This window comes from Bidens hawaiensis, unplaced genomic scaffold (genome assembly GCF_021521415.1).
Source record: "Bidens hawaiensis isolate Kalapana, Puna unplaced genomic scaffold, B.hawaiensis_p1.1 tig00022873_1, whole genome shotgun sequence".
NCBI classification, from domain to species: Eukaryota; Viridiplantae; Streptophyta; class Magnoliopsida; order Asterales; family Asteraceae; genus Bidens; species Bidens hawaiensis.
The window spans coordinates 205,340-277,428 of NW_027493568.1; the positions used below are offsets into that span (position 1 = coordinate 205,340).

Sequence of the window (72,089 nt, forward strand, 5' to 3'; positions counted from 1 at the left end):
CTCTCTCTCTGCCACATCACCTTCTCGGTCCAAGCCCAAAGTGGTTCCTCTTTGGATCAACAAAAGTGAAAACCGGTTTAGATGGATCCGGTTTAAAACAGACCCGGTTGGGGTGGCTTAACTAGCAGCAGTTGTGCGTTCTTCCTCGCCATTGATTTACTGTTATTGAAATCATCCTTCGAAACCCTAATCACATATCCCTCAACCCCTAAATCAAATCTCTACACAGGTATTATTTGGATGATTCTTGTTTTAATACTTTGAAATTCAAGATTTCTGCTTTTATTTTAAAGTTAGGGCTTAATTGAATGATCATATATGGGTTCACTTTATTACCAAACCCCAGAGCTTCTAGTTTAGTAAAGATGCAACATTTATTATTATTATTATTGCAGTTAATTCATTCATGTTTTCTCATCATTCTATTATTAAACTACTTCTTTCTTGGATAGATATATATCATTATTATGTGTAACCATCCATCCACATCAAACTTGCTTGCTTTCTACAAGATTTCAATTTACCTGTCAGCGAGTTGTGTTATCCTTTCATTGATAACTGTTCTCACTCAAAATGAAGGATTTAGTATACTTTGTGAAACACTTTTAGTAGAATTAAGATATCTTTATCTGAATTCAGATAAAGGCACCGGAATTCTTACGGAATGAAGGGTGACCAAGACCGGAAAGTAGTTATTATGCATACCGAGAATGAAGGTACTTTGTTTCTCTCTTTCTTCTGCACTTTGGATTTCCTTCAATTAATAGTTTTCTCTTTGCATCTTAAATATTTATTAATGCTCGAGATTATATGTTTTGAGAAGAACTAGATTCTCTAAAACTGGAACAACTAGGTAATAGTCAAATTTAGTTATTTTTTATGTTTAACAAATATTTATTTGGTTATTAAAAGTGAAGGTTGCATTTGTTTAGTTGAATTTGATTGTTAACATGAAAGGTCTAGTTTTAGAAGATATACTTAAGGCGTGTCACATGCAGTGGTGAAGCTTGGGCGAAGATGTCGAGGGGGCCGGACGAAAATACACATTAAAAAAACCGTAAACGGAGGGGGCCGGGATCAAATTTTCGGTTGAAAACGGGTAAATTTACACTACGTATAAAAAATGTCGGACGAAAAGGGGTAAATTTACACTATTGCGCAAAAAAAACGGAGGGGGATGGGGCCACCCTTGGCCTCAACTATCCTTCTCCACTGATCACATGTGTCTTGAGCTTTCTTATCTTCAGCTATATAAGACTAGTTATATAATTATCATATCCAGAAGGTATCAAAGTGTAATATTATTTTATGTATAGAGCTCTTATGTGCAAAAGACTCGAGTAAGAAGGTCGAAGGGGAGGACGCTACAAATTTTGCTTCATCTATGCTTGTGTTGCTGTGTCATGGAAAAGGTAAAAGCTTTTTATCTTTGTTGAGGCATCAATTGGTAGCATTTTTTGTTTGTTTATTATTGGATTGTGTTGCGGCTTTTGTTGCATTTTTGGAATCCAAACAAATTTGACACTACTATGTTGTTTTCAAAAGGCAAACTAGAATCTAAATTTTGCCTTTGTGAATTTTGTAGTGTAACTTTTTTTGTTTAAAGTTGTTTTGTAAGAATGCTGACATCTGGCGGCACAATTACCTCATTACAACCATATTGCCACCTTGTAGAAAATAAGAAAAGTAAATAAAAATCATACAAGAAGTTGATTTATATGTGTGTGTGTGTGTATATATAGAGTGTATATTGATAATGTGTATAATAGGGTTACATAGGGGCTCTGTATATAGATAATTGTATTTGTAACACTCGACCCCTCGTACCACCAATATTGTCCGCTTTGCCATCATGGATTTCTTTTTAGTTTCCCTCGGTGGAGACTTCATAGGAGATCACCCATTTTGGTATTACTCCCACCTGAGCACTCTTAACTATGGAGTTTTCATATACTCCCAGCAAATGCGCTCAAAACGCGTTGGTGATATTTGAGGCATGGCGTTCCTTGTGAACCATGAATCTCTCATGGCCATGGCCGCTGTGGGATTTTCCTAGGTTGTTGTAGTCTTACTAGTCTAGTAGTTGGTAACTAGACATTCCTATTTGCATGTTGATTATATGCATTAATTTTTTGTAAACTTATTATGCAAAATGAACAAAACTATTATTGAACAAGCTAGTATAGATAAGGTACTACCGTACAATAACCAAATCTTTTGTTGAATAAATGTGTAGGTTTGCTTTGATATAAGATTATTGTTGTCATAAACAATTTAGTTTTATAAGAAAAATATCAAACCCAAATTTGTAATAAGGGCCGAATCTTAAGCCCATTATCCGCCTATATAATTCCCCAATTTCTGTATACAAAACCCTAGAATCCGAAGAGCGTTGTTATAAACAAGTCTCCAGTCGTATACTCTTCTTCTGCGGCTACCCTCGATTGATTGTACGATTTCTGCTCATTTCATTGATTGGCGCACTCATTGTTCGTTTTTTGAAACTTTGTAAGAAAATTCATTTCTCTAATCTTTTTAAACACGATTTGATTTCTAGATTCTGATATCTGATAAACAACGGGATGGAATTTTTTGTATTTGATTTTTGTTCTATTTTAATTTTTGACAAAGTTCTTGTGCTCATATATTGCTTAATCAAGAAAATTTGTTGCTGTAATTGTCTTGTTCGTTATACTTTCTAGATTCTGATATCTGATAAACAGCAGGTTGGAATCCTGTCTTCAATTGCATTAGAGTCGAGATTTTTATTCTCGTTCTCTTTGTTTAATTAAATTTGGTTCTACGTTGTGTAATTAATTCTATATAGAGTTAGTTTCAGCTTAAGCAGTGTTGTAAAGATCGGTTCTAGGGAGGCCTGTAAAGGAACCGAACGTTCGGTGAACCGTTTGGCGGGAATTTCATTTATGTTCGTCTTTTTAATAAAGGAATGAACATGAACAATTTGTGTTTGTTTAATTAAACGAATGAACATGAACACATGTTTTGTTCGCTCATTTGTGTTTGTGAACGTTCGTTTATGTTCATTTAATTATGTTCATTTATGTCCGTTTATTTATGTTCTTTTATGTTCGTTTATGTATTAATAGAGAATAATTTAATAGTTTTTGGATGAGTCATCCACTTAAAAGGTTTTATATTTGTTCATTTGTGTTCATTTATGTCTGTACATTTGTCTATATATATGTTCATTTATCTTTGTTTAGTTATGTTCGTGAACTGTTCGTTTTGACTTTAAACAAACTAACATAAACGAACACGTGTTCGATTAAGTGTTCGTGTTTGTGTTCGTTTAAATTTAAATGAACTAACACGAACATGCCCTTGTTTGTGTTCGTTTACAGGCCTAGTTCTAGGCAGCGATTAATTGGTAACCAGTCTTAGACGAATGCGATTTCACCTAATCGGACTCAAAATTCGGTAATCGGTTCAAATCAACCCAGAATCAGAACTTATCTTTTTTTTTTTGGGGTTAAAAGGCAATCGGAGTATCAGACTTTGGTTTTAACCCGTTAATCCTAGTTATTGTTTTTTTTTCACTACTTTGTTATGTTTACGTTTAATTGTTTATGTATGAACTATACTATGTGAAAAGTGAAATATTTATCCAAGTTTTTATGTGTAATTGTCAAGAATATATATATATATATATATATATATATATATATATATATATATATACACGTATAATTTTGAAAAATTACGTATAAAAATTCCAATCAGATTGTTAATTGCTAGTCGGTACCCCACCTGCCGAATAGCGCCTAGCGAGTTCTACAACGCTGATCTTATGATTTATCCGTAGGGTTTATTTAATTAAGAATTTATCTATATATTTCAAAAGGTCACATTATGTGCTGTTCTTTTCTTCTTCCAGTTAGTATTATAAAAAACCTTGTGTGCTCATTAGAAAACACATAGGACCTTCTTTTACTGATGTTACAAGTATTTAACTAGTCAATGCATTTGGTGACTTTATGAACTTCATAACTTATCAAGAAACTGCAATTAAAAGCTTGTATTGTGTGTTTTTTTCCAAGAAGCCTAAAGCGGTCAACTTTTGTGTATTTTCCATGATAAAGCAGATACCTTTGTTCGATCTAAAATCCAAGACAAATGGCCGCGGGGCCTTCAAAGTTACATAGGAGAAAAAGGTTCAACCCTCAAAGATTACAACCATGTTCTGGTGAACGCATATGCCCCAACGCTGCCTGTAGTGCCGTGCTCTCCGTTTTTGACCCTTTCTGCAGAAGGTGTTCGTGCTGCATTTGCGAAAAACATGATACCGAAAAAGATCCCACCCTTTGGTTGGAGTGTTCACCGAATTCTCCCATACGTTCATGTGGCTTATCTTGCCACATTAAGTGTGCCCTTGAGACAAAAAAGGTCGGGGTTGCTAATATTTGCCAAATGATGCGGCTCGATGGTGCTTATTGGTGTTTTCATTGTGGTCACATCTCAGGAATACTTGGGTGAGCAAGTCCTCCTTGACATTACAACAAAGCGAAAAAAAAACCGAACTGAGACAAATGGTCTGGTTTTGTGTTTTCATAAAAGTTGAACTTTTGGTTCGGTTTTGGTTTTGCATATAAGTAAAACCAAACCGAACAGAATTTGTATATATTTTTGTTTTTTCTTCTCAGTTTTAAGTAATTTTTAAGTGTTTAATAAATAGTGTAACCCACATATTTTAGCCCAAATGTATAATAATCAATTATTATCATCAATTAACAAAAAGATTTAGTTCCAAGTTTATTATTTTGGGTCAATTTTTTTTCAACCCAAAAATTTTAAGTCCAAATGTCTAAACCGAAGCAAACAGAATTTATATATATATTTTTTGTATTTTAAATATGAACTTAATAAATAGTTAATCCAAATGTAACTTATAAGAATTTAATTAACAAAAAGATTCTGGCCCAAGTTTTTTATTTTGGGTAAATTTCGACCCAAATTTTTATGAAAAACTGAAAAAAACGATACGAACCACAAAAAAACCAAAACTGAATAAAACCGAACTGTTTTCAAAATGTCAAAAACCCCCATGCACTTATGAACAGGTGTACTTGGGTTTTGTATTCTCTCTTACGGATCAAGTCAAATGTTTTTAGCTAAAATGGGAGCGGGTCAATCGTCAAACAGGTTGTAAAATTTTACAAAGTTAATGTCGGTTTTCTTACTCTTTTTTGTTATTATTGTAGTTGTCTGAAGAGGCTGCTTACTCTTCCCAAGGACCCTCTCTGTGTTTCCACCCTATGCGAGAGGATAGAGTTAAGCTTCAAGCTTCTAAATGGCACAACAAAGTTTCAAGACCTCCTTGGAACCGTAGAAGAAGCTAAGATAAAGCTTGAGGGAGAACTGGGCCCACCGGATGGGTTATGTTCCCAGATGGAACCTAGACATGTAAGCCACACGGTCGGTGCAGAAGTTCTGGAACTGTGTACTGCTGCAGTTAAAAAAGTTGATGAACTTACTGCAAGCCTGGAAGGCGAAGGTACGGTCTTATGAGTTGTTAGTATGTCAAATAAGATTACAAAAATCACAATGTTTCAATAATAATAATAATAATAACAATAATTTGTTTTTATGAATTAAATGATCAGGTCCAGATTTGAACATGCTTCAAATGGTCGTGTATGACCCTTCAATAACTGATGGTTTGCAATCTATGCCAAATGGGCCGGACCTAAATATGGTGACAGTTCCTGAACCGAGTGTAGATGTTCCTCCTGTTAATGATTCATCTAGGGACAACACTCTCAGTTGTGGTGGATCGTTATTTGGGCTGGACCTAAATATGGCGATAGATCCTGAACCGAATTTGGGTGTTAACGACACTGATTTTGCTTTTGGTGGATCTGAGAATCGGGCCGATGAGGAGATGCAAGCTCTCAGTTTTCAGGCGCCAGCTGGCACTGAGGCCCATGGTGACTTGGAGGAAGACTTTGAATCTTGTCTGGAGGTGATCGAAAGGCTTGAGCGTAACAACCACATCACTTCAGAAGTTAGGCAAAAACTGTTCACGTGGTTCTCTTTAAGGGCAAGCAAGCGTCAACGCCGAGCGGTCCGCGCTTTCATTACAGCATTCGGGGATGACTCGCGTGCGTTAGTAGCACAGTTGGCTGACACATTTGGAGCTGCCATATAAAAGCCTAGGATTGAATAGTGACTCATTTTCCAGAGTAAACTGCATTAAAATAGTTCCTTTGTTTTATTTTTGTTATTTTATTTCAAAAGTATTATTATAATCTCTCCTTAAGCATTTTTACAAATATATTTGATTTCTCAAACAAGACTCGATTAGTCTCTATCGAAACTAAATGACCATAAATGATATCCATAACATATGGAACAAGACATGTCATGTGCTCATAAATGACAACAAATGGTATTGCTTTGAGCACTCTAATTTCTTCAAAGTAACAACGCCGGAGGCACGACCCGGCCAACTAAGGCTAGGAGCGCATCACCGACAGAAGGGACGAGTAAACCGGTGCACACCAGAAGGCGGACCGGCCGACCCAACCCAAAGTTCAACTACGAGCTTTTCAACTGCAACAACTTAAATATCCGCTATTGGAAGCAGGGCCTTATGGGGGCATGTGGGTTGAGAACAAGCAGGGCCTTAGGGAAGATCGCCCCTCTGCCATGGTGGTAGGCTCCCATGGCACTACTTGCTCGTCCGTTCTAGGCATGATTCAAGATCAATGGTGGGTTTACAAAATTTTGTGGTGCAACGACACGTCCCGGCTTCCTCTCTATCATGCCTCTTGTTTTCTCTTCAATTGGACAACATCTTGCTATCTTTTAATCCACATCACCGCATACGAGTCCACACCCCTACTCTAAAGAACTATTCGTTCAACTTTTCTACAAAAATTATAATCTCCCCTTAAGCATTTTTACAAAAATTTGAACAAAACTCGATTAGTCTCTATCGAAACTAAATATTTCTAATTGGAAACTTAGTAAACACAAGACAACAAATAAAGACTTCATGTCACATTTAATACTGCAGAAAAATGACCATCGACATCTTTTCTTGTGTTTCGTCATAAATACCTATAAAATGAATCTAATATTCAAAATAATTGGTGCACGAGACATATGCACATGTCTTTCTCCATAATTTCTCATAAAATGAATTTAATGTTCAAAAGAATTGGTGCACGAGACATAAGCACATGTCTTTCTCCATAATTTCTCATAAATTGAATTAATGTTCAGGGCATAGAGAATTCAACATCTGTGTTCTCTTTCCTGTAGGATGGCTTGTGGTTACTACTAGTAGCGCTAGATTGATTCATTCCTATGTTTTGGAATTTCTTCTTCTGAAGAATCTTCTTCTTCAGTTTCGGGTTCTTTTATAGCAAAGACTTTTTCTTTATTTTCTGGAAAATATTTTTCTTTTAATTCTTTATTTTCAGAAAATTTCTTTTCGCACTCTTGATCGCTTAAGTCATGAGTTGAACAAGTTTCTGTATTTGTTCGGCTGAATAATTTTCCAGCTGTTCGTCAAAAATTTGCTCTAATCTTTGTGTGATAGAACTCATTTATCCACAAGACAAAATAGTTTTCTTATTTTGAAGATCTTGTATTTCTTTTTCAAAAATTCGTTTTTGTTGTACCAAAACAGTTAGTTCTCTTAATTTATCACATGGATCGATACTCCAGTTACTTTGAAGCTCATTTATTTTTTGAATGATATTTTGAAGATTAGAATAGTTCTCTGATACCAACTGCGGAAATCTTTCAAGTCGGAAAGCAATTTATAAATGTCGGAAAACCATTTTTGGAAAACCATTTTATTGAGCGTTAAACTCAATTTGTGTGTGTTTATGATGAAAGACATGTAGAATAGTCGAAGCACCAATTTTTTGAACATTAAATTCAATTTATGAGAAATTATGGAGAAAGACATGTGCCTATGTCTCGTGCACCAATTCTTTTGAACATTAAATTCATTTTATGAGAAATTATGGAGAAAGACATGTGCATATGTCTCGTGCACCAATTCTTTTGAATATTAAATTCATTTTATAGGTATTTATGACGAAAGACAAGAAAAGATATCTATAGCATGAGTCTAATAAAAATCGAAGAATTGATTAAAGAATTAATCAAAAAGGTAGAAGAATTAACTACCAATGAAAGTTTAGAAGTTATAGCGGCAAAAATTATCAAAGACGTCTCAGACAAAATTGATAAGATTAAAGAAGAGAAAACGCCAAAACTCGAAAAACATAAAGAAAATACATCTGAAGAGAAAAAGAGATTTCAAAAATACTCTTTTCCCAACTTCAATGTTGGAAATCCATCATTAGGAAGTTCTAAAAGTTCAAATGCTTTGGAATGGCCTTTCGGATTTACCTCAAATGACTAATAAAAGTCAGTTGAGAACTTCTTTTCAGAAGATAAATACAGAAATTGGTACCATAAAAATTGATTGTATTTTGACTTTAATAAAAGAAAAGAAACAATCGACAAATGGAATACTGAAATTAGTCTGATTATCCAGTCTAATCCAGAAGAATTTTCCAATGCTAATGCCTTATTGTTATTAATAGAACACAAGTTCGCATGAATAGTCCAAGATTTTATTAAAGGAACAACTTGGAATGAAGATTTACATGGGGAAGATCTCTTTGATCAAATTATTAATGCCATGTATATGATGTTCTTAGGTCTTGATAAAGATCATGAGAACCAAAAATTGCTTGAAAAAGCAAGACAAACATTAACCCAATCACAACTTTGTGATATATGTCTTTTAGATGATTTTACTTGTCTTTTTGAAAAAAACTTATATAAGCTAAGCACATGTGAATATCATTCTTGGATAGAAGTTTACCTAATGAAAATTCCAATTATTGGTGAAAAGGGCAAAGAACGATGGAACAAGGAAAAGAACAACTTAACAATGCATTCTCTAGGATTTGCTACAAGAATTGTTAAAGAAGAAATTGCTGTTTATTACAAGCAAAAACAGATAAAGAAATTTAACAAAAGTTGTTGCAATAAACTCATTGATCACCTCAATTATCTTTTGGTTGTGATCAGGAGAAAAACAAAAAATATTCAAAAGAAATATAAAATAAAATAGAGGGATATTATCCTTCAGAAGATATTTTTGATGACTATATGCAGATATTTTCATTCGGAATAACGTATGAATCATCTTCAGATAGTAGCAATAGCTCTAATAGTCCGAGATGAATAAAACTAAACTTTTAAACGGGGGGATGAAGATGAAGACCTGGACAATATATCTTTTTGTAAAAATCTTCAAAAGAAAAATGATTTGGTTTATTTAAATATAACTAATCCAAATTCCATTTATATCAAGGGAAAGATTTTCTTAAAATGATATAAAATAATAACTCTACACTGTTATGAAGATACAGGGGCAAGTCTCTTCCTAGCAAACAAACATGTTATACCTGAAGAACTATGGGAAAATACTCCCAAAGACATCAAATTAACAATTGCAAATCAAGATACAATTAAATTAAATAAGGTTTGTAGAAACCTTATAGTATATTTCTTAGGAGAACCATTCCTCATTCCTACAATTTATCAACAGGAAACAAGAATAGATTTACTCATTGGAAATAATTTCTGTCAACTATATGGGCCTTTCACCCAATGGTTAGATAGAATATCTTTTCACCTTAATCAGGAAATGATTTTGATCAAAAAGATAACAAAAGCTTTTCAAATTGGAAAACCATGATTTCTAAAATCAATGAAAAAAGATTAAAAAACAAAACAAATCCCAGGTTCTAATATAACTAAAGAGGTTATAAAATCAGAGGAGAAATATTTTCTCGAAATATATTTTCTTGAAATACAGAAATACCTGAAAATAGAAGAATTACTTGAAAGAGTATACTCAGAAAATCCTATTGATCCTGAAAAATCCAAGAAATGGATGAAAGCATCAATAGAACTTATTGATCCTAAGACTGTAATCAGGATAAAAACCTATGAAGTACAGCCCACAGGACAGAGAGGAATTTAGTAGACAAATCAGAAAATTACTTGACTTAAAACTTATTACCCCAAGTAAATCACCTTACATGTCTCCAGCTTTCTTAGTGGAAAATGAAGCTAAAAAAAGAAGAGGAAAAAAGAGAATGGTAGTCAACTATAAAGCAATTAATGCAGCTACCAAAGGCGATAGCCATAATCTGCCTTGTATGCAGGAATTAATAACACTCTTAAGGGGGGAAAACTTATTTTTCTACTTTCGATTGCAAAAGTGGTTTCTGGCAGGTACTGTTAGATGAAGAGTCTCAGTTGCTGACAACATTTACATGTCCTGATGGTCATTACCAATTGAAGGTAGTTCCTTTTGGGTTAAAACAAGCTCCAAACATATTTCAAAGACATATGCAAAATGCTTTAAGAGGTTTGGAAAATTATTGTACCGTCTATGTTGACGATATCATAATTTTCTCAGACTCCGAAGATAAGCACTATTTTCATGTTTTATCAGTCTTAAAGACTATAGAAAAATATGGAATTATCTTGTCAAAAAAGAAAGCTAATCTTTTCAAAACAAAAGTAAAATTTTTAGGCCTTGAAATAGACCAAGGGACTCATTGTCCACAAAAACATATCTTAGAAAATTTACATAAGTTTCCAGATGTTTTAGAAGACAAAAAACACCTTCAACGGTTTTTAGGTATTTTAACTTATGTAGAAAGTTATATTCCTAAACTTGCAGAGCTTAGAAAACCACTGCAGGTAAAATTAAAAAAAGATTATGTATGGGAATAGAAACAATTCGATACAGATTATATTAAAAAGATAAAGAAAAACTTAACCAGTTTTCCAAAACTTTATCTACCAAAAGAAAATGAATTTTTAATCATTGAAACAGACGCTTCTCAAGATTATTGGGGAGGGGTGTTGAAGGCTAAAACTGTCGAAAGAGAAGAAATATGTAAATACACTTCAGGAAGCTTTAAACAAGCAGAACAAAATTTGTTGGTGCATAATGTCAGCAGTTCATAGTCTAGTGTCTGTAATCGAGTCTGTAATGTTAATTATGTTTTATATATGTCTTAAGCGAAGTTGTTAACAAGTTCGCCTAGGCGAACTTGTTAGACAAGCGAAGTTATGGACAACTTCACCTGAACATGCCAGGCGAAGTTGTCGTGTATTTATATTGATAGGTTACGGGCTGTTTAGGGTTAATCAGTTGTTCGTGTTAGTTTGTTCGAGTTGTTACGAGGGCTGTAACGTGTGTCTGTAATAGTGATATCGTATCACGTGTTTGAGTTATAATATAACTGTTCGTTTATCGTATCGTGTTTGTTTGATTCGTGTGTTCTACGCTCGTAACGATCTACGCAGGGATTCCGCACCTGAGTTGATCGAGATATCTCGTGAGATCCGTCCAGGGAACCTACAATTGGTATCAGAGCTTTTGCTCGATTGTGTGGTTCGGGATATTCACGCGGGTGTAGAAATTGTCCCGTTTCGACTATTCGCGGGACGTGTTTTCTGTGTTTTTGAGTCAATCTTACCTCCTACCATCGTATTCAAGCCTTTGCACCGTAAAAAACCTCGTAAAATACAGATTTCAGATCTGCAAAAACGTCCGTGTTCATCAGGCGAAGTTGCCGTCAGGATACGTAGGGTTTCAGCGAAGATATAAGGTTAAGCGAAGTTATTCACAACTTCGCCTACCTTCTCAAGTTCGCCTAACTCAGCGAAGTTCTCTACAACTCCGCCTACCTCCTAAGTTCGCTTACATTAAGCGAAGTTAATCATCAACGAAGTTCTTATGCGAAGTTAAGACTAAAGCGAAGTTATCCGTAACTTCGCCTACAGTGCTTTAAAAAAAAATTTTAATTTAAAAAAAAAAAAAATTTAAATTTTCGGGTTTCTTACTTTTCGGGAAAGATGTCGTCGATTAACATCTCTGAGTTAGTGAAGATGGAAGTTGAAGCAGGGTTAGCTACTAAGGCCCCAAGATTGCTGAAGGGAACCGATTTCGTTGCATGGAAGGATCGGTTCATACAATACGTCAAATACCAGGATGCGAAGATGTGGGTATGCATCCAGGATGGTTATATTCCACCAGTTATGGAGTATGAAGGTCGTGATCAAATCAAAAAGTATAGCAAAATGGAAGAAGAAGAGAAAAAGATGTATGAGGCCGAGAGCAAGGCTCATGCTGCTATTACTATGGCTCTTCCACAAGAGATCCTTCATACGTTTAGAAAGTATACGTCAGCAAGAGAGCTTTGGGAAGCTCTTGAGAACAGATTTGAAGGGAATGTAGGAATCCGTGCTTCAAAGATAAAATTGCTCAAAACCCAGTTCTCAGTCTTCAAGTATTTGAAGAATGAATCTTTAGATGATATTATCACTCGATATTACCATCTGATGACTGAATTGAGCAACTATTCAATTTCCTACCGAGAAGAAGAAATAATTGAGAAGCTTCTAGATGCTCTCCCACCAAAATGGGAGATGTACACTGTGCTGATGAGGGAAGACAAAGACTTTCCCACATATGATCTAGAAACGGCAGTCAACAAGCTCAGAACCTTTGAGCTTAACATGGTTAGAAAGGAGACACCTACGGATCAGGTTCAAGATCCAGGTATATATGGAGCTAAAGTCAACACTAGCTCAGGATCGAAGACTGAATCTGCTGCCTACTACTCGAAGGGAGAGTCGGGCACAAACTCATCACATGAGGGGCATGTGTCAGTCAACACAAATGGTGATGTTTGCTATGTAGCAGGTGGATCGAGTGGTTCTCAACCCCAGGTAAGCAAGAGTAGTTGCTCTCCAAGTGTTCCCAGCAACAACTACTCTAAGATGCCTATGAGTGTCAAATCTGCTGAAGAGCAGTTTGGTCTCTATGCTTCTTTCATTGCTTCCTATGAGAACTACATTCAGGGGAAGATTGTTGATCCAGCTATGTTGGATGAAGACTATGACCAGATTGATGCTGATGATATGGAAGAAATGGATCTACAATGGCAGATGGCCATGATCGTGAGAAGAGTGAAAAGGTTTATGAATAAGACCGGAAGAAAGTTTGTCGGTGGAAGGCCAGGGTTCGACAAGACGAAGGTAAGATGCTACAATTGTCAGCAAAACGGTCACTTTGCAAATGAATGCAGGAATGAGCGTGTAGAACGAAGTCAGGGCAGGTCTACACAGCAAAATGGTGGTTCTAAAGATTATAGTGCCATGATGTCCAGAGAAGCTAGTGAATACAACTGGAACCTGCAGTCTAAAGAAACTTTTGAGCAGGCAAATTTGGCGAAGGTTGAAACTGAAGAATGTGAGAAGGTTACCGGAGAAGAAAAAGCTTTCATGGCAGATGTTAAAGACCAGCTCTCTGAGGTATATTCTAAACCTACATGTTCTAAATGTGAAAACTTGTCTGAGCAATTGGCAACTATAACCGATCAGTATGTTAGGTTGGATGCTGAATTTAAAACCCTAAAAGAAGATCATCATTTTACAAAAGCAAGAGAAAATAGCTATAAAGTCAAAATAAAAGCTTGTGAAAAAGATGTTAAAAGTCTAAAAACAAAAATTGCTGAAAAAAATTGAAGTGATTGATTTAAGCTATGAAGTTTTGGAAGAAAAAACCAAACTAATTGCTGATAGAGAAAAACAGATTGCTGATCACCAGGTAAAAGTGGTGGAACTGAATAGAAAACTAGAGCAGTTCAGAAATTCCTCTGCTATTCTTGATCACCTTGTTAGTGATCAAGGTTCCTCTGTTAAGAGAGGAGGAATTGGTTATCATGAGTTTCCACCACCTTATAATCACAATTACACTTTTAACCCTAGTGTTCAGAAATCTGTTGACTTTGAGGTTGCTCAGACAGTACCAGTTAATGTAACTTGTAAAGAACCAAATGTTAGTGGAGGCGAAACAAGTTCGCCTATTTCAAGTGTTAAAATTTCTGATCCAAGTCCAGTCTCATCGGATTCGGATAAGTCATCCGAGTCTGGTAAGGCAAAAGATGAGGTGGTATTACCCAATGCTGGAGAGAAAGAAAAGACGAATAAAAAGAGTACTCCACTAAACCCGTTTGTCCCACCATATGTGAGACGAACGGGCGGTAATAAAGCCTCGACATCTAAAACACCGGTTGATAAAAAAGTTGAGCATAGGTGTTGTTTTAGGTGTAATCAATTAGGGCACCTAGTTGCAGATTGCCCTCTGAAGCAGCGATTCAGAGGTGTGAGGCCTAATAAAACTGAGAATAAGCCTAATGGTAATCATAATAATGGTAAAAATGAAAACCATTCAAAATTCAAAAAAGTGATTAATTCAGGTTTTCATAGAAACAGATCTCAGTTTTACACTGCTAATAACCAAACCACAAACTATAATTCTTTCAATTCACTAAGGTCTGGAAGGCCTCATAATCAATCTACAAGGAGGTATCCTAGTAGGACTTACAGGAATTATCAAGGTACTAACTTTGAAAAGCCGAAGTTCGGGATGTATAGATCCAAGACCAATTGGTCTTGGGTCCCTAGATTCTAATCTTTTGCTTAAATCGTGCAGGAACAGTTGAACAGGGCTGCCAATAATCTTTGGGTTGTGGATAGCGGCTGTTCCCGGCACATGACGGGTAACAAATACTTGTTACACGATTTGAAACCTGTTCAAGGAGGGAGAGTGAGCTTTGCCGGTGAAAGTGGAGGCAAGATTACAGGAATGGGAACGGTGTCGAACGGAAAGATGACATTGGAGAAAGTTAACTTTGTCGAAGAATTGAAGCACAATCTGCTGAGTGTGTCGCAGATTTGTGATAAGGAGTACACCGTACACTTCACAAAGAATGAAGCAATTGTGTTACATCCTGGTTTTCAGATACCAGAGGAATGGATTGTGATGAAGGCTCCACGTGAGAGGAATACGTACATTATGGATATGTGGTCGACTGAAATGGCCTCGGAAGAATCATGCCTTATGACAAAAGCGAGCGAATCGGAGTCCGAATTGTGGCATAGGAGAATGGGACACATTCATCTTCGGAAGATGAACCACATTGTCAAGAATGGACTTGTGCTGGGCGTTCCCTTGAAAAGTTTCAATTTTGAAGACAAATGTCTACCGTGCAAGAAGGGAAAGCAGCACAAGAAATCCCATCACACCAAGAAGGTCAATTCAATTGCCAGTACCCTAGAATTGCTTCACATGGATCTCTTCGGTCCCGTGAATGCAAAAAGTCTAGGAGGTACTTCATACTGCTTGGTGATCACTGATGACTACTCACGATATTCGTGGGTATATTTCCTGAAATCAAAAGATGAAACGGCTCAGATGGTGAAGAATTTGATTACCAAAGTTGAGAACGTTATGGATAAAAGGGTTAAGTTCATCAGAAGTGACAATGGAACGGAGTTCAAGAATTTTGAGATGGAGATCTTCTGCCTTCAGAAAGGGATTGAACACCAATACAGCGCTCCGTATACACCGCAACAGAATGGAGTGGCTGAAAGGAAGAACAGAACGTTAATTGAAGGAGCAAGAACAATGCTGGCTGATTCGAAGCTTCCTGTGGTGTTTTGGGCTGAAGCTGTTGCTACAGCCTGTTATGTTCTGAATAAAGTCTTAACTGTTAAAAGACTTGGTAAAACGTGTTATGAGCTTATGCATGGGAGGAAGCCCAACTTGAGTGGTCTTGAACCATTCGGGTCCCCTTGTTCGATTTTAAAGACAAATTCTAAATTTGGTGAAGTAGCCGATGAAGGAATCTTAGTCGGTTATGTTGTTGGGACTCCCAACAGACGTGTCTTTAATACATCGACCAGCAAGGTTGAGGTGGTGTGTAACACCGATATCACAAGTTACCAACCGCCAAAACCAAGCAACGGACCTGCTGAGTTTTTCGACTATGTTAAACTTTTTAAGTCTTTTAACATACCGTATTTGGATATTGCTGAAGAAGAAGAGAGAGTTGCTACAAAGATGATCCTTGATGAGGAAGAAAATCTATTGCAAAGACAGCTGATCGATAAATGTCAACCTTCCTCATCAAATACTATCGATACCCCTGCTGCCTCGACTGAAGAAGAATTTTTCAATCCATTTCACTCTCAGCATGAAACAACCATTGAAGAGCTCTCTTCTAACTTGGAAGACAATTTGCATGTCGGTTCTGCTCCGACCACGAGAATTCATAAAGATCACCATTTGGAGAATGTGATTGGTGATGTGTCCTCCGGTGTACAAACAAGACGTAGCTTGAATGAGCACACCTGTGTTTACACAAGCATTAAGGAGACAGGGATAATCAACGAATGCTTGTACACCTGCTTTATAAGCCAGATTGAACCGAAGAACTATCAAATGGCTCTAAAGGACAGCTCGTGGGTCGAAGCCATGCAAGAAGAGTTGGCTCAGTTCAAGAAAATGGAAGTATGGGATTTGGTTGAAAAACCGAAGAATGTGCATGCGATAGGCACAAAATGGGTGTTTAAGTGCAAGAGAGATGAGAAAGGGATTATTATAAGAAACGAGGCGAGGCTAGTCGTTAAAGGTTTTAATCAACAAGAGGGGATTGATTATAATGAAGTGTTCGCTTCTGTGGCAAGATTGGAAGCCATTAGATTGTTTTTGGCATTTGCTGCTTATAAGAAGATGAAGGTATTTCAGTTGGATGTGAAGAATGCGTTTCTGAATGGGAAAGTTGATGAGGTTGTGTATGTTGAGCAGCCTCCGGGTTTTCCTGACCCAGACTTTCCAGACCACGTGTACAAGTTAAGCAAGGCATTTTATGGATTACATCAGGCACCTCGTGCCTGGTACTCAACTTTATCAGATTACTTGCTTGAAAATGGGTTTGAAAGAGGAAAGATTGATAGCACGTTGTTCTTCAAGAGAGAAGGAAGCGACTCCCTGCTGGTGCAAGTCTACGTGGATGACATTATCTTTGCTGCATCAAAAGTCTCCATGTGTCAGGAGTTTGAGGCCGTCATGAAGAAAAGGTTTGAAATGAGTGCTATGGGTGAACTAACTTTATTTTTAGGATTGCAGGTTGATCAGAAGAAGGATGGGATGTTCATTCATCAGACGAAGTATGTCCATGATGTTCTCAAACGATTCAAGATGGAGGACAGCTCTCCATTTGATACTCCAGTCTGCGTCAATCACAAATTGGGTGCTGATTCAGACAACGATGCAGATGTGGACCCAACTCAATATCGGGCTATTATAGGTTCTTTAATGTACTTAACTGCTTCTAGGCCTGATATAATGTTTGTTGTCTGTCTTTGTGCACGCTTTCAGGCAAACCCAAAAGAATCTCATTTGAAGGGTGCAAAGAGGATACTGTGGTATCTCAAAGGCAAGCCGAAGCTGGGGTTGTGGTACCCGAGAGGAGGAGACTTGGAGCTAGTCGCTTACACAGATTCTGATTATGGAGGGTGCAATCAGAGTCGGAAATCAACAACAGGTGGATGTCAGTTTCTTGGTGGCAGATTGGTGTCGTGGCAATGCAAGAAGCAGACTTCAGTCGCAATTTCAACCTGTGAAGCAGAATACATGGCAGCATCTAACTGCTGCTCCCAGGTTCTTTGGATTCAACAACAGTTGCGCGACTATGGTCTGAATTTCTTACTTACTCCTATTTGCATTGATAACACAGCTGCTATCTCAGTAACTAACAATCCCGTGAAGCACAGTAAAACTAAACATATTGACATACGTAATCATTTTATACGGGATTGTGCTGAGAAGAAACTGATTGTGCTTGAAAAGGTGGATACGCTTGATAATTTCGCTGATTTATATACTAAAGCGTTTGACAAATCAAGATTTCAAAACCTTATTGAGCTGAATGGGATGATCAATCCCGAGTAACCATGCTTTTTATGTTTGTTTTTCGTTTAAAAAAAAAAAAAAAAAAACGTCACTATCGCTTAAAATTATGTCGGTTACCTCAGTTTGAAGGACGTGTCTTAGGATATGTTTGGTCCTCAATTCTACTTGTAGAATATGAGGATAGCCATTAACCAGATGACTGAAAGTGACCGGGGCGGTTTATGATGAGTTTTCATTCTTTCGCTGAAAATTAGTCGATCATACTTAGTTAGAAGGACACATACTTGTATGTGGTCGGTCCAGCTAATCCATTGGATTCGCAGGATAGCTGTTAACCCAAAGACTTGACTTGATCGGGGCGATTGAAGTCAAAAAATTTTTCTATATGGGAAATGAAATTATTTTTCAAGTCTACTACTTCGTAAGAAGTTCGTTTGCTATGTTTAACAGAAAATTGATCCAACCTTGGAAAATGATAGATATACTGATTCTGTGTGCTTAACTAGTGAAGTTATTAGGCTTAAAAGGCTTTAGGACAGTCATTGTATGACATGGTAGCTTTTTATGGTGCGTAAAAGTAGATGTGATACAAACTAAATCTACTCGATTTTACGTGGAAACTCCTTAAGAGTTCTGCATGTCTTCATATATATCTTTCCGAATGATAGGCAGAAAAGTGATTACCCAGTCATACACGAGCCTGTTAGTGTTCTGATTCCCGTAAAGATAGTGTGTGAAGAAACTGCAGTGATCCAGATTCGGGACTTGCAGTTGTTTACTACTCTGAAGTCTATGCAAATGTTTATTAAAAAAAAAAATAATAATAATAATTTATATATATGAGTTATTGAAACATTCTAGAGCTGACAATGTCAAGACTTCTCAATCATGGAGTAAGAAAGAGAACGGGAAGCAGATAAAGAGTACTTACAAACTTAATCAGACACTACGGGTCGAAGTCAATTCGGGGTGACTTGGGGAAAGCCAAATACGCTTTGAGAATAGATAGAAGTCATCATAATCTCTGAGTTGTTGCCCACTTAATTTTTGAGCTTAATTGAACTTAACTCGTATCACAGAAACGATGAAAACCATCTTAAGTTATTTACCTGCCTACAACCTGTTTCTTTATGTCATACTACAGCTAAACACGGATCTATGTGACAGTCACGTAGTTAGTATAATTCCTGTTCGGATCTTTTCTAAAACGTAGTAGTCCCTATCGAGACTGAAATTTGATCCCTTGTACTTTAATTTTAAAAAAAAAAAGTTTTTCGTACTTAGGTAGTTTATGATTTTATAACTGGTTACTTGGACTTGATCGTGTCATTTAATTCGTTAAAGAGAGTATTAAAAGTTAATTGGAAAATGTTCAAATTATAAGGGTTGATTTTGTAAATATAGGCGAAGTTGTTAAACAGGCGAACTTGTGAATAACTTCGCCTAGGCGAAGTTAACCGTAACTTCGCCTGTATAACTCCGCCCCTATATAAGGATTTTCAAAAGTCAAACTGTTCATATTTTTTCAAAATCAGCGAACTTATTCTCCGATTTCACAGCGAACTTATCTAGATTGATCTGTTCATCTTTTCTTCGATTTCTTTTCAAATTAAAGGTGTGTTTGGGTTCTTATATCTTATAATCGATGTTCATTGTTGTTAACCCTAGGTTGTTTCGACACCCGGTTAGTGACCTCGGACGTTCGATCCTTAAACCGGGTTTTCAAAACTCGTCTTTACGTGGTCATGAACAAACTGATCGTCCAGATTGCTTTAATATCATGTGTTTTAGACTCCTCAATCGTCAAAATTGACCGAAACACCAGATTCTCCGGAGTTGAATCGATCTTACTGTCGCCGTTTCAGATTCAGGCGAACTTAAGGATTAGGCGAAGTTATCCGCAACTTCGCCTGAGGTTTAACTTCGCCTGAGGCGATGTTGTGGTGAGGCGAAGTTATCATTAACTTCGCCTGGACCTTTTAATTTATTAATTATTAGACGAACTTAAAGATGAAGCGAAGTTGTTTCCAACTTCGCCCCACCTTTAACTTCGCCTATACAGATTTTCACAACTTCGCTCATGGTAACAAGCGAACTTGTGTTATGCCTTAACGTTTATCTAACTTGGTTCGTTTGTTGCAGATATGGCTGCAGTAGCAGGTGCTGGAGGCACTGGAGGAGACGATGGAGATAATCAGAGGCAATTCTTCCCGGGTCATAACATGTATATCACCTTATACCCGGAAGCGAGCGGTGTTGAGGATTACCGCAAGATAATCACATTCCTCATTCGCTCGAGGATATTCCACGCTATCACTACGACTCTGCCGATTTCCTTACCCAATATCGAGGATTTCTGGCAGACTATGGAATACGATTGCCGCGTTGAGCCCCCGGTTATGCGAGCAACCGTCAACAATCAAGAGGTTCAGTTCTCATCTGAACAAATACGGGTGGCTTTACGGTTCGGTGAGGAGACTAGGGATGACCCTACAGAGTTTGTGGCTCCGTTCCGTGATGGAGCGTTTCTCCGAATGGGCTATTCTGGTCCATTAGGTGATACTCAGAGGAGGAAGGGTTTCCTACTCGATCAGTGGCGCTTCCTCATGCACGTAATGATTGTCTGCATGTCAGGGAGGAAGGCGGGCACTGACGGGATGGGTGCGACCATGCAGTCCGCATTGACTGCTCTGACTTATAACAAACGTTATAGCTTCAGTCAGATGGTCTTTTATGAGATCAATAGGCAGAGGAGAGCGATGGCCCGTGAGAGGTTCATCATGTATCCAAGATTCATTCAGATGATCTTGAATCATGTTGCTCCCACGTTGCCTCAACGACGTCCAATACGATACGTGGAGAGTGTGAGCAAACGTATCTTCGCTCAATGCCGAACATCCAGTGCGAGGAGCAAGTCTGAACTGCGTCCAAGGCATACTCCACTCTTTGGGTACTTAATAAACCCGGGGTATGTGCCAGCTCGTGGGGATGAGTTCAGAGACCCGGCACCACAACAGGCATTAGCATCTCAAGCTATACCTGCTGCTCCTGTTGTGTCACCGGAGGAGGAAGTGGACCTTGATGCAGAATTTGGAGGTCAAGGATTCTTCGATATGGATCGGGTGGATCCAGAGGAGAACGTTCAGATCCCAGTTGAACGTGTCTCGACTGTGCGTGTTACTAGAGCAGCTACGACGGTGGCTGACTCAGATCTTGATGATGTTATGGATGAGGCGAGAAGGATGTTGGTGACTCGAGAGAGGACGATTGGGAAAAGAAAGAGGACAGTTGATGATAGTGAGTCAGAAGAAGAAGAAGAGGATATTCACAAGTTGATTAGACGTTCAAGACGGGAAAGGACAGGTGCAGGTATGGGAGCAGGTGAGAGTTCACGAGTTGTACGTTTCGCTCCATCCGCACTGTCAGGTATGTCGATTGTTCCTACATCTGTACAGGTTACAAGTTTAAGCGCCGCGGATGTTCCCGTGGTGGCTACATCATCTTTCAGCATCCCATCCATCACACTACAGATGACGACTCCAGAGATTGTATCGTTGCCGCCTCCAACGCTTACTCCGTCGGAGGTTGTTGCACAATTTATTGAGTCTACAGTCGTTGCAACTGCAGGGTTGTCGGTCACGATACCACCTGCGGTTACGTCCACAGCTGCTTCTGATGTCCCGGTTTCATTCGAAATCCCTGCTGAGTATACTCAAGACACATCTCACATGAGGTTTGATTTCGATGCAACCCTCTCAGACTCGGAGAGAATAGCTGCACTTGAGCGGGTCGTGGCAGAACAATCAAAGGTGAATCTTGTCCAGACCCAGGCTATTCAGCGCCTTGTAGCAGAGAATCAACTACAGTCGTCCCTCCTGGTTGAACATGGGAGAATTATAGATGCTATGAAGGAGTTCTTGGCATCTCAGGGGGAGACAAGCTGTAAAGGCGACGAGTTAAGGACAAAGAAGAGAAATGATAGAGACGATGATCCCAATGCATCGAAAGGTGCAGGTGGTGAGTTGCCAAGAACTACTCAAGCTCTTGGGACTTTCACAGCTCAGGGGGAGTCTGCAGGTGCAGTTGGTGGTGATGAGGTGGTGATGGTTGATGATGAAGATGATGTGATTGATGCTTTGAAAGAATTGGATGATGATATGCTAGATGATGATGTGATGTTTGATGATGATGTGCTGCCAATTGAGGAGATTGAAAAGATTGGTGCAGAAATTGTGATTGAAGATGAGATTGAAGAGGGTGAGATAATTGAGGAAAATGTTGAACACGAGATCCCAGATGTTGAGAAAGCCGATATGGGTAATGAGATGGCAAATGATGAGACTGAATGGGAGGAGCAGCCTAGGTGGAAGGAAGGCTATGCTCATTGGTTTATCAAAACTAAGAAGCCTGCTGTTCCAACCATGTTCAAGAAAAGTTATAATATCAAAGGCTACGCTGAGTCGAAGAAAGGAATTATTTGTTGGCTATATGATGAACAGCTAAAAGTGTTCGTGGTGAAAAGATATGATGGTATTCAATACTTTAAGAGGACGTTGAGATCTCTCAATACATTGCCTGAATGTGAGATGAAGGATTTGGCTAGATTGGGGTTGATTAATAGAAGCGACGACAACATGGCGAGAGTTATTGGGAAGATCGTGTGGAAAGAAAGTATTAAAGAAAAGAAGTTTGAGTTATTAAAGCCACAGAAGGGAAAGCTAGTGGAAGATAAAGAAAGGGGAATGAGAGCAGATGGCAAGCCATGGATGGTAATGAAGTACAAACCGATCCGATGCATTAAGGAGGTTCCAATGAAGACTATGCCTCAAGATGTGTTGAAGAATCTTAAATGGTGGTATGTTGATTGCCAGACTGCTGAACCCGTGATGGAAGACGAAGACGAACAAGAAGTGCTGAGGGTGTATGATCCGATGCATCTTGTTAATTTATCGAAAGCTGATCTGCAGGTGTTAAATGAAAAGAAGATATTTTATATTCCTGCTTGGAAAGACGAAGCGAGGAAGTATCAGCGAGTAGTCACGGTATGCGTAAGAGAAGGAGTACATGCATGAAGATTACAAGACAAGTGCTTAAAGATCAAGATATGAAGCTACTGCCAAGGGGGAGTCTGTTGGTGCATAATGTCAGTAATTCATAGTCTAGTGTCTGTAATCGAGTCTGTAATGTTAATTATGTTTTATATATGTCTTAAGCGAAGTTGTTAACAAGTTCGCCTATGCGAACTTGTTAGACAAGCGAAGTTATGGACAACTTCGCCTGAACATGCCAGGCGAAGTTGTCGTGTATTTATATTGATAGGTTACGGGCTGTTTAGGGTTAATCAGTTGTTCGTGTTAGTTTGTTCGAGTTGTTACGAGGGCTGTAACGTGTGTCTGTAATAGTGATATCGTATCACGTGTTTGAGTTATAATATAACGTGTTCGTTTATCGTATCGTGTTTGTTTGATTCGTGTGTTCTACGCTCGTAACGATCTACACAGGGATTCCGCACCTGAGTTGATCGAGATATCTCGTGAGATCCGTCCAGGGAACCTACAAAATTACCATAGTAATGAAAAAGAATTACAAGCGGTAAAAAATACTATTTCAAAATTTTCTATCTATCTAACCCCGGTAAAATTCCTGGCAAGGACAGATAATAAAAACTTTACTTATTTCCTTAAAACAAAAAATTCTGGAGATAATAAGCAAGGCCGCCTAGTCAGATGGCAAATGTGGTTCTCTAGATATTCTTTCGACATTGAGCATCTCGAGGGAACCAAGAACGTGCTGGCTGACTGCCTGACACGAGACTTTCAAAAAATGTGAAAAAACTATTCACACCTTTTTCACCTATTTAAGGAACCAAAAACCCCCCTCAAAAGGTGCAAACAATTCTTTTCCACAAAAGGAAAAAACCCATGGAAGTATTAAGGCATTGCGCCTCAAAGAAAAAATTCTTCTTATAGAATTAAAATCCATTCAAGAAAAAATAGCACTCTATGACGAAAGTCTAGAAAACAACTACCAATTCAGAGCAGGAATCCGAAAGGAGACAATCTGAATCTATTCCCTTTCAAACGGCAAAGGGTAAAGAAAAAACAAGTCTGTTTACTCATGTTGCTTTGGAAAAAAACAAAAGAAAAGTAAACGAAGAACTAAAATCTTCATCTAGTCGAGAAGCAAACGGCTCTGGTAAAGACAAATCAAATCCGTTGATGGCTGACAGTTTGCCAAAAACTGAAGAGCTCTCACTAAGATCAAGTTACTCTCAAATTACCCAGAGACCAGAAAATCTCAAAGCAAGGTTTTATGTTATCTTTGACGGTGAGCATAAGGGGATATACGAAGACTGGTCAATAGTCAAAAGCTACGTGGATGGAAGTAGCTATCCATTCAAAAAGTTTGGGACGTTAGCACAAGCCCAACAAGAAGCCACTCGCTATTCAACAAATATTGGAAAGAGAGAAATACCTTTGAAGCGCAAGCCCAAAACTTATCTCCTTAGCATTCTCTGCTTGGTTAGTTAAGTATATTTACCCTGCCTCTAATTTATAAGAAATTAGTTTAATGGCTGAAGGAATGAAGAAAACCATCAAAAACTTTCGCAAAAAGATTGCAGCAACAAAAGATGCTAACATCTTCATCAAGTGTACTTCTACACTCCCAGATTGGCATCAAGGAAAAACCTTCCAAAGCTACCATCATCTAGAAATCGGTTTTGCTAAAACAAGAACCGTAAATTCATCCAAAGTCATGGCAGAAAAATATGAAGACCGAGCAATTGGGTTAAAATAAGAGTCAAGAGTTTTCTAAAAATTCTTGAAAATTTGCAGAAAATAAAAGCCGAACTTTAATAAAGTAAACTATTACAGTCACCACTGCATAATTACCAGCTTCAGTAGTCTTCCATCACCAAAACACGAGAAAGAAGCTTTAGAAAAGATGGAGCAGAGAATCATCTTATTAAAGTAGAAGCAGGACCAGTCACTAAAGAAAGACTATGTCAGGAGCTTCAGAGCACTTACGAAAATCATAATTGCCAATACTGTTCAAGCAGTACAAAAGAAAATAATAGCCCTCATCTTTACAGCTATTACTTTGACGAAGACACCAGAGAACTGGACCCAACACATGGGTATGTCGACTAGAAACGTCATGCATGACGAAATTATAAGGGCATTTTAGTCCATTGTATAAATCTTCTCCTCCTATATAAAGGGGAATGATTTTTAAGTTTAGGCATTGCATCCTCACATATCTTTTCTTTTCTCTCTACTTGTAATATCAATCATGTGTGTTAGTGAGTAATCTCCTTGCTAAGGAGAGTATTATGTAAGTACCAAGAAGTTCTTCCCTAGAGAAGAACAGTTGTGAAATAAATATATCAATTCTTATTATTCATCAAGTTCATCTTTAAGAATTTTGCAAAATCTGGAGCCCTGGAGCCATGAGAGTACCGTTAAGGCAGGAGGCCGTAGGGAACAAATTGGTTGGGTTGGTCACTTGAAAAATTCAACTTAAAAGGTTCACTTAGCTGGATAAGAAGAAAATATATGGTTTATTTTATGACTGTTAAATTACTTCAAAAGTATTTATTATAATATCTCCTTAAGCATTTTTACAAAAATTTGAACAAAACTCGATTAGTCTCTATCGAAACTAAATGATTTCTAATTAAGCTTAGTAAACACAAGACAATAAATAAAGACTTCATGTCACATTTAATACTGCAGAAAAATGGCCATCGACATTTTTTCTTGTCTTACGTCATAAATACCTATAAAATGAATTTAATATTCAAAAGAATTGGTGCACGAGACATATGCACATGTCTTTCTCCATAATTTCTGATAAAATGAATTTAATGTTCAAAAGAATTGATGCACGAGACATAGGCACATGTCTTTCTCCATAATTTTTCATAAATTGAATTTAATGTTCAAAAAATTGGTACTTAGACTATTCTACATGTCTTTCATCATAAACACACAAAAATTGAGTTTAACGCTCAATAAAATAGTTTTCCGACATTTATAAATTGCTTTCCGGCCTGAATGATTTCCACAGTTGGTAAAGAACTATTCGTTCAACTTTCTAAGATGATATGTAGATATAGTTTTTCTCAAGCCGGTTCCGGTTTGGATCAACAAAGTGAAATCTGTATCCGGTTTGGAAAAGTGAAAGGATGATGTTTGACCGGTTTAAAAGAGGGTGATAACTGCTGTTGATATCTCCATGGTGATGGCAATAGCATCATCCGAAACCCTAATTACATATATATATATATATATATATATATATATATATATATATATCCCTCAATTAATCCATCAAATCTCTACTCTACCCGACGCAGGTAGCTATTTGGATTTTAATTTAATATTAATACTCGTTCTTGTTTTGCTTCAAATTCAACATTTGTGGGTATGTTTCAACACTTAATTGAATCATGTATCTTTATTAAACTACTTCTGTCTTTCTTTCTTGGATATATATATATATATATATATATCATTATTATGTGTAGCCATCTATCCACATCAAACTTACTTCCTTCCTACAAGATTTCAATTTACTGTTGCGTTACCATTTGATCATTAACTGTTCTAACTCTAAATTAAGTATTTATTATTATACTTTGTGAAGTAGAATTAACATATCTTCCATCTGTTAATTGTTCTCACTCACTTCATCTCAATTCTGATAATGGTTTGCCCTAAATCACAGAAATTGATATTATGGTATGAAGGGCAAGCGTGTGCATGTGCAATGATGGTTTTTCCTCAACAAATCATTTACAACCAACATCGGAAAGAAGTAATTATGCGCACGCTACGGAGAATGAAGCTACTTTGTTTCTCTCTTTCTTCTGCACTTTGGATTTCCTTCAATTAATAGTTTTCTCCTTGCATCTTAAATATTTATTTAGTTTTTACAAATGAAGGCCGCGCTTGTTAACTTGAACTTTGATTGTGAACATGAAAGGTCTAGTTTTAAAATATATAGTTAAGGCGTGTCACATATCTTTTGATCTGTCTCACCTTCATCCGTATGAGACAGGTTGGTTATATAATTATCATATCCAGAAGGTATCTAAGTGTAATATTATATTATGTATAGAGCTCCTATGTGCGAAAGAAGGTTGAAGGGGAGGACGCTACAGATCTTGCTTCATCTATGCTTGTGTTGCTGTGTCATGGAAAAGGTAAGAACCTTTTGTCTTTGTATAGACATCAATTGGTAGCCTTTTTTGTTTGTTTATAATTGGACTGAGTTATGGCTTTTGTTGCATTTTTCGAATCCAAACACATTTGACAATACTGTGTTTTTTTTCAAAACGTAAACTAGAATCTAAATTTTGCCTCTGTGAATTTCCTAGTGTAATTTTTCTTCTTTAAAGTTGTTTTGTAAGAGTGCTCACATCTGCTGGCACAACTACCTCATTATGACCATATTAGAATCTTGTAATTTTTCTTTTAGTTTCCCTCGGTGGAGACTTCTTAGGAGATCACTCATTTTGGTATTGCTCCCACCTGAGCACGCTTTAATATGGAGTTTTCATCTGCCCAGCCAATGCACTCAAAACGCGTTGGTGATATTTGATGCATGGTGTTTCTTGTGAACCATGAATCTCTCATGGCCACGGCCGTTGTGGGATTTGTGTAGGGTGTTACAATATTACTAGTCTATTAGTTAGTAACAAGTTAGTATAGTTAACGTTCATTAACCAAATCTTTTGTTGAATAAATGTGTAGGTGTACTTTGATATAAGATTATTGTTGTTATAAACAATTTAGTTTGCTCTTTTACTTTCTACATTTATAAGATAAATATCAAACCCAAATTTGTTATAAGGGCCGAATCTCAAGCCCAATATCCGTCTATATATTTCCCCAATTTCTGTATACAAAACCCTAGAATCATAAGAGTGTTTCTGCCGACACGTCTCCAATCGTAAACTCTTCTTCTGCGGCTACCCTTGATTGATCATTCGATTATTCTTGTTTCGCTGAATAGTTGCTCGATTTGATCGGCGCACTCATTGTTCATTTTTTGAAACTTTGTAAGAAAATTCATTTCTTTATCTTTTTAAATTGATTTCCTGCATCTTTGTATCCGATTTTTGTTCTTTTTACAATGTGATTTTGACAAAGTTCCTAAGCGCATATATATTGCTTAATCAAGAAAATTTGTTGCTGTATTTGGATTGTCTTGTTTGTTATACTCTCTAGATTCTGATATCTGATAAACAGTGGGCTGGAATCCTGTCTTCAATTGCATTAGAGTCGAGATTTTTATTCTTGTTCTCTTTGTTTAATTAAATTAGGATCTACGTTGTGTAATTAATTTTATATAGTGTTAGTTTCAGCTTAAGCAGTGTTGTAAAGATCGGTTCTAGGTGGCGATTAATCCGGTCCTAGACGGATGCGAATTCACCTAGTCTAGTCAGGCTAAAAAATCGGTAATCGGTCCAAATAGGCCCACAACCGGAACTTGTTTTTTAATTTTTTTGTAGTTGAATTCAGTCGCAGTATTGGACCTTGGTTTTAACCTGTTAATCCCAGTTATTGTTTTTTTCACTAATTTGTTATGTTTATGTTTGAACTATATTATGTGAAATGTTAAATATTAGGTGAGCTTTTATATGTTAATTACAAGAATATATATAATTTTGAAAAATTACATGTAAAAATTTCAATCCGATTATTAATCGCTAGTCGGTATGAAGATACCCCACCTGCCTAATAGCGCCTAGCGAGTTCTATAACACTACTCTTATGATTTTATCGGTAGGGTTTACTTAATTAAGTATGTATCTATATATTATAAAAGGTTAATATTATTATAAAAGAAACCTTGTGTGCTCATTAGAAAACCCATAGGACCTTTCTTTACTGATGTTACAAGTATTTAACCAGTCAATGCATTTTGTTGACTTTACGAACTTTGTAAATTTATCAAGAAATTGCGATTAAAAGCTTGTATTGTATGTTGTTTTCTTCAAGAAGCCGAAGGCAGTTAATGTTTGTGTATTTTCCTTGATAAAGCAGATAACTTCATTAAGCCTAACATCCGAGGGAGATGCACTCCAATGCTTTAGCAACAAATATGAGAAAAAGAAATACTCGTAAAAAATCTCAACGAATCACAGAGCAATGTTCTGGTGCAAGTATCTGCGAAAACCTTGTCTGTAGAGCCATGATTTCTGGTCCTAACAAATTCTGCACAAGGTGTTCGTGCTGCATTTGCAAAAATTTTGATGGTGATGGCAAAAAAGATCCCAGCCTTTGGTTGGAGCGGGCACCGGATTCTCCCGTACGTTCATGTGGCTTATCTTGCCACATCAAGTGTGCCCTTGAAGACGGAAGGGTCGGGGCTGTTAATATTTGCCAGAGGACGCGGCTTGATGGTGGTTATTGGTGTTTTTATTGTGGTAACATCTCAGGAATACTTGGGTGAGCAAGTCCTCCTTGACATTACAACAAAGCGAAAAAACCGAACTGAGACATAAACCGATTTTGTGTTTTCGTAAAACTTGAACTTTTGGTTTGGTTTTCATTTTTACTTTTGAATTTAAGTCATTTTATAAGTAGTGTAACCCACATATTTTAGCCCAAATGTATAATAATAAGTTATTGTCAATTAACTAAAAGATTTAGGCCCAAGTATATTTTTTTGGGTCATTTTTTTTCGACCCATAAATTTCAATTCCAAATGTCTAAACCAAAGCAAAAACGACGATTTGGTTTTGTGTTTTTGTGAAACCAAACCTTTGTTTTGGTTTTGTATGTAATAAAAACTGAACCGAACAGAATTTATAGATTTTCTTTTGAATTTGAAGTAATTTATATTTAATTTAAAATTACATATAAATTAACAAAAAAAAATGAATATGCAGACTTGTATTTTAAAAAAATAATGAATACGCGCAGCTTGTTGCCCGTTTGCCCTCTGTCTTGATTTAAACTCTTTTTATGATAATAATGAATATGCGGACTTGTATTTAAAAAAAATGTATTAAGAATTTAATTAACAAAAAGATTCTGGCCCAAGTTTATTATTTTGGGTAAATTCAACCCAAAAATTTATGAAAAACTGGAAAAGTCGCAATCGAACCACAAAAAAAAAACAAAACTGAATAAAACTCTTGACTGTTTTCAAAATGTCAAAAGCTCCCCATGTACTTGGGATTTGTATTCTCTCTTACGGATGAAGTCGAATGTTTTTAGCTAAAATAAAATGGGAGCAGGTCAAACAGGTTGTAAAGTTGATGTTGGTTTTGTTATTATTGTAGTTGTTTGAAGAAGCAGCTTACTCTTGCCAAGGACACTCGCCGTGTTGCCCTCCTATTCGATAGGATAGATCTATGTGTGAAGCTTTTGGATGGCACAAGGAGGTTTCAGGACCTCCTTGAAACAGTAAAACAAGTGAAAAGACTTTTAGATGGTGAAGTGATCTCGTTGGATGGATCATCTTCCGATATGGCACCTAATCTCGTATGCCGACTCTAGGCCGCTGCAGAAGTTCGAAAACTGTGTGCTGCTGCACTTCGAAGAGTAGATGAACTTTCTGCTACACCAAGCCTGGGAAGCGAAGGTACGGTTTTATGAATTGTTAGTATGTCAAATAAGATTACAAAAATCACACTATTTCAATAATAATAATAATAATAATAATTTGTTTTTATGAACAAAATGATCAGGTCCAGATATGTGGATGCCTGATCAAATGGTCTTCCCTGGCACTTCAAATGCTGCTGGGGCGCAATCTACGTCACTTCAGCTGGACCTAAATGTGGCAGCAGAGCCTGAATTGGATGCAGATGTTGCTCCTGCTATGGACGACGCAGATCCTGTTTGTGTGCCAGCTGTCATTTTTCAGGCTGAGGTGGCTAGTACAGAGGCCCATGGTGTCGACTTGAATGAAGATGTTGCTCCTCTTCACGATTCTTATATGGGCAACACAGATCCTGGTTGTGATGTTTCTGAGAACTGGGCCTTACAAGGGACCCATGAGGAAGTGCTAGCCGTCAATGTTCAGGCTGAGGTGGAAAGAGAGCGGCCGGTCAGTAGAGACGACTTGAATGTCGTTGCTGCTCCCGTTAACGATTCTTCAATGGAGAAGACAGATCTTGGTTGTGATGGATCTGTGACATTGCCAGCCGTCAATGTTGAGGCTGAGGTGGAAAGCGTGAGGCCGGCACGTCCAGAGGTCCCTGGTAACCTTAATGGAAATTATGAATATTGTATGGGCGTGATACGAGGGCTCGAGGTTGGCGGGCACATCGCTTGTGAAGATAGGCAAAAACTGTTCACCTGGTTCAGTTTGGGATCAGACGCGCGCCAACGCAAAGTACACTTACATGATAGCATTCGGGAGTGACTTGAGTGCCTTAGCGGAGCAGCTGTTTGACTCATATGGAGGTGCCATACGAAACAGCTAAAAGCGTAGGATTGGGGGTGTGATAAGTAAACTACAATAGATACTTTGTTTGTTAAACAGTATTTGAGATATTTTACAAAATTAAACCGAAGCTAGTTTTAGTTGGTCTCTTTGAACATTGTTGGAATATAAAAACCACCCCACATTGACTGTGGATAGCATTGAATGACTCAGTACTTTCGAGGTTGGTTTGGCCTTACTTGATTAGACAGTAGGTTAATTGGGTGGATAAATTCATAAATATACACCAAAAGGATCAAGTATGATCTAGCACATGTCGTAAGCTTTGGGAGTTTAGGACCCAATGTTTTAAGACTGAAGCCTAAGGGGGTGTTTGGTAGAGGGATTTGATTGGGGAGAAATGGAATTAGAAATATTTCTTTTGTTTGTTTTCCACTTTTCATTTCTATTTTTCTTTCTATTTCTCTAAAACTAGAGAATTCCATTTCTCTTTAAAACAAAGAGAAATCCATTTCTCAGCAGCCTCCTCATAGCATGTCACCACCTCGTCTCCGGCCATCACCTCGTCTCCGACCACCACCCCGTCTCCGGCCACCACCCCGTCTCCGGCCGCCACCTCGTCTCCAAGTCTGCAACCGCCACCTCGTCTCCAAGTCTGCAACCACCACCCCGTCTCCGCCGTTCGCAGTGGTGAACACAGAGATGGTAACCGGTTGATTGTGGTCGCAGGTGGGTGACAGTGGTGGTGGAAATCGGCGGTGGTTGCAGGTGGCTTCTGATTATCATCATCATCATCGCCACCACAACCACCACCACAAAATCTCCAAAGAGGCAGTGATGACAGATCTGAGCCTCCTTTTTCTATATCTTATGTTCCAAAAATTTGAATCTTTTTAATTTCTTGTGTACTGTGGTTGAAGAAGGAGGTTTGGTGGCGGCAGCCGGTGGTGGTGGGCTGTGGTTGAAGAAAGGGCTGTGGTGGTGGTGGTGGTGGTGTGGGGCTGTGGTGGTGGGGCTGGTGGTGGTGGTGGGGCTGTGGTGGTGGTGCTGGTGGTGGTGGGGCTGCGGTGGTGAGTGGTGTCAGGTTGGGTGGAGGTGGGGTTGTGTATGGTAGAGTTCTCTGTTTATTTTCTCGTGTACCAAACAAGAGAAATGATTCTCATTCTCCATACCAATTCTCTTTCTCTACAATTCCATTTCCATTTCTATTTTCTCTCCATTTCCATTCTCTGTACCAAACACCCCCTAAGTTGATTCAAAATATTGAGTTGATCTCGAATAGTTGACTTAATTACAATCTTTGTCTTCATTAACATCGCACATCATATACATGCCCAAGTAGAGGTGCACAAAAAACCCTAACTCGAAACTAGACCCGAAAAAAAACCTGAAATCGGTTTTTCTAAAACTCGGATATTTAATACCCGAACCCGACCCTACCCGTAGGGTACGGATAGGGTATGACTTTCAATGTTGAAACCCGAACCCGAACCCGTACCCGATCTAAACCCGATAATACCCGAAACCCGGTTCTAGGTATACCCGAAACCCGGTTCTAGTTATACCCGAAACCCGGGTTTTTTGCATATCCGAACCGGATTTTTTGCATGCTAGGATACTAGTGTTTGTGCACATGTTTTTGTGTGGCTATACACATATCTATAGTCGTTCTCCAACGGATCTATTTTGGAGCACGTATATGATATAAATACTTGTTTAGATATACCAAACAGCAACTGAAAACACATTAAATATATGTTTTTTGTATCATTGTTTAGTTGTTATGTATGTTTGAATGAACTTTGAAGTTTGTATGCAAAAAATGGAGTTAGGATAAAAAAATGAAGCAAACCTGTTAATAGAAAAAAACGGTATAAAATGAGTTTTTTTTAATACCCGGAAAATAGGGTATTCAAAACCCATAAAACGGGGTTTTTTCAATACCCGAAAATAGGGTCGTCAAATACCCGGGTATTGAAGACCCGGTTCAATACCCTACCCGAACCCGGTACACAGGGTATGGTTTTTCAAGCCAATACCCGACCCGATTATTGTTAATACCCGATTTTTCAATACCCGGTCATACCTGAACCCGATTTCATACCCGAACCCGGTTTTTCATAATACCCGATTTGTGCACCTCTATGCCCAAGTAACAAAAAATGGGCCCTTTTTTTTCATAGATCAACTATATTATTAACTAGTTTTTATCCCTGTATTACGGGGGTTGTGTTTTTTTTTTGTGTCTAATATTTATATTTTTTGGATATTAATTTTGTTTATTACAATAAAGTTAATAATACTTATGGTTTAATGACGAAAGAGTTTCACAAACAAATAAGATGTTATATCCCGTTTAAAAGTTATGGGTTTGGTGAGACCCACCCGCTTATTTTTTTACTATAAAATTGTTTCCTAATAAATATAATATATTTTTTCTTAAAAAATTGGATATTAATTTTTAGTATATTCCTATTTTATAGGATTTTCATATCAAATATTTGGTGAGATTAATTTTTAATATAATGAGATGTTATAACCCGTATAAGGTTATCTAGGTTTGGTGAGACCCATACCCGTGCATTTGAATCAAATGCATAAGAAGTCTTCACTTACAAATAAAAATATCTTGTGGTTTGAGAGAATGTAATAAGCAACCAGAAACTTTTAAAGGTTTCATTTATATATATTTAAGATTAAGATTATCAGTTCTATAATTTTTCTTTGCTTTTCCTTTTTTCTTTCATTTTTCTTTTTTTTTGTGCGCAACATGTATTGTAATTGATTTACATCCTTAAATGTTGTTTTACATTATTCGTTTATATTATTTATATATTTTTTTGGATTTTAATTTTATTTATTGTAAAAAATTAATAACCAATATAGTTATAATTTGATGATAAAAGGGTTTCATAAATAAATGAGATGTTATACCCGGTTAGGTTAAGTGAGACCCGTGACCCGCTTATTTTTACATTTTATTATAAAATTGTTTTTTAATTATAAATATTATCTTTTGTAAAAAAATGGATATTAAATTTTAATATATCTCAATTTTATAGGATTTTCATATCAAATATTTGATGAGATTAATTTTTAATATAATGAGATGTTATAACCCGTTTAAAGGCTATCTGGATTTGGTGAGACCCATACCTATGAATTCGAGTTAAATGAATGAGGATCCTTCATTTAAAAATAAAGCAATCTTGTGACTTAAGAGAATTTAGGGAGCTTCCAGTTGTCGCCCCTCTTCTTTCGAGACATAGATTATGACATTCATTTTGATCACATGGATAAAGGAACCACATTTCATTACACGCTCCAGTAAACATCATCATGCTCCCTAAATTAGGTATGTATATATTGACCAATAAAAAAATAGTGAGTCATTTAAGGTCATAAGTAAAATATTAACACTTTAAAAGAAAGTAATTTGTTGCTTACCGACAAATGTGAGCGTAAGAAAAAATGCTGCGTAAAGCTTTATAGATCAATGTTTATGAGCTTTTTGTATTTTGAAAGTAGAAGATTATAGAATGAAATGGCTGATTATAAATTAATACTTGAAAATTTTTGATATGTAACACAAATATATTTTGATAGTAACGATATTAAAAAGCCATAAATGATACAATATTAATATTAATTAACCCTAACTGAGTGCAGTGGCGGATCCAGAAAATTTAATCAGTGGGTGCAAAAAAAAAAAAAAAAGTTCAACATATAACTCGTCAATTCAAACTAAACCATGTCAAACCTAAATGGGTCGGGTCAAACCAAAACGGGTTGAGTAAAAAATTTACATTAAACAAACTACGTATAAAAATGTAAATAATAAATTTCATTAAAAATAAACAAAATACATATTACAATTGACCTCTACGTGATTTCATATTTTGAAAACGGTCAATTACAGTTTCATTCGTAACACTTAAAAATGATTCTTTTTCAACACTACAAATTACAAAAGCATTCAAAAAATCTTCACCAATTCGATTACTTTAATTTGTCTTTAGGATCTTCATTGCCGAAAAACAACCCTCAACCATTGCGGTTGCAATAGGTAAAACTAATGTTAGCTTTAATAATTAATAAACCAAATGAAAAGAGATATGTTTCCTTGTTTCCACCATAACTCTAGCAAGATCTGCAATACCTTTCAGATTATCAAATCTTTCATCTTTCCGCACACTATCAATGTACAACCAATTTGAGATGTGATGTGTGTATAATGATGCTCTCACAACTAAGCTTTAAATTTATTAAACGAAAATCCTAAAGAAACGACACAAAACCGGCAAGTGTACCGATCACTAATAGTATAGCACTAAGGAAGTCCGAGTATCGAACACAAGGACACGTGAAAACGTTTTTAATACTTAACCCTAACCAAGACTCACCTAATAATATTTAAATGATAATTGACTACTTAACCTAACTTACTTTAACTAAATTAATTAACTAGACTTAACTTAACTAAATGAAACTCTTGACGAAACTTGGAAGCTTAACTGCAATCGGAGAAAAAACGTCTACCTAGGTAAGAATCATATTGAAGGTATAATAAGGTAATGGATAGAAGAATCTCACGACACCGGTTCCTAAGGATGACTCAACTAAGGTTCACTCAAGAAAGCTAGATCACCTCTCAGTCTCACTAACAAACTCTAACTTACACTTAGTTGATTTTAAGAACAAACCGGGAAACGAACTGTTAAAGTGCTCTAATGTCGACTCTCCTCTCGGTCTCACCGACACACTACCCTAATGGAGACGAATACTACGCAACCAAGGATAGAGGAACAATTTAGTTTAACTTAAACTAGATCAACTAATCGCTCAAAACCCAAACCCGACAAGAACCGAACCCGCTCTCGCGCGATCCTAATCCTAACAAGTAAAAGCTATGAGACGAGTTTACTTCTTATCACCTCTCGGTCTCTAAGAAGGTGTTCACTCGCTGAATATAATCAACTAACTTACCCACTTAAACCCTACGGTTGTACAACCCGCAAACAAACCCTAAACACAAAGTAAATAGTCTAAACAAGCAACAATCAGTCAAAACTAATTCAACTAATCAAAGCAAGAGGTATATGAGTATAATCAATGAATTCACAGCCACTAAACACAACCTAATTCAATGTTAAACCAAACTTTTCATTAACAAATCAAGCCATGATGATCAACAATCCATATTACTCATTAAAACCTAACAATATTCATCTAACCTAGGTAGAACTAACGAGTTTAGCCGAACATGATTTTTGGACAGCAGCAAACGCATGGATTAAACATCATAAAACTTAGCATAAACATAATTAAACTCATTCAATATTCAAGAACAATCAAACACAAGTCAATCTTCAAGTTACTTGCAAAACAATCCAACATAAAAGATCAAATAAACTAGTTAGGTATCTTGAACATAAACACAAAGTTTATGAGAGTAATACTTAAATGGCTGAGTTTATGGATGAATATCATCCCTAGCTGCTGTACCAAGTCTCCCTCGATGATCTCCTTCCTCTCTTAGCCACCAAGAAGCTCACAAAAAAAATATTTCTTTCTTTCATTGCTGCCCAAAGCTGCCGATCGGGATTTTTATGGCTGTTAGGGTTTTATAATTGTTTGTTCTTGCTTTGTTGCTGATCTGCTATCCACGTGAAGTAAGAAAGAACAAATTAATGTTGTCTCTTTTAAGGAGACAACAAAAATATATATATTCCTAGCCACAAAATTCAAAACAACCTAACTTTTTTTTCTCTCTTGCAATTTCCGATCGGCACAATGTGTGGTGCTTAAGGGTTTTATTTTTTTAAAAAACTTAATATAATATTGCATGAAAGGCTTGTATCTTGTGGGCTTGGGTCGGGCCTTGACTTGTAGTATTCAATCTTGATCAAAAAGGCCTCCAATATCTTCAAAAACCCGAACTTTTCTCTTTTAAAACACGTCACCTACCCCAAATAATAAACTTTGTAAGATCATATAAAAACAAGCCATAATTATTATTTATTATACGATTAAGCACTTAAAACATGATTAAAAGTTACGGAAAACAAGTGTGTTTTACAACACATCAAGATGCAAGAGCAATTTTGTCCCCATTATCAAAATCATATGGATAAAACTCACATAATCTCATTAACTTTGATGCATTGAAAAATGAATCATACGGATTGAAAACCAACATGTTTTGAAGTAATCGGTGTTAATCTTATTAAAGCGATCAACAAATTCTTGAATTTCCATATCGACAACACTGTTGAAACAATCAAAATTACAATAACGCTGATTGGTGATTGTGTACCTTTGTCTTTTGGTTGTATAACCAGTGTAATCAACAACATGTGAAGCCGTTATCACCCTAATATGTTCGCCTCCCACTAATTCAAAATTTTCAATTAAAGTGATTGAGCAATTAACTAATATGGACTTAATTGTTATTGTTCATAAAATAAAATTAAATTTGGGCTTAAAAATTTTTGCTTAAAATTTAAAAAGTTAAGTTTGGGGTACTAAAAAAATTATGAATGGGCCACTAAATTATTTTTGGATGGGTCACTTGAGTTTTTAAACCTAATATATTACAAATTTATAAAGAAAACTTTGAACTTGAGTTGGTGCAAACGCTCTCCTAACAGAACACTAGATCCACCCCTGACTGAGTGATATCACGTAAGGAGGTTGAGCACTTAAAAAAATAAACAGTTTTCATATAGACATATAGTTCACCATAAACAGTTTTGATATAGCTTGACCCGTAGGTGTGTATCATGCATAAAATATTAAAATTAGTCATTTGACCACTCAATGAGATTTCCACCAAAAATCTCCCCCGTCAAATAAACACAATTTTAATAAAAAAAACGAAACATTTGACGAAAATTACACTATACGTATTGAATATTTATATTACAATAAATGAAAGTCGAATTAAAAAGAAAATATTAATTTTTAGTATATCCCTATTTTATAATATTTTCGGTTTAAAAGTTATCTAGGTTTAGTGAGACCCACGAACCGCTCATTTATTTATTTTATTACAAAACTGTTTCTTAAAATAAATAATATCTTTTTAAAAAAAATGGATATTAATTTTTAGTATATCCCTAGGTTATAGGATATTCATATTAAATGATCATATTAATTTTTAATATAATGAGATGTTATAACCCGTTTAAGGGCTATCTGGGTTTGGTGAGACCCATACCCATGAATTCGGGTCAAATGCATGAGAAACTTTCATTTAAAAATAAAGCAATCTGATAGCTTGAGATAATGTAGGGAGTTTTCGTTTTTATATATTTAAGATTAAGATAAAGAAATCAAAATTATTATAGCAATAAAAAAAAATAAAGTTCAAAGGACTAAACAAGAATTAGTTCCACTATTGACGGTTCAATTCCTCCAATATTGAGGACCTAGTTAATGGAGTAAGGGGTAAAGTGCTATTTTTGTTTATATTTAATGGGCAATGTTTGTGTAACGGGTTAAATGTGTACTGGACTAGAGGTGCATAAAAAACCTGAATTCGGAATCGGACCCGAAAATAAAATCCGGACCGGTTTTTTTAATACCCGGGTTTTTAATACCCAAACCCGTACCCGACCCTACCCGTAGGGTATGGATAGAGTATGCATGTTGGCACTAAAATCCGAACTCGAACCCGAACCAGACCCGACTTGTACCCGGTAATACCTGAAAACCAGAACCTGTTCCATACCCGGAACCGAGTTTTTCCAATACCCGAAACCGGGTATTCCAAATACCCGATGTATACCTGAAAAATACATTAAAAATACCCGATAAATACCCCTAAAAGTGCAAACATTTTAAAAAATCCAATTTATACCCGGAAAAAACCCGTAAAAAACCCGTAATAGGGTTTTTTCAATACCTGATAATAGGGTATTCAAATACCCGGTTTTAGAATACCCGATTCATACCCGAACCGAAACCGATGCATAGGGTATGGCTTTTAAAGACAATACCCGGCCCGAACCCGACCCGATTACTACCAATACCCGGTTATACCTGAACCCGGTTCTATACTCGAACTCGAGTATTTAAAAAATCTGATTGATTTGTGCACCTCTATACTGGACTATGTGCTGTGTTATTATTTTTGGGTTTTCTACTGAAAAATAGGCTAATGGGCTAATTATTTGTTGGGTTTTAAAAAGTAGTCGGTTTATTTGTAAATTGTTTTAAAGTTTATTGTTTCCTATATATATATATATATATATATTATATTCTTCGAAAACTTAGACCTCCTATCCGAACGAACACTAAGTATACTGGGGAGAAATGAAGGGCGACAAACATAGTTTTGGGGCGATAACACCATTCCCCAGGCTACAAATGGGACAAAATGTGTGTGTGTGAGGGAGGATTGGATGTCGTCTGGTGTGTTTGTTTTATATTATTATTATAATCTTGTGTGTGTGTGATTGATATATATATATAAATATATAGGGGAGGGTTATTCTAAAAATAAGTAGTTTCATAGGAATAATATAAATAAATCATAGCCATTGGATCATGTTGATCAATGGTTGAGATTTAAAACTACCAAAAACCGACATAGTTTCCTAGAATTACTCTTTCACCATTATAACCGACATAGTTTCCTAGATTTATTCTTTCACCATAGTTTGTAATGCCAAATGTCAAAATTTTGTTGGTTCTTACAATTCCTAGGAAATTCCTTATTCTTTTTTGAACCCTTATATATATATATATATAATATATATATATATATATAAACGAAAACATAAAAATCCTACGTGTCGCGATGTGGTCGCTCCCCCTTTTTTTGGAGTCATCAGATTTGCTTAATTTTTAAATGGAGGTTTCTCATTCATTTGACCCGAAGTCATGGGTATGGGTCTTACCAAACCCAGATATTCCTTAAATGGGTTATAACATCTCATTAATTAAAAATTATTCTCACCAAATTATTTATGTAAAAAATCCTATAAAATAGGATATAATAAAAAATAGTGTCTTATTTATTTTAAAAAAGATATATATATATATTATTTAAATTAAAAAACCAATTTGATATTAAAAAAATAAAGGGTCTTGGGTCTCATCAAACCATAAGTATATTATTAACTTTCATAAATATTATTTATAATTAAAAAACCAATTTCATAGTAAAAAAAATAAACGGATCTTGGGTCTTATCAAAACCATATAGCTTCTAAACCGGGTTATAACATCTCATTTATTTGTGAAATAAGTTATCATCAAACCATAAGTATATTATTAACCTTCATACAATAAAAAAATATAAATTAAAAAAATAATTAAATATTTAAAACAAACAATATAAAACAACCCCCGTAATACGGGGATAAAAACTAGTATATATATACATATATATATATATAGAAAAAGGTTCAAATAAAAAGAAAGAGTTTCCTAAGAATGGTAAGAACCAACAAAGTTTTGACAAGTGGCATTACAATCTATGGTGAAAGAACAATTTTAGGAAACTATGTCGGTTATAATGATGAAAGAGTAATTCTAGGAAACTATGTCGGTTTTTGGTGGCTTTAAATCTCAACCATTGATCAACATGATCCAATGGCTATGATTTATTCCTAGTCTTCCTAGGAAACTACTTCTTTTTAGTATAACCCTCATATATATATATATATATATATATATATATATATATATTTGTCTACAACACCACTACACCCCTAAAACAAAATCCCAGTATTTGCTGACTGGACGTCACATGACATAAAACGTCCAATTTTATAGCCCCTCCTCTCCACATAGCCTAAACGATCGTCCATCCTGCCCCCACCCTAACCATATGCATGTTTTGGAGTGTGTTGGTTGTCCTTATGTGTATATTTTGTTGTAAAAATAATATATAATAATATATATTTATATATGGCCATTATAATCATTTATATTATAATTGATCAAAATAATTAATTATACCTTATTATATATTAACTTGGTAATTGTTGATGGGCCATATTACTCTTAATAGCTAATAAAGGGTTTCCCCTTGGGTGTATATATAGAGAGAATAAATTAACATCATAACCTAATCTCACATACATACAATTTTGTGTGCCTCCTCTCTCATAAACCGGTTCCTCTCAAGAACCCTAACCATCCTTAACTATACATCCTAAAGGGGAACTCAATCAAGATGACAAGCATGTCGACTACATCATACCCTGCTGCGGTTACTACTCTCCTTGCTGTAACAGATTCATAGGTTTAATATTTATCATGTTTTCTATTACTTACATGAAGAACTGATCAACATGTGGCATCAGAGTGATGTTGATTAATCAGTTCTCAATGTTTTCCCTAAATCTAGAATTAAAGTTGAAAAACTGTTTTAATTAAAAGCCTGATTCAAATTCGCAGAGAAAGTTATTATAACCTTTAATGTTTTGGTTCATAGGGTGTTTTATATCAATAAAACAAGTTTTCATCTCATATAGTGGAGATCATATAAAACATGTTTTAAAGATTTCAAACAAAAAAAAAAGAATTGTTCATCGAAATTTTACGAACAATAAATGTCCATAATAATTATTCATCATAATTATTCTGTGCAATCTTTGACTAAATTTTAATTATTTATTTATTCTTTAAATTTTGAAAACTAAATGATAAATATATATATATATATATATATATATATATATATATATATATATATATATACGGGGGTTGTTTTATATTGTTTGTTCTAATATTCATTTATTTTTTGAAGTTATATTTTTTTATTGTATGAAAGTTAATAATATACTTATGATTTGATGTTAATTTGTTTCACAAATAAATGAGATGTTATAACTCGGTTTAAAAGCTATATGGTTTTAATGAGACCCAAGACTCGTTTATTTTTTTACTATAAAATTGGTTTTTTAATTATAAATAAAATTTATGAAAGTTAATAATATACTTATGGTTTGATGAGGCCCAAGACCCGTTTATTTTTTTTACTATCAAATTGGTTTTTTAATTTAAATAATGTATATATATCTTTTTTAAAATAAATAAGATATTAATTTTTATTATATCCTATTTTATAAGATTTTTACATCAATAATTTGGTGAGAATAATTTTTAATTTAATGAGATGTTATAACCTGTTTAAGAAATATCTGGGTTTGGTAAGACCCATACCCATGAATTAGGGTCAAATGCATGAGAATCCTCAATTTAAAAATCAAGCAAATCTGGTGACTTCTAAAAAAGGGGGAGCGACCACATCGTGACATGTAGGATTTTTATGTCTTCGTTTATATATTATATATATATATATATATATATATATATATATATATATATAGAAATTAGATTTTCAATCCCTTAATTATAATATGACTATAATTTCTAAAAGTGTGTATTGTAATTTGTAAGTTTCATGATTATTATTATTATCAAATTATAAACTTAGATAAATACACAACATTTTATAAAGTTATAATCAAAATCTTTTATAACTAATTGCATCAATTTTATCAGATTAGGTTCATGGTTTCATGATTTATTAGGATTAACGGTTATTGCTTTGAGTCTAATGGTTGTTGGTTTTATTTCTCCGGTAACTAATTATTTTAATGTGAACCTACATTTTACCAAGAACCATCCCACTAAACGAAAACTCAAGGGTTGACCGAGAACTCACCCTACCACCGTGAACATCCTTAATTGATTCGTTTTGTTAAACTTAAACTACATTAAATTTTTACAAAACTAAAATGGCTTAACTGGAATGAACTCTGATGTATCGCTTCTGCCCAAAGGTGATTTGTTACATCTACCCTGTCATTCAAGTCTAACTAAGAGCTTTTGTTAGTTTTTGCCTAGCATGATATAAATGTCTCACTCCTAAAGGTGATGTGTTACATTTTTTTCCAGCAAAACTAGCACGTGCATAATTAAAATAATTGTATCACTTCTGCCCAAATGTAATGGGATACAATAGTTTTACACACATACTTAAATAAATTTTAATTCTGCCCAAAGGTGATTTATTTTTTGTTTAAGTAGAACTTTTAATTATAGTCTATTAGTTTGATGTTAATAATGGACATATCGCATCTTCAATAAAATATAATGATCCCCACATTAATGATCCTTCATTAATCTAATGATCGTAAATTTAATCTGTATTATTTAATATCCATAACATTACTTATAATTTTCCTCTATAAATAACTATCTCGTCTATCTCGTCAAAATCATCCACTCTAATATTAAAACATAATATAAGTTTTACATCATAACGAGTTTTAATAACATTTAGCTCTTCTCAGTTTTAATTATTCATTAAGACATGATATGACTATCATACTGCTTTTTCTTATAATAATCATTCTATTAAAAACTAGAGCATACAAATGGGATGAGTCAATTATAATGTCTTTTATAATAATAATAATGATAATCAAGAACTTATTTAAATAAATGCTATCACTAGAGTTATTCTAGATTTAGTTTTTCCTAAGACTAATGAAAATAACTCCTAAGATGCATGCATTTCTTAAAAATTCTAACTATAAGGTTAAATGGTATAACTGAATACATCATAATGTACAATCATGACCCATAAAATTAAGGGCTCACACATAAAATTAAGTACAATATTCTAGTACATTACATACTAAAATTTTCAATAGTACAATATGATGCCTTAAGAATCAACAATAACACTCAGAAGTACCAAAGGAAAATGAATGTGTTGATCAGCAACATATGTACAAGAAAAGAAGTGTCTAGTACTAGAAAATAAGATGTTATTCAACTCACTATCACTAAAACTTAAAAGAGGATAATTCTAAGGTTCATAGACAAACACAAGTATTACTTCTAGCTTTAAGTTCTCTAAGGAGAAGTCTCATTGCAAATATATGTCATTAGATTAGGCATAAGCAACAAGACTATCCATAATTCAAAAGAACAACTGGCTAAATTGATAGTTGTATATTAATGATATTTAAGTCTGCTAATCCTAATATTCCCATTAACACATGATTGGTTGGGTCTAGTTCTATATGTATACCCGAAATCAACAAATAACTAACATGAGTGTTAGTGACAAATTTACATGTTAAAGTTATTAGAACCATGATAAATTGTCTTTTAATTACGCTTTATGATACCTTAAATATTCTGGACATTAATAAGAATTTAGTATCAATACTTAAGCTACATTATGACAGTTACGAGGTTTGCATAGCCAACATAAAGTCACTCTTACCTTAAACTCAAATATTATTTGTTATCAATATCCGGATTGAAACATTTATGAAATAGAACTAGCTAATACCATATACTTTCACAACTTTTGTTATCATCCATATAAAAATTTAACAAAAGACAAATGAGACCTATAAAATTCATCAATTAAAACCAAATTTCATGAGAAATCATGACATGGTTGATGAGGGTGATTTTTCATATAATCTCATTCTTAGTAAATGTAAATCATGTGTTAGATTCCCTAAACATTACTTGCTTAAGGAATAAATATGGGTCCACCGTAAGTTATATTTTACTGACATTCGTGGAACTTATTCAAAACGGAATATTCAGACATAATTCTTTTATCATTTAAAAAGTTATTTACTTGTATCTAATCTGACTTCTATGGTCCATGATTTTAAAGAGATCCATTCATATATACATAATAAGATTTCTATAAATATGTCCCTAAGTTTATTATGACATCTAGACGTTAATGAAATCAAATCAAGTCTAACATATATATGAGAAATTCCCACATCACGTACATCATTGAAACTTCTTATATAGTTTTTCTAGAGATGTTAAATATTGCCTTAAGTGTCTCAATCATAACTTACAAGATTTGCAAGAGGTGAGGGAGTGAAAACTTGATATTATCTCAATTGCAGCTCTTGTACAAGACACTGCTCCTTCACAACATTTTTTTTATCAAAACTTATCTCTTTAGAATCTACTACTACTACTACTACTGCTACTACTACTGCTACTGCTACTGCTACTGCTACTGCTACTGCTACTGCTACTGCTACAAAAGTTTCATTGTTGCTTAAACGTGAGCATATTCAGATTTCTTAATAAACTAATCATCACTAAAAGAAACTACAACAACTTATATTATTAACTTGTTTCTCTATTAGAATCTATTGGTCTTTAAATACTGACCATAAGCATGTAAATTTTCTAAAGGTTTATAAGGTCAGTGGGAGCAGTAAAAGTCCTTATAATGACTTGTTAGAAGTACAAGAGGTGGGGGGAAGAGAGTTATAAAATTTTACTCCGAATTTCACTCCAATTACACCTCTTGTACATCATACTGCACCAACTCTTACACACTTAAAATCCTGAAAATGATAGCAACCTAACCAAGAGCTAATCCTTAAAACTGAGACTTTTAAAATTACCCAATAATCAACTCAGGAGACAATCTAGGTTTTAAAACCTACTAACACTGATGATTATGTAACCTCCCTAACTAAAGTTGAAATGGATGTTGGAAAGTTTAATGATCCTACCCCTTATAATTAAACTATTAGCATCAATCATAATTGACTTCTAAGTCAGGATAACGTTTTGAGATTTGGTTGAATCACCTAAGAGTGTTCATAACTAAACTAAATTCCAATACGAAACGTTAAGACATTAAGAAGCACGATTGATTGTTAAAGGTTGTATTCAAGGATAAACCAATTATCAAAGAATCTTCGTACATATATTACAAAAGATTTCTTTAAGGATCATATTGTTCTAGTAGCTTATAATAGTTAAGAGATACATTAGATGAACATTAAAACAACTTTCCCGAACAATCAGCTTACATATTTATATGTTCATAAAACAACCTAAAAGTTATAAACTAAAGGTCAAAGAACATTTATTCTATAAGTCAATAAAATCCATATATGGGTTAATGCAAACATCAAAATGTGATGAAATCTTTATACAATTATTTTCATTGAGATTATTACCTTATGCTTCATTAAGTAGAAGCCTTATGTAGGTTCAAGTCTATACTCGTTCAGATATTACTCAAAATTGCAACACACTAGATATGTCTAGATTAATGTGAAACATCTAAAAGAGTACTAAGATATCTTTAAAAGAAACGAAAGACTTAATCTAAAAGAAAAAGTGAGAATTCAAACCGATAGCTTACTCTAAATTTTTTCATATTTAGAGATAAGAAAATGTAATTTTCGAGATATATTCTAATGTCAGTAGACAAATCTATCTCATGGAGGAGTCATAATGAACTGATAACAACGACCTAAGTCATAACGACATAATATGTTGATTAATTACAACGCTGTTGTCAACAAATGTTGTTAAACATTTATTAGTGGACTCATTAGTTTTATTAAACTCCAGATAAATTATATATTGAAGACTAATTGTGATAAAGTCAGCTACCATGTTTTCTCAAACAGTAACAGTTTGCGAGGTGCTGCATTAAATTTTGATATGAAATTAATTATTCGTTTATGAACGAATTGAGGAATCTAAATTTTCATATCGAATACATTCATGATATGCTTAAGGATCCTATAAATAAAGGTCTATTACCCATAAGTATTATGAAAGCGCTTATAATCATGAGGGGTTTATTGATGACCGCGTACAACTTCATATCTAGTATGAATGATTAACTTTTAAATTTCCTCATCAGTTTTGATTTTGTACGTCTCTTAATATGTTCTACATGCATAATGACATATAGACGAATTAAATACAAATCAAACGTTCTGAAGGGCTTACTTGAAAATTTCGATCATAACTACATAGGTTTTAAATAAGGATTGCAGTATGATTAATGGGGGTCTTGAGCTGATGTTCAATTCAATGACTGTATTTCTCTGCCCCAGTTTAAGTTTAAAGCTAAAATGAGTGTTAACTCCTAATCAGGTTTATCTAATACTCATAATAAATGATTACTCGGCCAAGTGGGAGAATGTAAGAATAATATATAATAATATATATTATATATGGCAATTATAATCATTTATATTATAATTGATCAAAATAATTAATTATACCTTATTATATATTAGCTTGGTAATTGTTGATGGGGCATATTACTCTTAATAGCTAATAAAGGGTTTCCCCTTGGGTGTATATATAGAGAATAAATTAACATCATAACCTAATCTCACACACATACAATTTTGTGTGCCTCCTCTCTCATAAACCGGGTTCCTCTCAAGAACTCTAACCATCCTTAACTATACATCTTAAGGGGGAACTCGATCAAGATGACAAGCATGTCGACTACATCATACCCTGCTGCGGTTACTACTCTCCCTACTGTAACAGGTTCATAGGTTTAATGTTTATCATGTTTTCTATTACTTACATGAAAAACTAATAAACATTTATATTACTAATGTTATACAAATAATAGTACGTACGTAAATATCAAATAGAAAATATCACATACTCATATGTATTAATTATTAAACTTTTAAGAAATTTGCTTTTAGTGTCAACTACTTAAGTCAATTATTATAAATCATTGTTTTTATTATATATAATAAGTTAAATCATACACTTAATGAACTAATTAATAGTACATAAAAAGACATTTTTTTAACGAATAACAAAAAAGAACTATATTAATATTAGCAAAATGCTAAGAGAAATACAAACACCCGCACCAAAACAACCACCAAACTGAAACCAATCAAAACAAGCAAACCAACAAAACAGAGCGGTCTGGTTCATAATGGGGTGCCGATTCGGATTTCAAGACTGATTGAGGAAATAAAGGCATTGAGCTTTCTTTGGATTAAGGATAAAGGGAAGACGAGCGGCCTCACTTGGGAAGATTGATGTTGTTTTGAAAAAGTTGACAGAATTACAAAGATTTATGCGGTGTACCAAATTTCGTTGATTGTCATTTATTTTCAAAATTAACTTGATTTGTACTTTACGTTTCTAAACGCTATATCGTTTGTCCTTTGACTATAACCTAGTTAGTTTTTCTCGTTTAATCAGGTCACGATGAGCACAAATTGGCCCATAACATAGTTTCTGGTTTCATTGTTATTTTCATGAAACTACCAACGAATTAAAAACTAAAGAAAGAAAAATTACATTAAAAAAGATTAATAATTCGAGGTCTACATAAACCCGATTCAAGGAATTGGATCGGCCATCGAGAGATCGAATCAAAGACTCATTCCATCCGTTGATTTGAGCCTTGATTCAAATCTTATGCATGAACCGGTGATCTAGAATAATTTGAAGGTGATCATGAACAACATCTAAACAACAGTAGATCTACGATTAGTGTACCGCATCGAAAACGATCTAGAGAGGATATCCGGTTCCTCATTGTCCCCTTGCAATCCTTGATCAAAATTTTGCATGTATGTATACTCATCATACCCAACATGATGAACATGCATGGATGAAGATCTAACCATCAACTTTTTCTTCTCCCTCTTTAATTTCTTCCACAACGTTTTCCATATTGGATCAGTGGTCGGTTTCACCGGACGAGGATCCTCGTAAGCACGGTCATGTTTGACCGTTTTGCTACGCCATTTCTTGATGTCCATGGTGGTATTAGGAGGAGCGGATGTTTAACATGTATAATATCAGTATATAGTAATTAATATAGTATATACATGGTGATAGTCATTGGTCAAATTTGATAACTAGGATTAGAATAGTCAAATATATTTTATTTGTTTTTTATTGACAAAATTGCAATTAGCCACATTTTTTTGACATTGTTTGGTCACATTTTATTATATATCAGGGTTTACTAAACTTTATATTTATGGCCTAATATTAATTAAAAATAGTTTACTTTTTCACATGGAAAGTAGTTTATAGATATATACTCTTTGCTCGATGCTTGAAGTACAACAATGTACAATATTCTTCTTTTTCTACCCTAGTATTTGGTAGGGGTGTGCAAATTAACCGTCATAACCGAACTGATTTTAACCGATAATCGACATAATCAGTGGGTCGGTTTAATGAATTTTTGAAAACCGCTAAATACGGATCGGTTTTGATTAAAGATAATTTAAACCTGCCATAACCGAACCGCCTCATTTACAAGATTCTCAATTTTATGGAGTATAATTAGACACATGATTCGTAATTTGGAGAAAATTAAAGAAGGTTATAAACTAATAATGCTCTCATTTTGTTACTATATGATTTAATGTTATTAAAAAGTTAATCCAATTATCGTTTGTTTGAATATATATTATTAATATTAAAAATTATATATTTTGTTGAACTATATATGTCATCATTTTTTTTCTTATTATTATTTTATGTTGTAATATTAGTGTCAAAATTTTAGACTCAATTACATTGTTTTGGTCACGGTTAATCAACCCATAACCGACTCGCTATAACCTTCAAAACCGATTAACCGAAACCGCCATAACGGATCAGTCATGGTTATGGTTATTTATTAACCGACATATTGGTTATGGTTATGGATTTTACATAAAACCGTCCCAAACTGACCCATGCACACTCCTAGTATTTGGTAAAGGTAAAAAACATTATTTATCGGTTGAAATTGAAATACATAATAAAATTAACATATGACAGGGTTAAATATGAACAACGGAAAAATAGAATGTGTGAATCGAACAAAGATAAAGATAATTATACAGATCATTTATGCATGTGTCGCGGCCCAAGAAGTCTTATCTCAAGTAGAGGGTTATTATTAGTGCCACTTTAAGCATCCTTTAGCTTTCCCGTGAGTGAATTGTATAGTTAAAACTCTTTTTTAATTTTATCGGAAAAAAGTGAAGTATTGTACGTTATGCCTGCATTCACAAAGTAATAAGCTAGCATGCACAGACTAAGTGAAATGGTTTAGGCTTGCAAAGAAAAAACAAAATTTCTATCGGATTTCTGACATGTAAATATGTTTGAAAGAAGAAATATTTTAACTCTCATACATAGAGTTTGGCCCACCTCAAAATTCATTCTTTGTAAATGTTGGGGCGGGAGGATACTTCAATGTCTCAAATGTTTAGGCTTGAAAGCTACGTATGATAATTAAAACATTTCTTTCTTTCAAACATATTTTATATGCCAACCGATGTTTGGTAGATTTTTTTTTCTTGGAGGCCTAAACTATTTAACTTAGTCTACATGCTAGTTTGTTACTATGTGAATGTAAGCATAGCAGTAGTTCACTTATTTTGAAGGGAAAAAAATTAAAAAACTTTTACTCATTCACAGGAAAGCTGGAAGATGCTTGAAGTAGTACTAACAATGACCATCTACTTGAGATAGAGGCTTCCTGGGGCTGCGACACCACCTCAGCCTATTCGTAATCTGCTATCTCAGGTAGCGCCTTCCATATGTCATGTCACCTCACACCTTCGATGGCATGGACGATCACTTGGAAAGGTCGTTCACAACTTGGATGATATGGACTGCCACTTAGGCTGTTCATTATGGAGGGGCTTTAAAGTCTCTCAACATAGGAAACGGGGCTTCAAAGTCCTTCTCCATAATGTCCAGCTGTGGTTTAAAGCTTCTTTAACGCCGCGTTATATATATATATGCGTGTGTGTGTGTGTGTATGAAAGGGAGAGAGAGAGAGAGAGAGAGAGACATATGGCCACACCACCAGTTTCCCTTAGTCGTCGGTCTTCATTAGCCCCCCCATCCCCCCCCCCCACCCCGCGCGCGGACGCCCCCTTTGTTGGCGCCCCACGACGGTGTTCAAGCCCAAAGGCGCCCCAAAAAGCCCCTTTGGACGCCCATAACGACCCATCTAGAAAGGTTGCTGATACATCGCTTTAATCATTTATCTGAGATAACAACATACCTAAAATCACTTAAAGTAAAGTCAACCACCTAAAATCACTTTTTTTAACACCTATTCCAGGAAAAAAAACTACCATTAGAGACCATTAGGTCATGTGTAAGATTTTGGGTGGTTCTAATCACCAATAGGAAAGCGGCAACACCGCTATAAGCTGTAGATATACGCCTTTACCAAATAAACGAGGTGAAATAATTTTGTAAACTTTTTTATCTTTTGTTTTCAATATAGATTATTTATTTGGGATAAACATTTTCACATAATTTGTCAAAAATCGTTAAGTGTTAGAACTTCTGTATGTTAACCTGTAACTTGTACATTGACCCATAAACAAATGTACAAGTTCTATTCTTCTATATGATATTAACTTTAATAGAATGTTCAATCTTTGTGTTGGTATCATAAAGAGTGTCGTTTCTTTATTTCTACACAAGACATAGAACCTATTAATATATAGTTAACGTACTGTCTTTGTATGTGACACTTGATTAATCATCGTTTGTTTAAGCTAGCAACGCCCAACATTGACCCTTTTTTACTTAGTTATATAACGCTTTAGCTTGTCAATCGGCTGTTGGCTTTTAACTAACCAACATATACCATATACCTAATTAATAATTAAGTAAACACTGACCAAGAGTTGCTATGTACAAACGTTCAACCACCTACCTTGTACAAAAACACTTTGTTAAAGTGAGCGAGTAAAACACTTATCAATTGGGCAGCTACTCGAAACTTTTTAGTGTTATTTATTCTCGAAAATCTCGTGCATCCCCTTAAGTTATTTATTTTTAAACATTTGAGGCTAAGAGTCTCCCAAAATGATGATCTAACATTATACAGCTATTGTCCAAGGCTTTATAGCCTAGTGGCATCTTGGTGGTGGGATAAATAAGGTCCTGGATTCGAATCTCACAAGAGGGTTTTCCTAAGATTTATTGGGTTTCCTCCTGATTTGGTAGTTAGGCATTATTGCCTAGTGGAGATGGATATGATCGCGTGGTTCTGCTGGTGACACGATGATACTCCAGTGATCCGTGAGTGATCCTAATTTGCCATTCAAAAAAAGAAAAAACATTATACAGCTATATGCTTAAAATCTAAATGACAAAACAAATTAAATGGTTGTACACTTTGTTATATGTAGTACATCCCCTAGTTATAATCAGTTATTTCTAGTGCACAATCAAATTCGAAAATACCCAAGTTTAGCCCCTAAAAAAACCGACTTCTTTGGCGGTGCTACAAGTTGAAACAACACCATGAAAACCTATTAGCTAAGGAGCACAAAAACGCAACACGCAAATGTATCAAGTATAAACGAACTGTCCACCTTTTTTTCTTTAAGCGTTTCAAAAGAATCACACAACTTATGATTCATAACAAGTTTAGATTTGTGACCGACCACCACCTCCTTGGCTCAAACCGACAACATACAATATTAAGAGCCACCAATGATTTTTTGTTTACCAATGAACATTCTTTTCGCATGTACATAATAATCTTATAAATGGTAAATATGTTACCACAACCATGTAACAAAAACTGTATCTGTATTTCATTTCACTGCCAATTGTCGCCCTACAAGAAAACCGTAAACAAACCACATCAGTTTGAAGATCTGCATTTTTTAAGTATCACTAAAAAGGGTTGTAAGGAAAACATACCAATGACAATGTCAAGAAACTGTTCTTCCATAACAGATGGATGCTATGTACAAATTCTTGGACCATTTCTCCTGTGGACAGAAAAATATTGAAAAAGTAAGACATTCCGTCATTTAACTATTATTCTTTTTATATATGCATAGGCTGTGTGTATAGGGTGTATGTATAGGTTGTAAGTATAGGTTCTATGTATGAGTTGTATGTACAGTTTGGGAGTATAGGTTGCACATATAGGTCGTAAGTATAGGTTATATGTATAGGATTTATCTATAGGTTGTATGTAACTATGAATAGGTTGGAAGTATAGGCTGTATAGGTTGTATGTAACTATGTATAGGTTGTTGTATACTTGCATGTATAGGCTGTATGTATAGGTTGGAAGTATAAGTTGTATGTAATGTATATATAGGTTATATGTATAATCGAGATTACCTTAACATGGGTACTAGGAAAAGCAGATGTTCTAAGCGTTTCTTGAGTAACATCTTGTGATCTCTTCTTGGAAGTACTAAGTATGAAGGCGGCTTGATCTTCAGTTGCAGCAGCTGCAGTTATCCGGTAACCGTTCTCCCATCTTCTATGAATCCCTTCACTGGGGTACAGAAAATCAAGTTCAACCACCTGAAAAAAGAAACACAACATACATAAGTTGACTCTCTTGGTTGACTTTTCGTGTAATAACGTCAAGAGTATGAAGCAATACCTGGTTAGAATAAGTTGCATCTCTAGACATCACGATGCCCCATCGACTACCTGCAGTCGTCATTGAAGTTACCAAAAACCCTTCTTTCCATTTTTTGTTGATCCATTTGAACGGAAAAACATCGCTCACTTTGTATGATTGTTGTGTATATGACGTCCCTAAGAGCACGTAAAAAAAGTTAATATTTTTGTATTTTTTAATGAAAAAAATGATTTTTTTGGCCAAAAACTGAAGATATTTATAGTCAAACACAGATAGATAACAAAACTTACCCTTGGACATAACCACCAAAGCACTACCATTTGTTGCACCGGCAAGTGACGTGATGTAATAATTCTTCTCCCATTGCTCCATTATCCATTCCTATAATAAACAAACATTTAAATCAATACGCAAAGAAGACGATAAAAGATGTACTGAAAAATATGTAAAAAAAATGAGATGAGAAATGTTACCTTGTGCAAGAAAACAGGGGACGGTTCATAGACTTGTGAAGTGAAACCGGTGCCGGCGTCCATAACAATTGCCCATAAATTAGATGAAGAAGCCACACAGCTAATATTCAGACCGTCGCTCTTTCCTTTCTCAACATGTTGGTGGAGTCTTGCATCCGCAACATTGTAGTAGTACCTGAGTGTTCATATTGTTTGACTAAGAAACGACATTTGACTTAATATCAAATAGCTATTGCTTTGTTTCTTTCTAAAGAAAGAAACATTGATGCTTCATCAACATCTTGGTTTTATATAACGCAAGAAGCTCTGAGGCGTTTAGGTCCCAAAAGCTGAGAGTTTCACATAGGTCTCATGCCTAAGGCACCCTTTTTAAAAAGGGCAACTTTGCATAATAGTAACCAAGTTTATCAAGTGTTCCTCTGAAGTCACTCAACTTACATTAGGCGTTCCAATCTTGTGTTTTTTTTACAAGTGTTATTTTTTGTTTTTTTTAAACTAAGTGAGGCAAATGAAACATATATGGATCTTGATTACTACTTAGCGATTATCTTTTCCCATCTTGACTTTAACCGTACAATTAAAAAAACTTGGTTATTATTTAGTGAATTTTTCCTCTTCAATATTATCTCCTACTTAAGGTTAATTGGAAAATAATCACCAATAGTAATCAAGATTCATATGTGTCAATTACCTCAATGAAATTAGAAAAAAAAGAACATTTATAAAAATATATATATATAAACAAGATTGAAACACGTGATGAAAGTTAAGTAAATTTAGAGATAACACTTAACAGAAAAACTTTTAAATGACTTCAGTGAAACATTTGGAAAACTTAGTTGCAATCTTCATGTAGAGGGTCAAAAGGTAACTTAACATTTAAATTTTCCATACCTTTGTTTCATTGGCATTCTTGAAGTATAAATAGAAATCCACTGAGTGGCGGGAGTGCCTAACCGAGTTTTCTTCCTAGGTTGAGCATCATCTTCCGGGTCAATAAGTAGTCTTCCCCGCTTTTGTCCCACCTACAACAAGCAGTTATCTACAATTACATCAAGAAACAATTTAAAAAGACGATATTTTTATTTTAAAAATCACACCTTTAAGGCGCCATCTATTCTAAGTGGCCGAAGAGATGCACTTGAAATTAGACAGTTGTCAAAGAGCTCAATAAGCTTCAAGTAATTTGGTTCTTCATCAAACTTCATACTTGTTATTGTTTCAAGAAACTGTTTGAAAGGTGACGGGCAAAGATAGCAAAGTAATTCAGGTGACGTTGCCATTTTCTTTTTACAAACAAGAAACCCTTTGTTTTCTCCCTGCATTTTGAATAAACATTAAAAACTTACAACATCTGAGCCAAGGATAATTTACAAAACAAACCCAAGAAAATTACAGAACTCATAACATCTACAACAAGACTTTGGGAATCTTGAATTGATTCCCTTAAACCCATGAAACTGAAATCACCAAACTTTATGAAAGTCTTATATCAAGGAAACAAATCCCAAATATCCAACTGAAAAAGAATATTTTGTAAAAGAAAGTAAAAGACTTTCAAAAAAAGAAGCAGAGGAAATTTCGAAAATCAGATAAGACAGGAGCAGTGAAGCACCCAACTTTGAAGAGCTATGGCTAAACCATAAAATAAAAAGAACACAACTTTGGAATCTTTATTTATAAATAATATTTTAAGAATAAATCCCAATGCTGTTTATTAAGATAGATTAGACAATAAGAAAAAAAAGAACAGATTCCCTAGAAAAAACAAATGAATAGCTTGAAATTTAAAAAATGCTAGCAGCTTCAAATGCAATTGCATCCAACATTTTACCCTTTATAATCTTCAAACATAATCATAAAATCTTGAAAAGTTTGCCAATTGAAATCCATTATTATAAAAATAGAACATGATTGTGGAATCTTCAAATTATACCCTTAAGAACTGTGATGTTGAAAGCACGGAGCTTTATAAAATTCCTATTTTCGAAAATCCAAATTCTGGTAGATTAAAAAACATTCAATAACAAACAAAAATATGATTAATTTAAGAAACAAACTCACAATGAAGCCTTGCCACGGAAGCTTCCCTCTGAGAAGAAATATTAACGTATACGCCAACGACTCGAGATCATCCCTTCTACTTCCCGTCCTCCCTAAATGTGCATGTACACTTGCATAACGTACCGTCCCCCTATTTAAAAAAGAAAACACAAAAACATATAAAAAAGATATAAATAGCATTACGCCAAGAAAACATCCGTATGGGATTTGAAACTACAAAAATTACCTGAAAACATCAGGCTTTTGATCATACTCAACATGATTACCAGACGATGATTCCCTCCATTTTGAAGCTAAAATTAAAACAATTTCAATATGTCACAAACTTTTTCATAATATACTAAAAAAGTAACAATAAGGTATAAAAATATGTACCTAAACCAAGATCAACCAAGTACAACTTTTTCTCATCAGGCGTTCCAGGCTGACCAAGCAAAAAATTCTCAGGTTTTACATCTCCATGAACAAAACTGTAAAACAGACAATAATCTTTAATCACATACGTTATATAAGTATCTATGACTAGGACTGTAAACAAACCAAATGTTCAGTGAACTATTTGGCGTTAAGTTAGCTTATGTCCGTTTAACGATTAAACGAACAAATATGAACAAAACATTTTGTTCATTAAATTAAATATACGAACATGAACATGTGTCTCGTTCGTTTTATGTTCGTGAATGTCCGTGCATTTAAATTCGTTTAGCATTGTTCGTTTACGTTCATTTATGTTCGTTAGTTTACATCTGCAGTCTTCTTAAGTTCTTTCATTTACGTTCGTTAATATACTCATACAGAATTTTTTTTGGCCCATTATAAATCAGACTAGTTTTAATAACTTTTTAGGCCCAACGCATTATCTTTAACAATACTTTTAAATGGTTTAGCTCAGTCATGATCGTTCATCTATGTTAAGCTATGTTCTCTCGCTAACGTTCGTGAACCGTTCGTCTATCTTTTTAACGAACAAATATAACATATTCATTTTCCTAACAAACAAACACGAACAAGACAACCCCGTTCAATTAATTTTCCGTGTTTGATCGGTTAAAATTAAGCAAAGAACATGAACATGCTTCATTCATGTTCGTTCGGTTCGTTTACATCTATGATCAAAATTTGGCATGTGCGTACCCTCTCAAGTGAAGCTGCTCTAATATTGATAGCGCTTCCACCGCTATACACGCAACCATTTCTTCAGAGAGACTGTTAAAAACAGCAAATATTAAACTTAAAACAACTCTAAAAAAATTACAAGAAAGAACAAAGAATTCATTAGTTATTAAGATAACATACATTTGGTTGCTAGAGTTCCAAACGTCCCATAAACTAGGGCCTAGTTTGTCCATAACCTATAATATCAACCAAACGGAACATAATAAGCACTAATAAATCAAATCCATATCATCATCATCATCATCATCGTACTCAGTATATCCCACCAATAGCAAAGCTATGTTAGGGTCTGAGGAGGGTAAGATGTAGACAGCCTTACCTCTACCCCATAGGGATAGAGAGGCTGCTTCCAGTGAGACCCCCGGCTCGAGTAAATCTAAAAAACTATATAGATAAAAATCTAAAAAACTCACAAGAATATAATAATCTCCTTGGCGGCCTTTGTGATGGACCATTGGAACTCCATAACACCCGTTGAGGGTACTTCAACCACATAATTAAGAAAATAATTAGCATTAGGAATACATTTTATAAATTCTGTAAATTTTTATAAGAGATTTTAAAAACACTCACCTGTAAACTTGCCACTCATAAGGAGGGCCATAACTACACCCCTTGCCATTTCGATGCTCCAATTTCAAAGCAACCTACATCCCAATACGTGAATCAAATAAATCATTGAAATATTAAAGTACCAATAAAATAATGTTTTGAAAATTGTGTACCTCAAGAGCATCAGGCCCCGTGTTTCCTGAGCCACCACTCACCCGTCTCCCTACATACACTTGACCAAATCCTCCTTTACCGAGTTTTTTTTCTAACTTGTATGCAGGTGAATTACCAACTTGAACCTAGAATTGAAAATTATGCCAAAATAAAAAATTCATTGATTTCTTACTATATTGTTTTTATCAGGGTTAATATCATAAAAAACCAACATATTTTCTCATTTTTCCCGAAAATGTCTCTCAACATAATTTTGATATACAAAAGACCCTACACATGTAAAAAAAACTACACGAAAAAAGCCTCTCAACCCAATTTGGCTATATTTAAGTTGCTACACTTACATATAATACATGTAGTTGTGAAAAAATATTTAAAACAATGACCCGTTATCTCTTATATTGTTAAAATTTGATGAAGTGCCAACCAACATTTTTGAACAAAAATATTATATAATTATGTTTTGACTAATTTAAGGAGTCAATATCAAGAAAAAATGCTATATTAAAGTTGGGGGGCTTTTCGTATTTATTTGGCATGTAGTGACTTTTATATGTCAAAAATACGTTGAGGGACCTTTTCATGAAAACCGATAGTATGCTGGTTTTTTTTATGATATTAACCCTTTTTAGATATTCAAACATTAAGTAAAAAATCCATGTCGGTCACCCTAATATTCTTTTGAACATTAATTACAAAATAAAAAAAAGATATAAACTTTATAATTACCCTTTCGGGAAGCGGGCTTGTGCTTCCTTCATCTTCTGCATCAGCCGCCATTTTTTCAGGACTTCTACCAACCACTAATTGATTACCAACTCCAACATCCAAATTCAAAGGGGGCCGACCGACGCCCCCTCCAAATATGTCTGGATTTTTATCTTGAGCGGTTGGTCGGCTACCTCGACCTCTGCCAGCTGGCCCTGGCATTGGATAAGGATACCCGGGGACTGCTGGAGTCGCTTCAGGTAACTTCTGCGCCTGCACTTTGCCTCGCCGGGTCCCACGCCTAGGAGCTGGGGCTAAAAGAGGTGTTGCATTGCCCTCACCATTATTATTGTTATTGTTACCTTTTTTGGCTTGGCGAACTCCACGTCTCAAATCCGGCATCTTCTTCCATGCACATATAAATATCCTCCGACCTCCACGAAAGATATGCCTATAAACCCTAATAACAAAAATCAATAAATTACCATAAAAATGGACAATTTTAGAAATTATCCAAACTTTATAGTACCTAATTCTAGAAAAGGTATGATCTTTTTATGGCTCTACCATCTAGATCAAATATTAATATGCACCCACCAAATACCTAAATTGGTCTATCAAGAGACTTACAATATATGAAAATGATTGCCTTAATGAAAGATTTTACTCTTCATATTAGCCTAAATCTATCCATAACATCGTTTCTATTAATGGCTTTAAACGGATAATATCTTGTTGCACATGATTAATATTTTTTTAATGTGGATTATTGTGTAGTGTTGAGTTTCAATGTTGAAAATCATTTCCTAAAATAGAATATTATTCCCTTTTCGAGACTTTTACCAATCTTAGAGATGGCGTGCGTAATCATATCGATCAAAGTGGGACGGACACACAAACCAAAGTCTTTCAAATCAAATTCATGATAAAACATGAGTACGTACACCTACGTAAATACTCTTGATAATACCTATCAACAAAGTCATGCATATTATTCTTAATAAAGTCTTATTTCAAATTCATAGTTATGCACTTAAAACCTTGAAACTCACACAAACTCAAACGCGAATCAGTGAATTATAACAATTCAAAGAAGCTCAAATGAACAGATGCAAATGTTGCAAGAGATTTTAGAAAAAGAAATGCCAATTACATCCGTCGTTTCAGTTACATTTCCCATAAACCATCCTAAGTTGTTCATTCTTACAAAGTACTAAATTATTACATAATAACTAATCGGTAGTTTGCAGCAAACAAACAACCAACAACTGATGATTCAAAACCTCAACCTTTGCAACAAACATCAAAGATTGATAAATCAAAACATCAATCTTTAACAATACAGTGAATACAACATGACCAGATTCAAATTAGTCAACCCCAACAATGAAAAGAACAAACCCGATAACCAAATTTTATAATTCAACCCAACATCCATCAGTAGCAAGATCTCATTATTCAATCCAGATGCAATAATCAGTCAATACAATGCACCGATTAGCATTTATCATCAAGAACAGAACATTTCACAACAAACAGATCAAAACCCATTTCAAATAACAAAGAAGCCAAGCAAAATCCCAAATGCCCATATGACAGATTCAACAAAAAGATTGTACCTTTGAAGTTAAAAATGGAGTCTTGAAATATGATGAAATTGAATCGATGAGATTAAAATAAAGAGATGTATGTATGTGTGGGTTGTTCTTGAATTGAAATTAATAGGTGGGTAAGTCGATAGGGGTTTGCGGTCGATGTGCGCACGGAAAGACGGTGTAACTTACGTATGTGCGCACGATAGCAACGTCGTCTATGTTCACAGCCATGCTTGTCTTGTTGTCTTAGATGGTTTGCTTTGCTTTGCTTTGCTTTGCTTTGGTTTGTCTAATGGGGCCTTGTACCTTCACTCTTGTTCATGACAAATGGGCTACTTATGTGTGGTGGTAGTGGTGTGGGCTCTTTCTTAAATTATTATTGTTATTATTATTATTATAAAACCCGACCCGACCCGACTTGATATCAAAACCGACTTGTTGTTTAAGATCGCTAGCTTGACGCTTTGACGGTTCGTTTGTTGAATTTGATCGTGTGAGTATGGTTGTCTTGCATATAACTTTCTTACATTTTATATTTCTATTAGTTTTGTTAAGTATGTATTTTTATCTCGTTTGATAAGGTGGTGTTTTTGACTAATTTATTTTGATAATGGTGTTGTTATAGGTTAATATGTATAGGATATTGAAGCTCTATTGTAATAATATGAATACGACTCTTTGGGTTTGAAATGATCGTGGTGTTCATCGAGTTCGTGAGCTTGGAATCAAGTTGTAGATATATACCATAAAAACTAGTTAGAATGGGTCTGTTTTAGCTTCGGTGACTACATTTTGATAGTTTTATTATGTGAGATGTCTTGCATGAGTATTATATGACATGTGCAAAACAGAAGACATGGTATAATCGAAAAGAAAAGGAGTTTCCGTAATGGAAAGAAGGAAGGTTTAACCTCCCTTTTATATGAGGGAAGTGGGCCAACCTAATGAGTCGAGCTTGGTTGACATGAGTCGACAAGACCTGGCACCATATGATGGTCTCATCAATAGGTCTAGCGTATGATCTAGTTTGGTTACAATATTCTATAATCACACCATCAATTGGGTGCAGCGACGACATAGGGATTTAACCGGGTGATGATGGTTACAAATGGAGCATAACATGAAAGGACCGAGGTAAGGTTTCTTGTTTGGAAAAGTTGAAGATGCTTGCGGTTGGGTAGGATATGTTGCAGAAAGGTTCTTACGTTTCTTGTTGTGGGGATAAGTGGAGGTAGATGATTTGCAGTTACCAGTAGGGAATTAATGGAAAAGGTTTAATCGGTTGAATTGATGTCTTGATTTTGGGTCACTAACCTAGGGATCGCAACAGTTAACTTTTTAGCTATACAAGCAACTATACGGTGGTGATGAGAATCAGTCGATTGATGTCGAGGATGATGGCGGTTTCTTAGGGAAGACATTTTATGGGGATCAAAAATAAAGATTTATAAGATAAGGGATAAGTTGAGGAAATCATTTAAATAATTAAAGTTTAACCATTTTATAATAACTTTGCTTTTCATAAATGAGAGATTTGTGTCGTATCATGAGGAAAAAAATAAGAGATTTTAAGATAATGGGTATATTGCGCAAATACTTATGAGTTGATGTAGTCAAACGATTAATGTGTGATAACTAGATGAGAAGATGATGTCAGTTTAAAAGTTAACTTTTATTTGGTTAAGTTAACATTACAATAAACTAACGAAGCTGTGTTGGCCTCCCATGAGCTTTCCATGGCAGTTTGAATGACCCAACAAAACTAACGAATAAAAGTAATTGAGTTGAACGGCCCATGAGCGTTACATAACATTTTGATTGTCCCAACTAATTAATGAATTTACAATACAATAGAGTTTGTCGGCCCATGAGCGTTACATGGCGTTTTAACCTACCAAACTAAATAACGAATCAACGAGAGAAAAATATGAGTAGTTGGAGCATCCCGTGAACCACCACGTATGATGAACTCCAAACAAAAAACATTCAAAACAAGATGAGGAATGGGTAGTAGGAGTGCTCATGGATACCATGGATTTTTCACCCAAGTAACCTATTAAATAACAAAACACAATAATCAGAATTTACCAAATTTTGCCAGGAACCACCGTGAATTCGGTTTAAAATCAACCTACGGTTCCGGTCGTATGACAGTTGTGTTCCGCTTTGGCCGAGAGAAGTTTGTCATACTGCCTAGCCTTAAGATGAAGGAGCAAAAACAAAAGTATGGAATTCTTAAGGAATTTTCCAAAAGGCAATATACTTTTTTTTGAACGACCAACTAAATAACGCCGGTTACTCCGTACGCGGCGCCCATTGGCTAAAGGTAGCCCGAGCCGGCCACTAGTCTAGACGGACAGAGCCCCTAGCGGTCCACCTATTGAGGGATTCACCGGATAAAACCCGACCCCCACGCCCGCCAAATGGCACGACAGCGAGGAGCCGGTAAAACCGGGTGAGATCAGGACTCGAACCCTAGTAATCCAGGGTCATCCCTCATATCTCCTATATAAATTGGTGATATTGAGGTTTGAACCCTATACCTCTCACTAGTAAAGTGAGTGCTCTACAAGTGCTCTCCCATATAAAAGGCAATATACTTTGATTTAAAATATTTAAGAAAAATTATCTTGAAGGTTGAGGCATAGCTTCGGAGTTGTGTGTGTGTGCATACCAATATAATAATAATAAATAATTAATTATATAAAAAGCTGTAAATAATAAATTTCGAACACATAAGGCAAACATATAAGCACGTATGGGGCTCCTAAGCATGTTACTAAGACACCGCTAACGACCTATCTTAAACATTCGGCTCTGATATCAACCTGTCACACCCCAACCTAAAGCAGAAATGCCGGGGTGTGAGCTGATTGCTCACAGCTTTCAAGGTACTATCATGCAATAATAAATGTGACTATATCTATTAAATTTAATTAAGTATTCAAATAATCAAATACAAAATACAAAAATTTAAATCTTGATTATATCTCTTATAATTTAATTCTTCACTAAATCTTCACCAAATCTTGCAACTAGTTCAAACAATAACCTGCATATGCGTATAAAATATAAAGGTTTGTCAACAACACATGTTGAGTGAATAAAACACCAGTTTAAGACACTGCAATAATATTATATAATAAATAAAGAAAGATGCAAATTGTTCCTGTGAGATAAGCAGTTAAGCCATAGCACATGCACAATCAATCAAACCATAAAGAAAAGGCTCAACCAATTCCATATAAATAGACATTTGTTACCAAGCAAGCTAAACCGTTGCAATAAAAATGGACATCGGTTGCCAAAGATAGTCGTATGATCATACTATAATGAGGAACTTCTCCAAAATGCGTTCAAATAAAGCAAGTAAGCAAATAGCAAGTTAGGCATAAACTGATATGCACACAATTATTAACAGTTGCGGTTTTTTAATACTAGATAATAGATAAATACTGTAATACGCATATGTCCCTAGAAGATTTAAAATAAGAAAAAAAAAGGGAGTGAAATACTCACCTGATCGAATACGCAAAGCGAGAAAGATTCAGTAAGGAAGCGATAAATCACGCTCTTCCAGAATTACCGACGACAAATTCCTAAGTAACAATAATTACTGAATAAATAACTATGATCTCAACAAGGAATCTAAAACTAGATAGACGTTCGAGATTTGATGATCGAGTACATTCTTACGAAAGTTAAATATTTATTATAAATTTTATTATCATAGTTTTATTTTAAATAACATGATTTAATTATATAAAATACATAAAAAAAATACTTAAATAATTATTTATAAAAATTTTTAGTTGATATAAAGAGATTTGTTTATGTTAATCTAAAAATATGTTTAATGTATATATATATATATAGGGTAGGGTTAATGTAAAAAACAACATTTTTGTGAGAAGAATAAGAATAGATCTAGGCCCTTGGTGTAACACCCTTGGCAAACACAACATCGTCCCACTCTTAGGATATCCCACATCAGCCGTGGACAAGAGAGATCCTTGGTTCATAAGTAATGTCATGCCTCTTAACATCGCCAACGCGTTTTAGGCAACCAAAAAATAATCCGTAAGCTCTTCGTGGTCAGAGCGGACAATATTGGTGGTGCGAGGGGCCGGGGTGTTACACTTGGATCTATGATCTAGTGGTTGAGATTGGTAGTTTCTAAGTAATTGTATTGTTTCTTATTTACATGGTATAGTGTCATATTGAGGTGGTTTGTTTTAATTTAAAGCTTTTCTCACACTTCTCACAAAACAATTGTTTTTTATTTGAACTCTTTTCTATATTATATATATATATGTATTTATTATTAAATAAGATTTCTTTTAAATAAATATTGCAAATAAATAATAATATTTATATAAAATATGATCCTTAATAAAAATACTTAACTTATACTACAATTTAATATGTTAAATAACGTGATATATATTTTTATATTAAAACCCTTTAACAATTTTTAATAACTAAGATATATATACATATACATATATATATATATAAATATATGTATGTATATATATATATGTATAAATATATACATATATATATAATGTTAACCAAGCTTTTAGAAAAGTGAACGGTTAATATGTCGGTTAAACAAAATAATAATTAATTACAAGTATTTATAATATTAATTAGATGATTTAATACATTAATATAACTATAAAAACGATTATAAAATAATGGAGATAAAAAAAAACGGGACTGGACCTGCGACCCCCAGCGGCTCTAGCCGTAACGAAACCACAAACAACCAGCCACACTATCTGATTAATTGGTTGTATCATCATAACACAAACTTTTAAACTGACATACATAAAAACATATGAACTAGGAACCCTATCAACTGCAATTGATCAATCAGCTTATTGTTTGATTAATTAATGTTGGGGTTATCGTTCCCTCATCATAAACGAATCGAATACATAGATAATTTACCTTTAATGATGCTTGATTAAGGTCTAATTGACCGATAAGTCTGACGGTAGTAATAGCTCAAGAACGGGTATACAGAGGGTGATAAAGTCAAATTAAGCATGATTTTGATCGCCATGATTAGGGGATGATTTCTGCCAAATTAATTGCGTTACAATGATCGTTATATGGTAATACGATTACACGGGTTAGGTCGGCTCGTTAATATTAGCAATGCATATCATATATAATCTAATTTCCTAATTCATTGTGTTAGTAGGCCGTAACATGAAAGATTAACAAGATCCTCGATTCAATTACCATGTTAAACGCTAGAATTAGGGTCCAAGAAACATAAACGGTTTCCGGGTTGTGGTGTGAGTTGGGTATGGGTAATGGGTATATAGGTATGGATTTATTTGGTTATAATATGCAGATTTTTCAAAATGGTCCCTGAAGTATAAAGAGGGAAACACAAATGGGTTAAAGTGTAGTTTAGGGTTAATAATGTATATAGTTCAAAGTTGTTTTATATATATTGTATAATAACAAGGGTAAAGTTAAAATACAAAGAACAACAAAAACGAGAAGGGTGAGAAGGAATCTAATCCATTGATCTTAGATTTGGATGGTGGAGATTAATTCAAGAATAAAAATTAAATAAAAATATATGAGAAGGGCATGAAGGTAATAACTCACTTATGAAGACTTTCTCTCTCCACATGCAATACACATGTCAATTCCCCCATCATTTTAAAACGTCTATAACTTTTTCATACGACGTTTTTTTAAAATTTTTTTTACCAAAATAACGAGCGTTTCTTTATCTTTAATATGAATATCATTTTGTTATATAAAAATAAAAAAAAAGTTGGTGGGTTTTTTTGTATTGTGTTATTTGGTTGTCCATTGTGTTTTTTAATTGGGTTTTTTATGCATTGTGTTATATATTTTGGTCATTGTGTTTTTCAATTGATACTTATATTAAAGATAAAAATTAAAATAAAGATTACGTCATTGTGTCTTTCGTTTGTCACTGTATCTTTGTGCTTAACATTTGCTTTTATGTTGATTGTGTATTACGTTCAAGCCATTGTGTAATATGTAGATTTCATTGTGTTTTACGTTTATGGTCATTGTGTTATATGTATTTACCATTGTGTCTTACGTTTAAGGTCATTGTGTTATATGTATTTACCATTGTGTCTTACGTTTGAAGTCATTGTGTTATATGTATTTACCATTGTGTCTTACGTTTCAAGTCATTGTGTTATATCCATTTACCATTGTGCCTTACGTTCAAGGTCATTGTGTTATATGCATTTACCATTTTGTCTTACATTTAAGGTCATTGTGTTATATGTATTTACCATTGTGTCTTACGTTTAAGGTCATTGTGTTATATGTATTTACCATTGTGTCTTACGTTTAAGGTCATTGTGTTATATGTATTTTACCATTGTGTCTTATGTTTCAGGTCATTGTGTTATATGTATCCATTATCGTGTTTTACGTTTCAGGTTAATGTGTAATATGTATTCATCATTGTGTTTAGTAAAAGATAAATTGTTGGTATTTTTCATTACATTTACATATTATTATTACACAACGGTGTTATTAGTATTAAAAAAAACACAATGATCAGTTGAAAGACACAATGACGAAAACACACAATAATAAACAGAAAGACACAATGACGAAAAAAGACACAATGATAAGCAAAAAGACACAATGACGTAAATTATTTTTTATTCTTATATAACAAAATTATACTCATATTAAAGGTAAAAAAACGCTTGTTATTATAGTGAATTTTATTTTTAAAAAAAATATCATATGAAAAAGTTATAAAATGATGGGGGTATTAACATATGCCTTGCATGTGGAGAGAGAAAATGTGTACAATTACCTATATACCCTTTTTTCTTTGGTCCCTACTTGACACATGTCAATTAATTATGACTTCTCATCCTTCTCATTTTTATTCTCCTTTGTAGAATAACTTGACCCTAATAACAATTACTTATAAAATAATAATGACTCGAATAACGCCATATTTTTTTTCTTGATAAAAATTTCCAAAATATAAAAACCGGTCAGGTAAACGGATAAAATATTAAATGGAAAAACCAAGTTGTTACATTTTATTAGTTTAATTTAAATTAGTGACCGTGTCACAACTTTTCCCCGATTATAGTCTAAACAGAAATTTCATTCTCGAAATTCACACCATGCACTACTCACACATTTGCTCACTACTTCTAATACGAGATGTCATCACACCTTGGACGTTGGCAGCTTACATCACCTCACACTTCATTATTATCTGCAAATTATATGTTAGATACCATCTGATTCCACACACCACATCAAACACCATTTGCTTACATTAACTCAAAAATGTCTAAACCATTGGAATATTCAACCACCAATCCACGTCTCCCAAAACAAGAATCAAATAGTAAAATGTTCTAAAATCCATCATTGAAAGTCTAAATGTTTCAAATCACTAACCTGAACTAGAGAAAAGATAAAAACCATCACCACACTACACGCCTGTCTGCATGACCATGTCTCGCTACTATGATAGTAAAAAATTATGTATCGAAATGTGTGTAGGTATCCCCGTTCAAATCAACCGATGCAATCACATGCGAAACCATTTACGATTCAAAAAAAATATTTTATTTTAAACTAGGGTTCACCCGGCGCAACGCGCCGGGCAAGTTGGTAAAACCAAAGTGTTGTCGGTCCCGGGCATTAAGCGATAAGTCAACGCAAATTCACTCGGTTTCGGTTTCGTGCGTTATGATATCGTAACTAAAAACCAAAAATAAAACAAAATAATATATAAATTGAGTTGGACTAATGGGGTCGGTTGGTAAAACCCGAACGTTGCAAAGACCCGAGCATTGTTGATCATGGGCGTTGAGATGGTGACTGCACGCAAGTTCGACCGGTTTCCGTCACGTTCCTTACGGTACTGGAGCTAAAACAAAAAAAAATAATGACGTTCGGTTGGTTTTCGTTATATCTGTTACGATACGTATTAAAACAAAATGCAGTGAGTCTACGTGAATTCGGTTGGTTTCCGCAACGTTTGTTATGATACAAGAACTTAAAAAACACAATTGGCATTTTGTCAGTTTTCGACTTTTGTTACGGTACCAGAGTGGAAAAAAATTGGATAATATAAACATTGAGGTGCACGAACGGGGTGGTGTCCGTCTGTATACTCGGGCGTTGGTAAAACTTGAGCGTTGTCGGTCTCGGACGTTGAGGCGACGGGTCTAGGCGGAATCAGTCGGTTTCCATCACGTTTGTTATGGTACCGGAAGTCAATCAAACAAAAAAACCATAAAATTGACGTTTGGGTGGCTTCCGTTATTTCGTTACGATACTATAACTAAAACAAAAAATGCAATTGACAAGTATGGTGACGTCAAAGCGGCACCAAACTTATCAATTGTATTATATAATAATATAACTCCATTTTTTAAAATATTGCATCGAAATGTTGAAAAAAGATGAGCATAAATGAGCATTTAGAGTTTTTAAAAATGTAAATAACCAAAGATTATTAGAAAAATATCAAGTTAAATGAATAATAAAATATTATTAAAAATAAAACTGAAAAATATGCACCGACTTGTAAATTGAATGGCACATAATTGTTGCACCAATTTGAAATCTTGTTTGGTTTGAAATAAATGTATTTTAGAAAAATTTTTAAAATAGGTATTTATAAAAACAAATTTTAAGTTTTAGATATTATCTTCAAAGAATTCAAGAAATATGTATTATAAACTTGTCGTAACAAGTATATTATGTTAACACACAAGTAGTTTGCATAGCCAATTAAAACACGCCACATGACCATAAACTAGTCGTGACGAACATGTTCACTAATAATTATTCACAATCAAACAAAACAACTCGTCATGGTTAGTTTAGTAAACTACTCGTGTCTCGAAAAGTTCTAATCTACTCATCGTGACTAAACGACTTATGTAGTACTCGCGGGCGTTGATTACGAAGCATGCAAATTTTTTAGTCGTGGTGACTAAATGATTAGTGAATGTGCTCGTCATGGTTAGCTTATGGTCACATGACATGCTTTAACTGGCTCTGCAAACTACTCGTGTGTTAATATAATCTACTCGTCACGACTAGTTTATAATACATATTTATGGAATTCTTTGAAAATAATACCTAAAACTTAAAATGTGTTTTTATAAATACCTATTTTAGGAATTTTTCCATATATTTTGTATTCGTTGCAATAAGTAATAAAAATGTACGAAAAAATAATAAGTAACATAAGCATTGATCCTTGGTTTCTTGCATTGCACCACTCGCATTTTGGGAGGGCTCGTTTGATCTTTTTTCCGGAAACTTTCTTTTCATGAAGGTCGGTGGCGAGAAGTGTATTTTTTTAAGGACCAACAAGCAAATGAAGGCCCTACTATCCGGGAGAACCTATAATAGTAAAAGGTGATTCCATACGTCTGTGATCACAGACAGCGCTGAGTATCCCAAGCCCATTATCTTCAGTTTCCGTGAAAACCCGGCGCTTAAACACCAACTACATTAAAATCTGATTGTGGTCGGATTCGAACTTGAGACATTGCGGTCTTCCGTTCAAATCTTCACCTTTTTCTCCAATATTAATTGAAGCTAAAACTTAATTGACGTTGTGAAGCGTACTAAGCAAAGCAATATATTCTGTTTTTTCTAAGGGCATTTACAAGAAAATTTTAAGGTGAACCAACATAGGAAAATAAGAAACAGAAAATACAAATCAAATGTACTAAAATTCCCTCAGTGTGTGAAAGGTTTTGTGAAAATAGTATTTGTATTCCTGTTACTCGCAAAACACCAAAATATATGTGAGAGAATAATGGTTATTACAAAATACTACATAAATATTTTACTGATGGGATTCGGTTGAGGCTAGCAAAAGCACTCGGTTCTTCCACCCACAACTACAACTCATACAAAGTATGCTTTAGAGTTGTAACTTTTAAACTCACATTGTTCTCTCCCCCCTCCCCCCTCTCTCTCTACACACACAATAGCTTTTATCCCCCGTATTACGAGGTTGTTATATATTATTCGTTTATAATATTTATATATATCTTTTGGATTTTAATTTTATAAATTGTAAAGAAGTTAATAATATATTTAGGATTTGATGATGAAATGATTTCATAAATAAATGAGATATTATAACCTGATTTAAAAGTTATATATGTTTGGTGAGACCCATAACCCGCTTATTTTTTTTACTATAAAATTATTGCTTAATTATAATAATATCTTTTTTTAATCATATATTAATTTTTTAGTAATTCCTATTTTATATTATTTTCATATCAAATATTTGGTGAGATTAATTTTTAATTTAATGAGATGTTAAAACCCATTTAATGACTATATGGGTTTGGTTAGACTCATACCCGTGAATTCGGGTCAAATGCATGAGAAACCTCCATTTACAAATAATGCAATCTGGTGGCTTGAGATAATGTAGGGAAGCTTTCGTTTATATATATTACTAGTTTTTATCCCCCGTATTACGGGGAAGTGTTTAACATTATTCGTTTCTAATATTTATATATATATATTGAATTTTAGTTTTATTTATTATTAGGAAGTTAAAAATATACTTAAGGTTTGATAATGAAAGGGTTCACAAATAAATGAGATGTTATAACCCGGTTTACAAGTTGACCCGCTTATTTTTTTTAATATAGAATAGTTTCTAATTTATAAATAATATCTTTGATACTAATTTTTGGTATATCCATATTTTATAGGATTTTCATATCAAATATTTGGTGAGATTAATTTTTAATTAAATGAGATGTTATAACCCGTTTAAGGGCTATTTGGGTTTGGTGTGACCCATACCCGTGCATTCGGGGGCAAGTGCATCAAAAGTCTCCATTTGCAAATAATGCAATCTGGTGGCTTGAAAAAATATATGGAGATTTCGTTTATATATATACCCCTAAGGACAGTCTAAGATTTGCATTTGGGTACCTGTTTAAGACACGGCAAGACCTGTTAATAATAAAAAGCGCGGTATGTGATTTTTTTTATTTTCTTAAATAATTAAAATTAGTACCTAGACTCCATCATTTATCCTTATTGGTATATGAAACTTAAAACTGTCTTATAGCCATGACATATAAATTTGTTAAACGAGTCGTATACATACTTGATACTTGTGTTTAACAGTCGTTTCCAACCTGTTAAATCCGTCAAGACACGAATTGCCAACCCTCTGTCTCTCCCCTCCCTCTCTCGTTTTAAAAAGTATGTTTTCGATCTCTTAACACCATCGGCGAATGCCCTAACCAGGGGAAAGTCCGACAGATTCCAACCCAGGCAAGAACGGATTTGGTCGATTATCATGGGATCTTTTGACGACGAAATGTTTGTCACTAATGTGAGGATAAGATTCTCGCCCGACTTTTCAGTCGTTTGTTGATGTGAGGTCCAGTTGAAATGGATTATTGTTGGTAGTAATGTTTGTAAATAGCAAATTGTAACGCCCGTATCCCGGTACGTCACATAAATTGGGTTTACTCGTGCATAAATATTTCTTAAACTTTGAAATAACATTCACGCAACAGAATTATCATTATCACAATTTTTTGTCCTTGGTTAACAAACACCAATAAAATTACGGAATAAGCAATGAAGCTAATCTAAACTTGGATGCCACTAGCCGCCCAGATAATCTGCAGTGCCTTTAGCATTCTTTTGCGATGCGTGGTGTAGTGAAAAAGTGTTACCTTTTTTCAAAAGATTGTTTTACGCAATGTATAGTTTTAAATTTATAAAAATGATTTTTATCTTAACTATATCACACGCAAATAGGAAACTGTACCTATCGTACATGTAGAATGGTATAGGTAAGAACCAAGTATCGATCCACGTACACACTTATTTGATTTTTACTACTAAATCGTTGT

General features: G+C 34.7%; 2 protein-coding genes and 1 pseudogene across 3 annotated transcripts; 2 read left to right on the top strand and 1 right to left on the bottom strand.

The window, feature by feature from the left end:
* Nucleotides 1-257: 257 nt before the first annotated feature.
* LOC143566363 (VIN3-like protein 3) lies at nt 258-6,240 on the top strand. The gene is made up of 5 exons (XM_077053090.1): nt 258-716; nt 1,317-1,412; nt 4,104-4,490; nt 5,220-5,512; nt 5,622-6,240. Exons 3-5 carry the CDS (start codon nt 4,135-4,137, stop codon nt 6,164-6,166), a joined length of 1,194 nt encoding a protein of 397 aa, XP_076909205.1. The 5' UTR covers nt 258-716; nt 1,317-1,412; nt 4,104-4,134; the 3' UTR covers nt 6,167-6,240.
* Nucleotides 3,690-31,225, top strand: LOC143566360 (protein VERNALIZATION INSENSITIVE 3-like; annotated as a pseudogene). Its single transcript, XR_013141221.1, has 4 exons — nt 3,690-3,894; nt 28,676-29,298; nt 30,138-30,439; nt 30,546-31,225. The product of XR_013141221.1 is annotated as a protein VERNALIZATION INSENSITIVE 3-like (transcript).
* A 21,098-nt stretch (nt 31,226-52,323) lies between these two features.
* On the bottom strand, nt 52,324-60,431 carry LOC143566365 (casein kinase 1-like protein HD16). Its single transcript, XM_077053091.1, has 18 exons — nt 60,199-60,431; nt 58,601-59,039; nt 57,871-57,996; nt 57,719-57,792; nt 57,559-57,628; nt 57,266-57,321; nt 57,104-57,175; nt 56,345-56,439; nt 56,196-56,262; nt 55,970-56,099; nt 55,006-55,224; nt 54,800-54,930; nt 53,906-54,080; nt 53,723-53,813; nt 53,451-53,608; nt 53,180-53,368; nt 52,748-52,818; nt 52,324-52,661 (listed from the first exon to the last, which is right to left on the bottom strand). The coding sequence occupies exons 2-17, from the start codon at nt 58,979-58,981 to the stop codon at nt 52,759-52,761; spliced, it is 2,094 nt and encodes a 697-aa protein (XP_076909206.1). The 5' UTR covers nt 58,982-59,039; nt 60,199-60,431; the 3' UTR covers nt 52,324-52,661; nt 52,748-52,758.
* Nucleotides 60,432-72,089: the final 11,658 nt, after the last annotated feature.

Excerpts from the sequence above, each read along its gene's own strand:
- LOC143566365 (XM_077053091.1), bottom strand. The coding sequence starts at position 58,981 with ATGCCGGATTTGAGACGTGGAGTTCGCCAAGCCAAAAAAGGTAACAAT. Across the intron at positions 57,322-57,558 it reads AAGGAGATTATTATATTCTT|GTTATGGACAAACTAGGCCC; the intron begins GTGAGTTTTTTA and ends TTGATATTATAG. Across the intron at positions 54,931-55,005 it reads GAATAGATGGCGCCTTAAAG|GTGGGACAAAAGCGGGGAAG; the intron begins GTGTGATTTTTA and ends TGCTTGTTGTAG.
- LOC143566363 (XM_077053090.1), top strand. The coding sequence starts at position 4,135 with ATGGCCGCGGGGCCTTCAAAGTTACATAGGAGAAAAAGGTTCAACCCT. Across the intron at positions 4,491-5,219 it reads CACATCTCAGGAATACTTGG|TTGTCTGAAGAGGCTGCTTA; the intron begins GTGAGCAAGTCC and ends TTATTATTGTAG. Across the intron at positions 5,513-5,621 it reads TGCAAGCCTGGAAGGCGAAG|GTCCAGATTTGAACATGCTT; the intron begins GTACGGTCTTAT and ends TTAAATGATCAG.